Below are 72,089 nucleotides of genomic sequence, written 5' to 3'. Positions count from 1 at the left end.
TCATCTTGGCAGATTCTCCCAATTCTATGCTTGGGATCATTAGAAAAGGTATTGAGAACAAAACGGCTAATATTATAATGCCGTTGTACAAATCGATGGTAAGGCCACACCTGGAGTATTGTGTTCAGTTCTGGTCGCCACATCTCAAAAAGGATATAGTGGAAATGGAAAAGGTGCAAAAGAGAGCAACTAAGATGATAACTGGGCTGGGGCACCTTCCTTATGAGGAAAGGCTATGGCGTTTGGGCCTCTTCAGCCTAGAAAAGAGGCACCTGAGGGGGGACATGATTGAGACATACAAAATTATGCATGGGAAGGATAAAGTGGATAGCGAGATGCTCTTTACACTCTCACATAACACCAGAACCAGGGGACATCCACTAAAATTGAGTGTTGGGAGAGTTAGGACAGACAAAAGAAAATATTTCTTTACTCAGCGTGTGGTTGGTTTGTGGAACTCCTTGGCACAGGATGTGGTGACGGCATCTGGCCTGGATGTCTTTAAAAGGGGATTGGACAAGTTTCTGGAAGAAAAATCCATTACGGGTTACAAGCCATGATGTGTATGTGCAACCTCCTGATTTTAGAAATGGGTTATGTCAGATGCAAGGGAGGGCACCAGGATGCAGGTCTCTTGTTATCAGGTGTGCTCCCTGGGGCATTTGGTGGGGCCGCTGTGAGACAGAGGAAGCTGGACTAGATGGGTCTATGGCCTGATCCAGTGGGGCTGTTCTTATGTTCTTATGTACTTCTGATTAAACATGTAGGAATGCACTGTAAATCCTATTTTGATGTTTTTAACATGATTGTGTGAAAGAGAGTAAATTAATTATAAAAATGGATTTTTTCCCCCCTTTTATGTGAATGTTACAGGCTGGGGGAAAAAATCCATCATCTGTGAAACAAACAAAAAAAAAGAACAACATCATCTATAACTTATGCTATTGCTGTAGTTGAGTACTCCAGTGGGTCAGAAAAGTGGATCATCCTCTTTCATCTCCACTGATGCTAGTATCCATGGAAACACCTTCTAATGGTCTCTACATCAGGCTGGGAAAACAGGTAGGGCCCCCTTCTAAAAAGTGAGCGCATTAAAGGAATCCAATCCTCAGCAAAGAAGGTCAGCTCTCGAAAGCCTTCAAGAGATTCGCTAGCCGAGAAAGCTGGAGGGCTATAAATCCTTAGATTCTTTTGCTAAGGAGCGCAGCTCTTGAGAATCACATCAACGCTCTCTAATATGGGGAGTGGAATGCCAAGCCTTTGTTCCCTCTCTGAGATGTGGCACTCTGGATAACTCTTTCTTGATGGCCATATTACACTAGGGAGAGCGGATTACATGAATCTAGAGATTAATCATGAAGAGGAGTGGCTGGAAAATGGTGGACACAATGTAGGTTTAAAGAAGCAAAAGGAGGGGGAAAACCCAGAACCAAACAAAATAAAACCAGAAAAACAACTTAACTTATGGAAAACGTACCAGATGGTACGTTTCTGCCGAAGAAGAATATGCAGAAGGAAAGATTGCTCACCAGGTAACATTTTAAAATAATTGCACACTTGGCACATTTCCTGTGAGAAATATGAAATGTTGGAACAACCTGTTCTATCTTTCTTTCTCCACTGGGGTATTTGGTAAGCAACTGTACGCAGCACAAAGGTTGGGGGATCTTTAAATCATCCCAGTGCCGAGGCCACCCCTTCCTTCCCGAGCCTCCAATGAAATTAGTGCCTAGAACAACAACAACAACAAAAGAAAGGTCAGAGCGTTATTCCAGGGAGGATATTTGCAAGCAGTTAACGGTGGCGTGTGGAACTTTCTCCCAGTAAGCCGCGCTGATGCATTGCTTGAGAGGGTGGAAAGAGAACTGTAGGATCTGTTGTAATAAAACAGTCTCTCGCTCTGGGTGTGTGTGTGAAACATTCAGACTTGAATGAGCTTCTGATCACTTCCTCAGGATACCTCGGAATACCTTGACAGAATGCCCAGCTCCTGGCACTTCTGCCATCAGTCACAGGTGGCTCCCTGCAGCTGCTCCACTGACTCAGGCTGTGGCGAATGTGCCACACTGCACCAGGGCAGAAGTTAGTGTTGCTGGCAGGCTTGCACCATCCTGCCAGTGCTAGATCCAGATGGAGCATGTGCTGGAGCAGGTAAGTACTACTCCAAGCAGCGCAGGGAAGGAACAGCAAAGGGAAGGACGGGGATGGTGGCAGGATGGGGGATTGGGCTGGGAGAGGGCGGGAGCTGCTGCAGAGGTGAACGTCGTATCTTATCCCCCTTCCTGGGGGATCAGCATGAGGAAGGTTGGATAAGATTGGGCTGTCAGTGAGTCCTTCATAAAATATTGAATCTTTTTGCGTATGGCAGAATATAAAGATTTTAAAATAAATAAAAGAGTAGTTCAGATTCCTGTTACTTCCCTAAACATGCAAGGAGGAAAACTTTTCTTTCTTGACCGAACTCAAGCATCAGTCCCGAACACTTAGTGTTGGCATTTTCTCTGCCTTCACTGCCTCAAAGATTTCACTTCTCCCAAAGAACACTAATTAGGAGTTTCTAATTTTTAAACTGTATGTAAGAAGGATAACACTATGAACACAATAGTCTGTGACCTCAAACCTGATTAGTGTCATTAATATAAGAGAGGTGCAAAGACTGCTTTGGCATATCTTTGGCCAATAATAAATCCCCTGTTGAAACCTGATGTGCTAATTAGCAGCTTAAAACCAAATGTACATGTTCACATTTATTAGTGCACGTTTAGGATGGCGAAGTCATGGATTTTAAAATAAATCAATCCCGCAATATTCTGGAGTGGCTAGTCTTTTCAGCAGAAAGTCCAACGTCTAGCTGTGGGGAGTTGGGGGGGGGGGGAGAGCTGTCATTATGTCAGCCACTATTTTATGTTAGCTATTTAACCTTTGGGGGAGGAGGGAATTGATTCAAATTGAAATCCCACAGTTCTTGTTATGGCTCTTGCTAATAACAACGAAATCTGATTTCATAATGTTCCTGGTACCACATTAACCTTACATCAGATTAACAAGTGTTATCAGCAGGAGGGGAAAAAAGCCCAAAACAATGACTAATGCAGCTGAATGTGATAATGCGGTGGACAGCCATGTAAGCAAACGGCAGTAGAGCAGAAATCTGTTTAAGAGCTAATCTTGTTGCAGGAAAACAGATGCTCCATTAACAGGTTTGTGGTGTAGGTAGATTTTGCTGATGTTGGAAGGAAAAAAAGAAAAGAAAGTAGAACAACTTCAACACTTCATTTATTTCTAAATGGCACAAGTATAAGTTATGTGTGCTGCTGATGCCAATGTATATGGGGAGCACATGACAGAGCATAGGCTAGCCATAACTCTGCACCAATGCGCTCACTGTTCTCATCTCTTAGGCCTCTGGACCTTCAGGGTTTATCTGCAAAGGACAGTGTCAGATGCAGGGAAGGTCTCTTCATGTGATTTGAAATTCTGAATTTCCAGGGTTCCACCTTATGGGGAGTGTCCAGCACGTGGCAGAGAAGTGGTGTCACTGGTGGCCTTTCTATCTAATGGTACACATTCTTGTGTAATATGGTTTTGAATAATCACCACTTGCTCTGGAGAGGTCCAGCCCTCTTGACTTTCTCTTGCAGCTTTCTTTTTACTAGTCCTTCCATTTTTTAGAACAGCCATTCTCAAACTGTGAGTCACAACACAATTTTTGGTGGTTCATGAAACTGACAGGGCACAATAGACTATATACATCAAGGGCTAAACAAGCTGCTCTGGGTGGGGGGAGCTCTGCTATCCAATCACCATTATAGCCGCATCCCTTGGGATTTATAAATCAGGCAGCAAGCTCTAGGACCCCTAAGTTTGAGAACTGCTGTTTTAGACGGCCTCTCCTTTGAAGTCAAGTGTGTTTGGGTTAGACTGCCTTTGAAATCTTGAAAACAATCACACAAAGATTGAACTGGATAGCAAAACAGTTGCTGTTGTCTACCAGTTCAACAACAATTACATCATGCACTAGGTTCTGGGCACTACATAAATTACATCTAGGGTCGTCTCCCCCCCCCCCCCCCACCCATTGGTTCCAATATCAAAATCTGTGGCACAGTAACTACACATTTTCTCTCTTTGTCATGGCTTGAACTTGAACTTCCCCAGCCTATTAGAGGATGAATGAAGTCACCTATTACTACAACACTTTCTCTTTTGGAAGCCTCTTTGATTTCTTTCTCTCAAGACAAGATCACTCCCATTATTTTGGTCAGGAGGACAATAGCAGCTGGAGGTTGCCTTGAGGTAAAGGGATAGTTTTACCCTATGTCGAGCCCCAGCCTGCCCTATGGGGCTTCTTGGATCTGCACCAACTATATAGCTGGCACAAAACCAGGAAGCCAGGTGTAACACTGGGGCTTAGAATACAGTGGAGGAGGCTTCCACTTAATCCACCTTTCCTCCACCCAGAAACACCTCCATCTCCCCGCCACCCTCCCCACCCCTTCAACTGCTCAGTGAAACTTCACTTAAGCTGTCTGGTCTATCATTGGGATCCAGTGCCAGTGGGGTGATGCAGGCCTCCCTGCTGGCACAGCATCCTCTCTGGGTGCCACGAATGTGCTTTATGGCACATTTGTGACAGCTTCTGCCAGTGCAGTGGATGCTACATCAGTCAAGAGTGCAGTTAAGATTACGAGCACACTCTCTGTGATAGCAGCATTGCTGTCAGCCTGGGAGAAAGAAGCCTCTATTGTTCCCCTAAAGATCATGCCCATGGGTCTCTGACTCAGCTTCAGCAGGGCTTGACCTGACCTGGGTCACACCCCTAGATGCCAATTCCCACCCAGCTGCCTCAGAAGTCATTGTGGTGATGTGATGATATCACCACAGTCACTTCTAGAATCCTTGAGGCAAGGCCAGCCGTTTCTTCTGAAACTGTTGGGGTGGCAGGCAGGAGAACCTGCTTGTTGCTTCTGCAGCCAGTTGTCTCAGGACAGTCATGGGGAGCGAATGATTCAGAAGGTGCCTTTGCTCCCAGCAACTGCACCTTGGAGCTTCTTCTGAAGCAGGCAGCATTGCTCCAAGGACGACCACGCTGAGACTGGCTGCAGCAGAGGAGGTGGTCGCAGCCAGGCTCAGGGTAATTGTGTGCCTTGGAGCGATACCACTTGCTTTATCGGAAGCGGATGGCATAGCCCCGCTATGACTGACTGCTGTGGCATCAGTGGGCAGGTCTTACTGCCCACCACTCCTGCAGACAGTGGCCTAAGGCTCTGTGGGCTGAATTACTGGGCAGACAGTGGGCAGGACAACTTGTTGCCCCCCCCCCAGAGGAGACCCAAAGTGCTTTCTGGTACCATAGGGTACCATGTGGCTCAATGGAGCTAGGCCACTGCTCAGCATCTGTAGATCAGCTACCTAACATCAAGGGAACAAATGTCTTGCTTGGGAGTCAGGAGCAACATGCACTGAGGACACACCCATGACTTTGCCCAACAGGTAGGTAGTCATTCTTGCGGGACTCTGCAAAAAAATTGGAAGCACCTGCCTGCACCCCCCCCGGCTTTCTACTTTCATGACTACAGTTGTCCTGTTTATTTGTTTTGGTTTTCTTGGGGGAGTTTAACAGCTTGTTTACTTGGAGAGCTAAGGCTTTGTGATTTATTTCTGTATTTTATTTAGGAAGCTTTTTTGGAAAGAAAAAAAAAGAACGGGCGGGGAAGGATATTAGTTGCTAGGTCAAACCCAAAAGCCAATGCATTCCACTTCCTGCATGAAAAGCCAGTTCAAAGACACTGAGGGCAAGCCCACAGAGATCCATAACAGAAAAGAAACATGGACTAGGATATATAGAGAGAGGATTGTTTGCATATGGCACCTATTTTTAATGATGATTCTAGAAGAAAAAAGCTGACGGGTGTACTGTGTAAAACACATTTGAATGCATAAAGCATTTTTTTTTTTATGGTGCTATTTAGAGCCATCAGTAAAATGATCTACATGTGACATGTTTATTTCTTTATTGGGTACCAGGGACTTCCTGGATTTCCATTTAGAAAAATGGAAAATGTGTATTTTTAACAACAGGTTTTTTTAATTGAAAGGATGGGAATTGATACTTCCAAAGCCTCGTTTAAGCAGCCCATGTTTCATTCCACCGGCAATATTACAACCTTCATAGTGTGTCCTTGGCGGGACTTTTTTGCAATGGTAATCGCTGCTGTCTTTCTGGAACTTGTTCCATCCTGCATCTCTTTCATTCTTTCTATCAAATGCTTCCTGAAGCTTCTTTTCTTATGTCAGCTCCATAATGGGTGGTGCCTTTCCCCTTTCTCATTTAGCAAAAGTAAATGGGGGGGATGACGACAGGCATAGACAGAATATAATTATTTCAAATAATATGAAGAATTCCTGCTGATGGCTTAACTGTGTCTGCAGCAAATCTGCTGCACATCTTCTTTGCAGCCACCATCACCTCCAAGCTACTTGCAAGCACATGTTGAGAGAGAGAGAGTGAGCTGAGAGTGAGAGTGGGACAGACTCAGTTGTGGGTTGAAATGGTGGACAGGTGTGCAGAGTGCATGGGGAACCCCCGCAGGACATCCCCTCCAGCCCATTGCCTGATGCTGCTCCACCACTTGCTTTTATGGCCTGCAAACATTATCTGGAGGTTAGAGAGAAATTTGAGCCAGTTTTTGAAGCCATTTGGTCCAAAACTTTACATCATTTGACACGGAGAGTTAATGAACTAACCAACGTACTGACCTATGGTGCTCGTTTATCCCCATTTCTTCCTAAATGTACAGGTGTTTTAAAATTATATCTGGGTTGCAATTTTCATGCTTTCTCAATGTACCTTGAGAGAGAGAGAGAGAGAGAGAGAGAGAGAGAGAGAGAGAGAGAGAGAGAGTTAAAGTTAAATGAGCAGCATTTTTATCAGTTCTCTTCAAACCACAGATGCTAAGTTTGATTTTATTTCTAACACTGAGATTGAAATTCTATTTTAATATGCAGAACTACAGTCTAGGGAGTCATAAAACACAGAGTGTTTTCATTAGATGATAGTCCTGCTCCTCTTGTTAACAAGAAAGCTGATTCATCAAACAGCAGTGATCAAGACACTAAGGCCTGAAATGAAAACAGATATTTGGGGAAAGGGGTGGTGATAGTGGTGGGAAATAAGAGTTTTGCAGTATGTCCTGCTATATCCACGTTGTTGTGGAAGCTTTGCTCTAGAATTCCATTCCTAATGACGCTGCAATAGTAAGACATGCCTTAGCCTTGATGTTTCAGAAATACTATATTACACAATCATTATAAGTAACATCCCAAACATATGGTGGATTTATATTGATAGATCTTGCAACCCATCAGCATAAACCCTGGGGTGCAAAAGTAGCTTCAATGGCACATGGGCTGGATCTGCCAGCACAAATTGCCAGGGTTCCCGTGCACACGTCAGTGGCTCACCCAGCCCCCACCGGAGCAGGTAGGTTGGCAACAGGGACAGTTCAGGGAAGGATCATGGGCAGAATGAGGCAGGGAGCAGACTGGGCAGGGGATCTTAGCAGCAGGCATGCACGCAAAACCTTATCCCCCCCCCCCTTTTCCAGCCCAACTCATCCCCTGAGGCTCCTCAGACATATGTGTGTTATCAACTTGCTAGGGATATGATTGGGCTGTAAATATTATTTTACACTCAGTTTTGACATTGGGCCCCCAATAGGAAACTTCTTGTGCAGGACGCTTTATAACATATGTACACTGAAATCAAGTGCTTCCTCACATCTAGGTTGAAAAGGAAAAGCAACAGCCTTTGCAGTTGCAAAAGAAATGTGCAACAGCAAAAGAAAACGGAAAAGCAAAAGAAATGTGAAACAAACAACAAATATGCTCAGAGGGGTCACACATCAATCCAGTTTACAGAACAGAGTTTCCACGTAAAAGATGTGTGTTGGCTCTGCCTGTGGGTTTTGTACTGCGCATTCTTGGAAACACAGGCTGTGTGCAGAAGAGTCAATCAATACATGAAGATTCAATGCCACAGGGCGCCAGTAGCCTCAGACCAAGGATTCAGTGAGCAGGAGTCAAGTCCCTTTGCAACTGGGACAGCTTGCAAGTCAGGCAATTGGCTGGTTAGCAATCTGCAGCGCCACCCTAATGATAGTGGTGAGAAGAGAGACTGCAGCTTTTCAACCCAGCATGATTCACTGACCAGAAGGCTAATTGGGGTCCTTCTGGGTTTATATGACTAATTTCTCAGCTTTATCTGCCCGTCTGAGTATTAAGTATCCATTTCCAAGGCAGGTTACTCAGACTTGCCTTGGCTCTTCTTGAATCTGGTCTCCTGCCTGTTTTGGGCCATGCCATCTACTTCTGGCCCTTTGGATGTATGATTGCCTCCTTTGGACTTGCCCCTCACCTGTCTTGGATTGTGCTGATTGCCCTTGATCCTGCTAGGCTTTGACAGGGAAGAACTAGTGGGTGTAATCCCCTTGATTTTGCATACATTTATTGTGTGTAAAGGCCTACAGCTAAATGAACTTTTGTACTGATACTTCTAGAGGAGGGGAGCTAAGAGGTAGACAGAGGTGGTACGAACACTGTAGACCAGCAGTTTTCAAACTCTCTAGGAGAGTTTGAGCCATTCTAATCCTTTTGGGGGTGGGGGGAAGGCAGCGACATGATTCCCAGGATCGCGTCACTCAGGGAACTGAAGGGGCTTGGCTGTGCTTACCAGAGCTCCTGCAGCCTCCCGGGGGTGCGGGGAGCCCTGCGCAACAGATTGCAGGGCTCCCCGAAGCTTCAGAATTGAAAGTGGAGCTATTGTGCTCCACTACCAGTTTTGCGGAGGCAGGGCACGATCACTCCACTTTCACCTTTGAAGCTTTGGCAAGCCTTGCAGACAGTCGCGCACAGGTCCCCACAGCCCTGGGAGGCTGCAGGAGGCTCTGGTAAGTACAGCCAAGCCCCTGCAGCCCCCTGAGTGACACAATCCTGGGGATCACATCGCTGCCTCCTCCCTGCCTCCTTGCTGCCTCTAACTCTTAAGGGGGCAGAGGCCAGGGCCCTCAGGCAGGGGCGTTGCGACACCCCAGTTTGAAAAGCCCTGCTGTAGACTGCAGTCTAGGATATGAGTGGGAGGGGGCTGTGGGGTAATAAACCCCTATCTTCCGGTACTTGAAGTAGTCATTGTCGTTACTGCCCATGCAAGAATATGGACTTGCCATTAGCATTGGTATCACTAAACTCTTAGATTAGATCAGGGGCGGCCAAACTTGACTAACTTAAGAGCCACATATGATAAACTTCAGATGTTTGAGAACCGCAGAAGAGATGTCTGAAATATTACAGAAGCAATTGAAGAAGCATTCAAAATCTTAAATATATTTCCACACCATGTGCATTAAACTGGTGGATTCTCAGTATATACCTGTACACAATTATAAAGCTTGAAAATGTCTTATTTACCTTTTATATTAATTGTGATCCCAAAAAAAGGAGCTCAGCCAACATATTTCCAAGAGCCAAACATTGTGTGTCAAAGAGCCACATGTGGCTGGTGAGCCGTGGCTTGGCCACCCCTGGATTAGATGAATCTCAGGGCTTTATGTACCTTAAAAAGAGAAAAACAAAAAACCAATTGCCATAATAAGCAAGAACTGATGATCCATCTAGCTAAGCGTTCTGTCTACCAGTGACCAACTGGATTCATCAAGGAAGTTTACAAGCCAGGTTTAATGGGAACATCAATCCCTTTTTGTTCATTTCCAGCACATGGAAGTTACATATATTGTTTACAAGAGTCCTTTCTAAATGTGCTTCCAGCAACACGATGGCCATTTATCTCTGAGTAGAGATAAATTCTATGTGGCTGCCAGAATATTTAATATTAGCAGGGGCTAATGGAAGAAGGCCTGGAGGGGAATCTCTACTGCTTCTCCCCCCACTTCTTTCTTCTGTTCCAGCTGCTGCCTTTTCAAATGGCAGAAGTGTGGGGAGGTGGAGAAGAAGTGGTGGATGGCTACTGGAGGGCTCCACTTTCTGATGTCAATCACTGCTCACTCCAAGAAGATGGGGGAGATGGCACTCCACTGCCATTCCAGGGCCCTGATGGTGACATCAGCAGCAGTAGAAGTGTACAGATGCTGGCTTGGACACGTTTTTTCTGAATAGTCTTAGCTTAGAAAAAGTACCTGGTTCAGCAGGAAGCAAAATGAAACACTTGCTTAGGTGCATAGGCACCAGTCTGCCTAGCTCTCCAGTGTAGACAGATGGTGGAGGCATGCAGAATGTTGAATAGATAAGAGAGAGGAGGGAGTGGATGAAGGAGGGGAGAAGGTGAGCTTGAATCAGGCGAACAAGGTGGTAAGGTGGAGACTGATTCACTTCATTGAATGAGGAGCCCCAGAAGTGGTAGAGGTGGATTTACTCCTGAGCAAACATGCATAAAATTACACTCTAGTACAGTATATCTTTTTATATGTATTTAGGTTATTTTTTTTAATCTCATCATTCCAATTTTATACATTTGGTTTCAACTGTTGCAACTCTTGTACCTCCAAGAGTTTGGGATAAAATATACTTCATGTGAAGATGTAGCCGAATGCATTTCAAAATAGGAGTAAATGGCAGGAGACGAAAACATACGATCAAAAATTAAAGTTGATTTTTTTTTTAATTGTAAAATCTTAGTGGAGTGCAGCGATGGCAGGGGGGCATCACGACGAGCTCCTGAACTTCAGAATTTATCACTACACCAGTGATTATGAGAATGAATTTTTTACTTCTTTTTTCGGTGCATGTTGGGAGTTTTCTTTGTTTGATTTATCCTCATCTGCTTTCATTTGTTCCCTGGCACATAGTGATGAGATCAGTCGAACTTTGTATTTTTCATCATTACACACAGCTGGAAAATGAACTAATTGTACCCATCTCTTTGGTTGTTTCATTTACTGATGTGCTGGGTTTGATCAACTTTATTTTTAATAGACGCCCCTGAGAGTTTAACTTGCAAGATTCTCAAAATCAAAACATGAGGGTTTTTTCAATCCTTCTTCAAACCCTTCCAATCAGCTAATCTCAGTGGATATGAATATAAACTCTGTAGCTATGGCTGTTATTTGTGTATTCAATCAATTCTCCCTCATTCTAATGACATTGGTTGTGTTTTCCTAGAATATTATTCCTACTGAAGGCCAGTGCTGATACCCGAAGATCATAGCTGGGCTCACTCCCCCCAACACATGAACCAGCCCCCCATAGCACATATCACCCCCAGCCTTGCACTTACCAGCAATGGGTAGTATGTGCCAGCAGCTGGGCGACTCTTCCCTCTCCCACCCTCAGCTAGTAGGAGCAAGAAGAGCCATCTATATAGGATGGGAGAAGCCACATCCAAGACACTCATAAGCTTCTTCTGCTGTACCCATGAACCAGTATGGAGCTATCACATTTCAGAGACCTGGATAGAGGGTTACCATTTTAAAGGCAATGTTTAAAGGTACACACACAATATATTTCCCGTTTATGTCAGTGGGAGACCTGGAATCAGCATTACTGGCAAGCTGTGTGGCCGCACAGCCATGCAGCAAAAAAAAGCAAAGTCCAAACAGCTCAGAGCCTGGGTGAACTTGAGATCATCAGTGACATATGATATCACTGCCAAATGTCAGAAGACATCATGATGTTTCCATGTGTCAACCAAATGGGTTCCGGAGTGGTGCGGATCCCTTAAGGGGAACATAGCTCAGCAGACCTTCTCCTATGCCTAACTTCTGTGTTTTCCACCCAGTTGACATAATATTTTCAAATTTTCTACCACCCCTCCAAGGGATCAGACCTGCCAAATTTCAGCCACAAAGGAAAAAGGGACTTCACTTTATATGCAATGTAAAAATCACATCTAACTACTTTCACAATTCCTTCTGGGTCCTTTCTGTGGTCTATACAGTGCGCAGGCTGTTCCAAAACTTCCGAGAATTGAAACAAATGAAAAACATAAAGCGGAATTGATTTACTTATGGAGCCTTTTTAATTCCCATTCACTGTCATCGTTAAAACGAATTGGGTTCATTTTTTAAAATGAGTGCACACCTTGAGTGTGATGCCTTCTAGAAATTCGGAAGTATTTGGAGGTGGAACTTCAGTGCTTTCAAAGCTCTTTGCCTGACAAGAACAAATAATGTAAAACTGTCAAATTTGCAGAATAAGAAACGTGATTCAAACTTTCTCTATTTGCTTAGAACACCCCTGAATTCAGCACAACATTTGAAAAGGTGGAGTGAAGAATTAGACAGATAATAGAGAGTAGGCACAGCCAAGACCATGGACAGATAAGGGACCAAAGCACTACAGGTGCTGATCAGGCAATATTAAAATGTCAGATCCAGGCCTGGGGAGAAGACATAGGAGAAAGGAGCTTGAACACATGCTTTAATACTAATTACAAAAAACACAAAGAAAATTTGCAGCAGTCTACACTGTAAACTTACCCTGCACATGCCTGATCTTGGAAGCTAAGCAGGGTCAGGCCTGGTTAGTACTTGGATGGGAGACCGCCTGGGGATACCAGGTGCTGTAGGCTTATACCATAGTCTTTCGAGACTGAAGGTTGCCAACCATTCAACCATGTGGCAACATCGGTGTGCCACGAGTGGTCCACAGGAGTGACACAGGAATTTGGGGGAAAGTCATTTATTAGTAGGGCCAATGGGGGATATGAGCCCCCCACTGATGGCATGGTGTGCCTTATCAATTGACAAAAATCTGATGGTGTGCCTTGACAATGTTAGTGCCTTGTCAGTGTGCCACAAGTTGAAAAAGGTTGAAAATCACTGCTATAAACCTTACAGCCCAATCCTATGTATGATTGGGCTCCTAGCCAAAGCACTTTGTGACAGAGGGACAGAGTTCTGCTGTTGTAAAATGGCCACTGACTGCACATGAAGTGTTTCATTAGCAGCCATTTTGGACCCTGCTGTGGCTACTGAAGCAGGGAGGGGGTGAAACTGGGCAGGTGGGGGGAAGGAAGGGAGTGGGAAGGCTGTGGGAGGGGTCTGGTGGTGATGGCACACACTGGATCTTCTCCCCTCTGTCAGCAAACTCCCTGTCCCCTTTCTCTTTTCGGACCTGCATTAGCTATTGAACTGACACAGGTCTGATGAGACTCATTGAGGAGTGGGAGGCTTACAGATTGATAAGGGGATTTAAATCTCCTTTTTCCTCATCAGGGAAAATTTATATCATTTATATAATAAAGAAATGGCTTCCAAATGTCCAGACATATATGAATTTATATATGCTTCCGCCTTGTATGCCTGAAGATCTGAGGCTGCCAGTTCGAAACAACCGGAAGAACCTGAGAACTGATGACATGCTGATATACTGATGAGCTGACCCTCTGTGGCAGAGAGGAGTTGCCATCAAATGGAGCATGGGAGGCGAAGGGCCAGAGAGAGGCCAGACCGGGAAGGAATCCAGCTAGAAGGAGGAGTTCTATGAAAGACTAGATCTATTCAATTGTAAAAATCCCTACAGGGGTTTAGAACAGCCTGGCTATGTATGAGGGTTACCGCCTCGTAAACCGCCTTGGATTAAAGTCTGAGGAGAAATCTGACGACCAAAGAAAGGCGGTATATAAATACCTGTGTAAATAAATAAATTTGTAAATGTTGTTTATAAGCCATTTTTTTAGTTGATTTTTTTTCTCTTTCTTACGAATAAAGTGTAGGGGGAAAATGAATGCATGCTTTGGATTCAGAAAGGTCCAAGTTCGGTTTCTGGCATCTTCAGTTAAAAGGATTGGGACCCTAATCTCTGCCTGAGAGCCAGGGCTGTTGCCCATCAGAACAGACAGCATGGGACAAGATGGAGAGTCTAGACAAGGAAGTTTTGATGTGAACATGCTTCATAAGTGCACCACTGCTACAATCCATCTAAAATTAGTGAAGACAAAGTTCCATTCATAGCAAGGGACCAATGTAGTGGCGACTGTCCTTTCATTTCAGTGGTGCTTATTCAGAACTGACAGAAGCTGGATCGGGGCCAGCAGCGGTTCTAGATTTGCCTGACTTCAAAACTGCAATTTGAATGCCCCCTTATCTCATGCCCAGATGCAAAATGACTGGATGGAAATGCTGAAATATATTGGCCGTGACAGATTCATACAGATGCTCCTCCTGAACAAATAAGAACGTTAATAAAATGTGTCCAGAAAAACTTCAAATAAACACTCAACTTCTACATGTATGCAATGTTTATATTCCTCAGAGTACAGGTGCAGCCTATTTATCCACGGATATTTTATTTGCAAAATAAAATATATTTTATTTTTTATTTTTTATTTTATTTTATCCACGGATTTGTCTCAATGCAAATGGGGTGGGGGAAACCGAAAGTCACACGCACCTTTGCCTCCTTTGCCCTGCGCTGGCATCTTGCTCCATTTCCAGGCAGCCCAAAACACTGCAAAAAGGCTCTGCCTCGCCCAGGCAGGGAAATAGCCCTGGAGCCCTGGAAGAGGTTCCCCTTGCAAAGGAACACTCCTGGAGCCCCTGAGCCAGCAAAGAGGCTGAAGAGGGGAAGGGGGGGCCAAAAATCTCTGTAGCCAGAACATGTGCAGCAAGGTGGTGCTCTCTCTCTCTCTCTCTCTCTCTCTCTCTCTCTCTCTCTCTCTCTCTCTCACACACACACACACACACACACACACAGGGGCAGGTGTGGTAGCAACAGAGGGGATTGCTTTAAAAAACCCAGGGAGTGTTTGCCAAATTCCCCCCCCCCATTGAGATGGTGCAATCAAGCAAGCCTTCCCATCAAGCAAAGCATGAGACATAGCCTACAATTCCCTCCACACTTTCCTGGGAGTAAGCCCCATTGACTACAATGGGGCTTACTTCTGAGTAGAAACACATAGGGCTGGACTCTTAAAAGATCAGCATCCCATGTGCAAGAAGCCAGGCAGCTGGCAATGGTTTCCTTCCATCCGGAAGTGTCAGGCTGCAGTGTATTTGCGTAACTCTATGGAATTTAGCACAATGCATTTTTTGTTAATTGTGCCGAGTCATGGAACGGAACATGCAGGTGGAAATAGGCTCCACCTGCATACTGAAAAAATTCTAGGACAAAAAAGACACATGTGGTGGATTGAGGCTACAAATGCCCAGGCTTCCAATTTCCCTGCAGCAATTTATCAGTGATTATATTTTAATTGATCCCCACAGTATAAGCCAATTTAGGATATCAGCTCTGCTGGATCATTTGAAAATCCTTTGAAGTGAAGAGAACTTGTTATTGTGCCTTCCCCTTCTCTGTGTATTCATTAATAAATGAAAACAGATACCCAACTCTCCCTCTACCTCCCCAAATGGCGATGAATTCCCTAGATTGCTCCTAATAGTTTCTAAATATAAGCTATTCAGTAATGGTAGTCTTGTAAAAATTATTTTAAAAACAAACAGCATGCCATATCCCAAAATGTATGAGCAGTTTAGGGGGGGGGGGGGAGCTTCCTGCATGAAACCAGAACATGATTTTTAAAAACGGTATTTGAACTCTTTGCTAGACCGTATATAGTTTTCCTGATTTACTTTCTGCAGCACAATGGAGGAAAGAGTGATTATCTTGAAGGAGCAGAAGAAGGATTGTATGGTGCCTCAAAGCAGGTGTTGGTAGTTGTAGAGAAAGGTGAAGGAAATACGTACAGACTGCAACACAAAGACCTGGCAAATTCCAATGGACAAATAAAGCTCCATCCAGCAGGGACTTTAATCTGTTGCAAAGCTGAACAGCTCCAAGGGCCTAGGCCAACTCTAGATTTCGGAAGACTGCAGTCTTGCTTCCCACCCCCAGTTGCCAAGCCAACAGCTGCAAAGTGTGTAGCAATGGAATAGCTATCATCCCCCAGCACCTGAGAACTCAATCAGGTGCAATAGCATACTCAGGTCCAACTGCTTCCCCAATGGGGAAGCAGTTGGAGAGCATGATGTTGCCCATGGCATGTGCCATGTTTCGCAACAGGGGTGGTACATCTCTGGTCAGCTGTCACTCTACTCCCTTGTGGTGCACCTGGCATATTTTGCACACTTCCCCTCAAACCCCCCCCCCAGTTTCCTGATTGCCCCACCCTATCTCTACTACTCCCCCAAACCTCCAATCACCCTGTCCACTTAATCACTTCCATTGTTCTCCAAGGCCCTGATCCCTCCATCCCCTATGATTGCTCTTGCCACCCCTCCAAAGCTCCAAACTCTCTAACTTCAGACTCCAATACTCTTTAAGAAGAGTGTTGCATTGCTTACCCAGTCGCATGCACCAAAAAGTAACAGAACTGCATCTGTCTTAACTTGCACTCTGGGTAATCAGTAAACACCCTTCTATGGTGTCACAGTGTATGCACACTTATAACAGCCCAATCCGAATTAAATTCCCCCATGCTGATGCAGCAACGCCAATGGGGGTGGCACTGCACCCCGCTGGGGAATTTTGGCCGCTGGAGGTCTCCTCAAGTCTAAGGGCCCAATCCTAACCAACTTTTCAGCACCTGTACAGTCACAATGCAACCCCGAAGTAAGGGAACAAAAGTTCCCATACTATAAGGAAGTCACTGTGATTGCCTGCCCACCATAGGATGAAGTGCATGCCCCACTGGCACAGTTGCACCGGCACTGGAAAATTGAATAGGATTGGGCCCTAAGGCAGAGATCACCAATCAGCATGTACCATATTTCTGCTGCAGTCACCACCACCACTTGATTGTGGTCTTTATGTGTTGCAGCATTCTAAAAAACATTTTTTGTCCCTCTCTTCACTTGCTGAGAATGATATTACTAAATGATATTACTAAGGGGCATCAGAGGGAATGGACTGGGATGGGGAGGAAATTTGAATCAGTAAACAATGGGAAGAAGTAATTGCATATTCATAGTTAGACAATGCCATTACAAATTCTGGCTGCTGTAAATCATGGTAACGGAAGAGAAAATTTGGTGCTTCTGCTAGAGACACAGTAATGCATTTTAATGATTGGAAAGAATCTACTGTGAATTACTGAGTTTTTAACAATTAGCTGGCAATAAAACAAAGGCAATAAAAAGTATCAAGGGTAATATATCACTACATGAATTTTGTTCATTCTGTTGACAAATATAATTTGGTTTACATTATTTATGATAATGCAACACACCGTCATGCCTTGGCAAATGTTCTGCAATGCGATCAGTAAGAAAAGATGGGGTGATATTTGGTACCCCTCTTTGAAGAATTGGAGATGGGACAAAAAGGTTTGGATGGTTTGCTTGTTTGCTATAAATTATGACCTATGAGCTAATTCAGTGGTTCCCAAAACTTTTTAGCATAGAGACCTACTTAAAAAAATTTTTGCTTTACCAGCCACTCAGGCCTCTGTGGCTATAATAGTGATTGGGCAGCAGTGCTCCCTCCAAGTAGCAGGTTGTTCAACCCTTGATGCACACAGCCTAATCCACCCTGCCAGTTTCGCAAACCACCAAAAATTGCGTCATGACCCACTGGTGTGCCACAATTTGGTTTTATTAATTGAATTAATACTGAATTAATTAATGCCAGATCAAGTTTTTACATACATGATGTTTGAGTGACATGAGGGCTGTGCTTCACTCATCGCCCCTAGAGAGAAATAGAAAAACTCATCGCCCCTAGAGAGAAATAGAAAAACCACCTACATGTTGAGTGCTCACACATTTTACCATGGGGAGCCCCCCTTTGTGCATTATCCCAAGAGTAAGTGAAGAGAACACATGAGTCACTGATTAAAGAGAAGGGGAACTCCTGATGAGAAGATGCTTAGGTATCCACTATGAAAGCAGCTCTTGTCATTTTCCCTAAGGATGACAAGAGACTCTGCTTTGTGCATAGTAACCCAAGTGTGATGAGACACATGGACTCACTCAAACTTGCTTGTTTTGGTGCTTCCACATAAGATAAAGCTGTCCCTAATCTGTGTGACTACAGAGTCTCGTAGTTATTCTCAGTCAAGAGAATAATGTAGTCCAAGAATTTTGTATAGGCCCTGTAGAACTACAACACAGCATTCTCCACTAAACCTCTTCCACATTTCCTAGGGAAAGCCACATTCTTGATACATCTCAGCTTGAAGACCTTGTGAAGGTCTTTAAGAATCCACCCCATGCATCATGAAAGACCTCAGCCCATGCTCAACTTCTGTCTCACCAGACTACATCACATCAGCCATGTATGGCAGCCCACCAGGAGCTCGATTCATCTCCTGCATTAGCTGCCTGCTTGTGTCTGCAAAATCAGAGGAGCTGTCATGAAGCACTTGGCAGAATATAACATGGCTGGTGGAATGTGTTTGGTTGGGAGACTGCAAATGGTGGAGGTCTGTTATACGCTGTGAGTAGATAACAAGGTCAGACCTAGTGCCAGGGTATCTTTCAGAGCCTCTGCACAAGCAGATGATTCAGTGGTGCAAACCATTGATACCATACCTATTATGGAAATATCAAACCATACATGTCCTCATCTTGTCTCCAGCCTTTCATGAGACACCTAGTTTCACAGAAGCTTGAAGTTATCCCATTGCTCTGGCATTTGGACCTCCCCTTGCTGTTTCCTACTCTTTCCTTTGGCATTGCAATCTTGAGCAGCCATTGCAACAGAGCTACTGCTTGCTGCTGTTGCACTGAGTTCCACAATGGACAAGTGGAAGTGCTTCTTCACACAGTGCAAATTAGCTGGTTGAATTTGTTGTCACAGTTGTCATAGAATTTGTAGTGATGGCCACTATTCATTCATTCATTTTTCACGTTTATTCCATCATTCCTCCAAGGACCTCGGGGTAGTGTACATAGTTCCTCTCCTCCTTTTGTCTTCACAACAATCCTGTGAGGTAGGTTAGGCTGAGAGATAATGACTGGCCCAATGTCACCCAGGAAGCATCATGGCTGAGCAGGGTCTGAACCTGGATCTTCCAGGTCTAAGTTAGACTCCTGAACCACTACAGCATCTTGGCTCTCTTTAAAGGGGCACTGGACAAATTCATGGAAGACTGGTCAATCAAAGACTACTACAGTAGTAACAATGGCTGTGCACTATTCCTAGGTTCAGTGGCTGCGTGCCTCTGAATTATCAGTTGCAGGGGAGCAGTGCTGGGAGAGAAGTTTTTAGAATATAATTTAAAATGTAAGTTTTCCTCCAGTTTGTGGGCTTCCCAAAGGCCAGTGGTGGGCCAATGTGGGAAAGAGAATGCTGGACTAGATGGCATGACCTAGCAGGGCTTTACTTTTATTCTTCAGAAACAGGAACAAAACACCTTCAGGAGAGGTAGATCAGTTGTCTGAATATTGGGGACAGTGCAGGGTCTCCTTCAATTGCTAAATTATTCAAAGCAGTGATTGTGCACTCTGATGCCTTGATAATAGATATCTTCACTCCTGTCATCAGGGAGAAGTCCGGAAAGCAAGGGCAGCCTCATCACAGCGACTGCCCAAGGGGGCAGAAAGAAATAGTAGCTGCCACTGTTCCTTGTCTTCATGCATGTAGGGGAGGAGGTGAGCCCCATGGCAGTTTTGCAGGATCTCAGATCACCATCTCTGGAACTAGGACTGGGAACAATGTACTCTAAGCCTGCAAACCTATACACACTTTCTTGGGAGTAAGCCTCATTAAACACAATAGGACTTATGTCTGAGTAGACATGCATAGGATTGGGCCCCAAGTTGCCTAACTGTACTCCTTTCATTTCCACACTAACTTGCTAGAGGAAGGGCAGATACTGGCCAGCACGATGGTGTTTCAGCACCACTGCTGTAGATGACCTAAAGATAGAAGTACAGACATTAGGTAGCAAATGGGGCCAGTAGCATTTCACCTACCACATGTTCATGAGAATATAAAAAAAGCCCTGCTGGATGAGACCATGGGCCCATCTAGTCCAGTTTCTTGTACCTCACAGTGGCCCATCAGATGCCTCCGGGAGCACATAAGACAGCAAAATCCCTGTAACCTGTGGCTACTCCCTTGAGTCTGGCATTCAGAAATAGGCTACATCTAAAACCCATATGGTGCATATAATGATCATGATTTGTAATTTGTGATGAACTTTTCCCTCCAGAAATCTGTTCAATCCCCTTTTTAAGGAATCTAGGCCAGATGCCATCACAACAGCCTGTGGCAAGGAGTTCCACAGATGAATTATGCACTGTATTTTTTAAAAAAAATCATTTTGTCTATTCTGACCCTCCCACCAGTTAATATGAGTGGATATCACCTGCTTCTGGTGTTGTGCGAGAGGGAACAGAACTTCCTTCTATGAAAATAACTTCCTTCTAAAATTCTAGAAGCATCTGCCTCTAACTTGGTTCCTTACTCCAAGCAACTCAGGTGCAGACTGAACCCCTCTCACTCTGCTTCTACTGGCTGTTTGACCCCCCCCCCCTTCAAGGTTTAACTACCTGCCTGGTTAGTGAGAACCCTCTTGCCTCCAGACCACTAATTCTGCTGTGTTGGGAAAATGGCCCAGTTTGCCATGTGAATGGGAGACAGAAAAAGACATCTACTCTTCGGTGCTTAGGAATTCATTCCACCATCAGAACTTGCATTGCATCTCTCAGAGGAGAGGGGAAAAGGGAGTTGGTGAACAGCACTCAGCACAGCTGAAACTGGCGAGGCACCAAAATGGTAGGGAGTGAAGAGGCTCCTGTGATTTGAAAGACTTATGCTAAAAAGCATCAGAGAACCCCTATTGACTAATTTGGGCTCTTGATCTGCTTTATCAAATTCTTTCAGAGTCACCCTGTGAGGCATGTGGCATTCATTTGCACTGAAGTTACTGGCCATTGGCTTTTGTAGATGCTGGAGAGGAGAAGGGAGAGTCTCATAACTGCCTCGATTACTACTCAGCACGTTGAGAACTTGGAGAGAGCTCAGCAAGCAACTAAATCAAATACTTAGCTGGAGAGAAGACACAGAAAGCAAACAAAAAAAAAAGGAAATCCAATTACTTTATGTTTGTTTTGCTAAATGGTTTTTTCTGCCCAAAAAAAGAGAGGAAGGGAAAAATTCTATTTTTAACTTGTTTTCCTCTTTGCAACACTGCTGGCAGCAGACACTACGATATGACTAACTGTACATTGCTGCTGAACCTTCTGCTATTGCTAATTAACCTCCTGGTACAAATATCAACAACACACAGCCTGGGCTTTGACTGCACATGATGATTTTTCCTTTCTTTTTTTTTTTTCCTTTTTTGCCTCTCAAGAAAAAAAAAAAAGCCTTTAGTCAGCCATTATTACTCTTCCTTCTGCTTGAGTTGAAAAACAGTCTTAACCAAGTCCATCACTTCTTCCTATGATGAGGGTAGTCAGGGGTTTCCAAGCAGCCTTCCAAGGGAGTCCTTCAGGGAGAAGGTCTACGGCAACAGACAGCCTTCTGTGAATGTCAACTTGTCCACCTAGAGATTGTTCTTTTGGAATGCGCAGTCACTGGAGTGTGTTGGGCATGTGTCAGCGGGGGAAATTCATGGGGGACATGAGGCCCAAAAGGCCTACATGAAATGAGTCTGCATCAGTGGCATTCCCGGAGGAGGGAACAGCACTGCATTTTGCAGGGCGACTCAACGCACAGTGTAAGCTGCCCCTTGCCATTGGAGTGTCTCTGACAGGGAGGAGGAGGGGCAGCTTACATGGTGCATTGAGATGCCCTGTAAGACCTAGCACTGTGCCACCGCCCCCTGGGAACGCCACTGGTCGGCATCTAGAACAAATCCAGAATCCTCTTTTAAACATGTTGAGGTTCTGTGGTGAACAAGCAGAAGTTGCTTGACAGATTGATTGAACTGGAAAGGTCTTCATGAAGGTAGACCTCCTATAGTAGGTCAGATACCTATTGTCAGTTTCATTTAGGTATCCCAACACTGTCGGAACTGTGTAGCAAACATTGTTGTGTTTTATGGCCCAATCCTATGGGGTCTTTGCTATAGTGGATCTTGTGAGCTGCCGTCATAAAGGCTGCAGTGGCATCATAAAAGGTGTGGTTTTGCCATGCGTGTTGCAAATGCCTGGCAGCTCTGCACACCTGCTACCAGCAGACCCCACCCACACCAGAGCAGGTAACCTGCAGGTGGGTCAAGGGCAGGGCAGGGGGAGGGCAGGGTCTGGTGGGGTGGATCTTGGTGGCAGCAGCATGCATCAGAATCCTATCCCTGCTTTTCCAGTCCAATATGTCCCCTACTTCTCAGACTTAAGCCAGCAAAATAGCTGGTGTATGTCCAAGTAGACTCACTGGCGATCAGGCAGCCTACTGGGAGGTCAGTAAAAAAAAATACATCAAATCACCAAGGGTCGTTTAATGAAGAATTTGCATGTGCAAAGTATTTCTTAGCTCTGCTGAGCGGTAAGGTCATAGCAGATCCATGGTCATAGCTTCTGGCCATCTGTGAATGCACATGGCCATCATGCACATAGCCATCATAGCTTTTCAAATTGACTTTAAACCAGGAGGGTTTGAAAAGCATATTGCCAAACTCTTCCAGAACACAACAAAGTAGACACATTTCCCTTCATGCATTTGTTGTAGAGTTCTTAAAAAAGACTCTTACGTCTCAAAATGTAACAGTCCACAAATTCTAGTTAATTACCCTGTATACCAGTCCTCTGAACAAAACCTAATTACTTGAGTTTGGGGAGGGAGAAATGAATTTAACCCCAACGGATCAAATGGCTAATTAAACTGTTTAAGTTTTATTAATGTTTCTAATTCATTCCCTTTCAGTGGGGGAAAAAAAAACCCCTGTAAAATATTAGCCCACTGCCAAGTTTTGGGATAGTAATATGTTCAAATAGATACATCTTTTTGCTGCTGCTTGTGGTTCTCTTTTATTTCCAGCTGTGTGGGTTTTTGGAGCATGTGTTCCCATGTGGCTGGGGGCCACCTCTGCATGACAGAACTGTGTGGACAGAGCTAGTCAATCCATGAGAAAGCATCTGCTATCTACCCAACACACATGGCTGCATCATTTACCTATATTCCACAGAAGCAGATCATGGAAATGTAATTCTAGGTACATTTACAGTGGGAGTGAGCAGAAGGTAGGCTACAGCCTACTTCCCTGGCCAGCTTCTGTGGTTCTGCTGGTATTGGGAATCTTGCAAACCAGGTGAATTCTGGTCTGAACCTTCCAGGCATGTCTTGTATCTTTAAACTAGTGCTCAGAAACACTCAACACAGATGAATTCTGCCTGATCTATTAGAACATAAGAAGAGCCCGGCTGGATCAGGCCAAGGGCCCATCTAGTCCAGCTTCCTGTATTTCACAGTGGCCCACCAAATTTCCCAGGGAGCACACAAGACAGCAGACACAACCTGTGTCAATCAATAATATCTTTATTGGCATATAAACAGGTAAACAAAATTACAAAGTGTGGTCTGGAGGTTAAAGCTGTTTCTTGCCCAAAGAAGCTAAGTGGGAGTAATCCTGGCCATAATTTGGATGGGAGACCATCATAGCTGATAAGCTGCTGTGAAAGAATAGAGCCATAAGGAGTTGCTGCTGCTGTTGGTCACTGGGCTGTGAGAGGGCAAGGAGTCACCTGTGAGAAGCTGCTGTGGGGTGGAGGAGTGTGAAGATAGCTACCAAGAAGAAATAAAAGAATGATGACCACACATCTGGAAGTGAAGAGCTCTACATAGAACATTAATTGGGCCCTCCTCTACCAGCAGATTATGAAATCCATGGGTACTGAACAGGGATGTGTGGTACAGAGGCAGCAGGTGAGGCAGAACTGCCCCATCATTGTCTACGGAAAAGCATAGCAGTTGCCCACCCAAGGAGGGCTCTCAAGGAGCAGCCATGACATGGCATCTCAGGGACCTCCCACCCAACTTGGCAAAAGTTGAGATCCAACTTGGCTGATCTAAGTTGAGATCAGCTTAGACTTGCAGAATTATCTGGTATCAACTGGGTTGGGATCCCTGGTATGCAGTGGGGTCAGCAAGTGTTTTGGGATTATCTGCATGAGCACCATTCACCACATGTTCTTTTGCTGCATCTTGGCAAGATTCACCTCTGGCAGAGGAACACAATGTCTTTGAATTTCAATGCCAGCAGGGATTTTGTCCTCAGTCAGGCTTGGTCATACTTTAGTCTGACCTTCTCCAGAGTCAGGTTTGGATGGATGTTAGAGCCCCTGGGAAGAGTGACAGCATTAAACATGTTTAACTGCATGTTGGTGAGAATAGTGACTCAGGGCCCAATCCTGTGCTCGGCAGCATGGCCTCTCCACCAGGCTCCTGGTCGTGCACAGGGTGGTCGCCCAGCCTCCGCGGCTTGGCGGTCTCATGGACCGCCAAGCCACGGCACAGTAAGCGGGCGCGGGGACAGGGAGGAGGCATTCCGGGAAGGGGGGAGAGAGGTGGGGGGAGGTGTGATGCAGGGAGGGGGCAGGCTGGAGGCATGACATGGGGAGGGGGCAGGCTGGAGGTGTGCCGGGGAGGGAGGCGGGTCCACGGAGCTCCGCTCTGCAGGATCCAAGGCACTTGTGGAGGGCTCTGCGCCCTACACGAGCACCTTTACTTTACCGCTGACCTTTTGGTCGGCAGTAAAGTGAGTAGCCCCATTGCGGGGCTGCTTACCTTACCCGGGGGGAGGGGACGAAAGTCCCCTTCTCCAAGGCACCTCCCACGGTAGCCTGGGGTGTGCAGGATCTGGCAGCAGCTGTTCTCGGTGCTGGGCACCCTGGGCAGCTCAAGATTGGGCTGCCCACTGGCTGGGGTTTTCATTTCTCCTCCTGAGATGGTGCACACTCACTCTCTTGTTTTTAGGGGGGATGGTGTTCTTTTGCCAGTTTGGGGTATTGACTTGCCTCTAAGGGGTCTGCAGTGATGGTTGCCCAACTTTATAGCCAGTAAGTAGAGCAGTTAAGTCTCAGAGAGGTCTCCAGTGTGGCTAATATGGTGCAGTTATGGGGTTAATGCAGGGATCAGTGTGCACCCTGAGTGTAGCTAATTGTTTAAAGGGGACCCATGGCCAATCCCAGAGGTTTTCAGAGGTGGAATGCTGAATGTTGCCCTTAGGGGCAAGTATTGTGTAGTGAGCTCCAAAGACCTTTGTAGTTTGGGACTGTATCTGCAATTTATTTATATCTCATTTGCCTCACCCCTGACCTTTGTCGTGGGGCATAGACAGTAAAAAGCTGGGGATTATGATTAGGTGATTTTTGGGTTTGAGTCAGGGTGTGAGTGCCATAAGGTGGGGGATCTATTTAATGCAGGATAGACCGGACAAACCCACTGCCCACCCACACCCACCAGACTCACCCACTGCAGGGGTTGCTGAATCATATCTCCCTGACCTGGACCGGACACACCCACTGCCACTCTTCAGATCCATACCAGCAAAAGAGCTGGCATTGATCCGAGGAGTCCTATAGGGACTGAACAGCCAGCAACGAGGTAAACATTTTCTTTATATACATCCTCTGGCCAGCCAAGTCCTCTGTTTGTGTGCAGGATATGAATGGCCGCTGGACCATAAGTATCTGCTGACTAAACTTATTCCAAATCCTCCTCCTTCATCTGTATACCTTTATTGATCAGGCAACTACCCAATTTGGTTGATTGTAAACTGACATGGACTTGGGGCAGCCATTCCTAGTACACCACCTGTGCTTTGCGGTCAATGTCTTCCATTGTGCTTTCTGAAGCACACTAACAGGACTGGTACATTCTGGCTTGGGAGGTAGTGATGTTTGCATAACAGTTTAGGAAAAGCTCAAATGACTCAACTTCCTACAGAAATGTCAGTGCTATTTTGTGAAAAAAACAAATCTAGTTTTCACAAAATTGTGAAAATGTGATTTCCACAAAATAGTCAGGAAACAATTATCAGGGAAAAATTAGGATGTTATTAGAAAAAGGTATTATGATGGAAAATGAATTTGGTAGTACAGTGAACTCTCGATTTAATAGATTAATAAGAAGGGGTTTCAGCTAATACTGAAACTCCATTAAATCCAAATGCACTGAAATCAATGAAGACGAACATCTGCAAAATACTATATACAACTAACGTGTAGTAGCAGAAAGTGTCAATTACTGAAGCCTGTGAAACCGACTTCTGAAGTCTGTGACACTGAGGTCTGTTAAATTGAGGATTCACTGTATCATAATGATTGGTACTTGAACTCAATTTGGGGCAACATTGGAGACACAAAGGCCCAGAGGCTTCAGACTTTAACCTCAGAGGAAAAAGCAGAGAGCCTCCGTTTTTCTCATTCAGTTGGAAACCTGGACAAAGAAGCCTCCCCACCCCAATCAAAGATCTCAGTGAGGAGCCAAGGGTACTGTTAGGTCCCAAGTGGAATCCTTTTGGCCTGCAGGAGACCTTCCACTCAGGGAAAATAAGAGCAAGCCCCAATCCATAGACTAGGAAATGACAAGGCAATTTTGACAAATTTTATTTTTGGAAATAAGAACACGTAAGGTACATGTACATTTCAAACAAACACTGCATAAATAGCAGGAATTTATCAAACACCATTATTTGAGGCAAACAAGGGACTCAACATTTGTTGCCTGACTGAGCACAAAAACAGTTTCCATACTTCTAAGATGTATCAGGTTTCTCTTCAGAGTGCGGTCTCTGGTGGTACATAAGAACACTCTGACTGAGGCCTTTCCACATTCCTGGCACTTATAGGGTTTCTCCCCTTTGTGGATTATCTGGTAGCACTTAAATTTACTGCTCTAACTAAAGGTCATTCCACTCCGCAAGCACTTATAGGGTTTTTCCCCAGTGTGGGTTCAGTGATGGTTTATAAGCAAGGAGCTGGCACTGAACACTCCTGGCACTTGTAGTATTTCTCCACTGTGTGGCTCCCTGGTGGCTAATAAGACTACCAATCTGACTGAACGTTTTTTTTGCACTCCTGGCACATATAGGGTTTCTCCCCTGTGTGGGTTCTCTGGTGGCTCATTAGATTACATCTTTGACTAAATGACATTCCACACTCCTGGCACATATAGGTTTTCTCCCCTGTGTGGGTTCTCTCATGGACCCTGAGTCCACCACTCTGAGTGAAGCTCTTCCCACACTCCTGGCACATATAGGGTTTCTCCCCTGTGTGGGTTCTCTGGTGCCTCACAAGATTACCTCTCTTACTAAAGGTCATTCCACACTCCTGGCACATATAGGGTTTCTCCCCTGTGTGGGTTGCCTGGTGGCTCATTAGATTACATCTCTGACTAAATGTCATTCCACACTCCTGGCATTTATAGGGTTTCTCTCCTGTGTGGGTTCTCTGGTAGATTATAAGATAACCATTCTGAATGAAGTTCTTTCCACACTCCTGGCACTGATAGGGTTTCTCCCCTGTGTGGGTTCTCTGGTGGATCTTTAGTACACTACCCCGAATGAAGCTCTTTCCACACTCCTGACACTTATAGGGCTTCTCCCCTGTTTGAGTTCTATTATGACGTATAAGCATGCTGCGGACACTGAAGCTCTTTCCACACTCCTGACACTTATAGGGTTTCTCCCCTGCGTGGGCTCTTTGCTGTGAAGACAGGGCTTGTTCCCTCTTTCTACCACTCTGGTTCCAAACTGATTCTGTTTAAATAAGAAAAGAAATGCATTAAGAGACCAAAGGAAGAAACTGCAGCTTGTTGGGGAAGTCATAAAAAAGTTTTCTTTTTGTTTTGACCAGAACTTCTGCCCCGAAAAGCCACAGCAACCTTTAACTGCAATTGACTATCACATCTTGCTTCTTTAGAGGCAGAGGAATCTCAGAGAAATCAAGGCCACAACTAGAGATGAAGAATAGTAAAAGAACAAAGAAAAGAAAGCCTCTAGTTGAGAATTTTAGATTTAGGGTGAGGGGAAACTATCTTCTACCAAGTCAGTATTCTCCAGAAAGGGGACAGTTGATGAGCCATCCAAAAGGTTATCCAGACTATGGATGACATCTGGCTTCCAGGAGCAAACTGGGCCCAAAAACACACCCAGGCTGTGCACTGGTTCACTCAGATGGAGAGCACCCCTATCTAGAAAAGGACAAATTTCTATTCCCAGATGGGCTGCTCTCCAGTGCAATACACCTTGCGCACTGTCTCAATTAATTTTCCGTTCATTAGTTAAAGATCAAGCCCATTACTGTCTCCTTCAGATGCTGCAACAGACTGTTGTTACTGGGTGTACTTTTCAGACACACATAAATATGCGTGTTCAGGGGAAATTCCTTTTGCATCCTGGGGCCCTGTGCCAATGGCCAGTGGCACAGCTCAATGGTTCAGAAGGAAGAGGGATGGCAGGGAGGCAAGGGTGAAGGCGTAAGGGAAAAACATGGCTGACACACAAAAGTAGCTTTTAGCTAGCATGAGAACCAAGCAACATGTAGCTAGCCTATAAGCTTTAGCTGATCCCAGCAGTTCCCACCCCCAAAGAAGGCCATAATTCCAGTTCCAGGTAGGGACTGAAGAATTCAGAAGACCTAGCCAAACTTGGAAGGGTGTAGATAAGAATGAATGGGTGGGATTGTAACTGGGACCACCATGTGTAATGAGCTCAGTCCCCAAGGGGCAGAAGCTGGCTTCCTTATGACTGTAAAAATACTGGTACCCTGCCCTGCAGGGGGCAGAGACTTGCCTGTTCACTTGCCCATTGTGCAGTTTTGTCTGTCTTTCCTCTGCAGATTAAACTTGGAAGTATTCTAGATTTCAAACCTGTTGTGTTTTTGATTTTGCCACACCAGGGACAACCAAGCCTCAGTGACTGCTCTAACAATTTGGCTAACAAAGGTGCAGCAAACAAACTTTCCTGTGACAATGTTAACAAAAGCAGAGCAAGGGAATAAAAATAAAAAAAAAAAACTATCCAATGTTTCTTAGCCATTTGTATGGCTAACCCTAATTAGGGACTTAAAAGCATCTGTGAGGGGAAGAGGGGAAGTGAGTGAGGAAGAGGAAGGAGTGAGTTATGCTACTTATAAAATCTCGCCCAGCTAGTAAGGGAGAAGCTGAGCTTTCCTGCGTTCTTTTGTGTCTCTTGTTAGTTAGACTGTACTGGGGAGAAAGGTTTACTAGAAGAGAATTAGTGTATTCTTATTACAGCCCAAGCCTATGTTTGTCTACTCAGAAGCAAGTCCCATTAGATTCAATGGGGCTTACTCCCAGGAAAGTGTGGATAGGATTGGGCTTTTAAGTGTTTTATGCTGTCAGTGTTTGTATGACATGTTGTTATTCTGTACCTTCTTAATATTATGTGCTTAAAGTCATATGGAAATAAATTATCCTTCTGTTACTGATGTTGGAGAATTTGGGTGCATTTGGTTCCAGATTGGTTAGTATCTGGAAGTTAGAGACCCTTACAACCTCACAGTTGCCTGTTGTAGCAGAGGGGGGCAGGCAGCATGTGTGATATGAGGGTCTCCTCGGGAGCCAGGGGATAGGTCGGACATGTGGTAGAGTCATGCCAGCCAAAATAAGCCAGGCTGGCTAGGAGAATGGAGAACGGGTAGCCCCAGTCTGGCTGATTCTCAGCTGGGCCACAGGGCAGCCCAAGATGTCATGAGATCGTGGACTGATCATGTGGCTGGAAGGGGCGGGGCTGGCGGGCTGGCTGGCTGATAGGTTTATAAGGAGCCCAGTGTTGGCGAAGGTCACTCCTCCATGGGCTCTGGCTCTCACACCCACAAGCAGTCACCATAAGAATAAAAGGATCCAGTTCTAAACAACAAATGTATTGAGACTAATGCACAAACTTAAAGCAATAAGAAAAAATAAAATAATTTTAGTTTATAATAATTTTATTTAACAATTCATCATCATTATTAGCATTTTAGTTTAGTGAAAAACTGGAAGTGCATTTCAGAAGGCTATGGCAGACCTTCTGAGGTGTAGGGAGGCTGTGCACGGCCTTCCCTTGCCTCAGAACACCTCAATACACAGTCTGGCACTTCCGGTTCATTCTGACATGGGACAACTATCAGACTCATTCTGCCTTCAGTCCAGTTTCAAAGTCATGCTACTAGCCTGGGTTTCATCAGCCAACATTGGACCTGAAAATTCAGTCATTGACTCTTGCAGGTATTTCTCAGACTCTTCCACAAACTACAATTCCCACGATCTTATAAGGACAGCCATCACAGCAATACGTTGATATAAGTCTGGAGTGAAGATATTCTTCTCCTTCTCTGCTTTGGAAAGACATTTTTCATCCCTGTATGTTCTATATGAGGAAGTTCCAAATTACCCAGAGACACCTCCCATCTGACCAATCAATGCCACTTCACTATTTATGCAGGAATACTTAAACCAGTGATTCTCAAACTTTTAGCACCCACTTTTTAGAATCAGAATCTGTTAGGACTTAGTGGAAATGATGTCATGAGTGGAAGTGACATCATCAAGCAGGACCATTTATAACAATCCTAGGATGCAATCCTACCCACACTTATCCAGGAGTAAGTCCCATTTACTGTCACTGTTAAAAGCATACGCAGAGTAGCCTGTTAAAAGTACAGATCTGTAACATTTCCCCAATGCAGTCAACGTGCCATGGCAGCATCAAGTCTAATATATTTTAAAAAATTGAAATGAATGAGAATCCACCTGAAATTGGCTTGTGACCCACTTAGTGGGTCCAACCCACAGTTTGAGAAACATAGACTTAAGCTGCTTTTCTCTCAGATGGGTCCTGCACACAGAAGGAGAACCCAAACAGATAGGAAAATGCTCTACAAAACATGTCCACCTACTCCAAAGGGCAGCCAAGAGACCTCCAGCTAATTTAAGGCACCATGTCCCCAGGTTGGGACATGGTGCCTCCTCATCAAGAGACCCCAGACATGGGCAGGACAGAAGGGAAGGACATGGGCCCATCAGACATAGCAGCAGCCATGCCAGGTCATGCAGCTTGTCTACCAACTCCCCTCAGCAATATCCATTGGAGAGGTCATTCCTACCTGGGACACCTGCCAATTAAAGGCCAAAGGATCCTTCTTACCTGCAAAGATCACATTTTCATAATTCTCCATCATAACGGCCTCATACAGGCGCCTTTGACATGGACTCAGCAGACCCCATTCTTCATGGTTGAAATACAGCGCGATCTCCACGAATGAAATAGGGCTCTGAAAGAAAAATATCCTATTTAAAAGTCAGTCTAGGTCAAGACTGCAGTCCAAAGGGAGAACTGAGGAAAATCTGTGTGTTTCCTGCATGTGTAAAAGAGGTGGGCAATGTCACCTTTAAACTACATAGGGGGACTCAAACCACCAATGTGCAAACACATCAGAGCTCTAAAGAAAGCAGCTAGAAGGAGGAGAAAAAGAGAGGGGAGAAGAACTCCTCTGAAGGAGAAGTGCACAGCGGCAGAGGAGGGACATGTAGGAAGAGAAGGGATGCAGGTAGATTAGCTGGGCTTTCCAGAAGAACCCTGGAGAAGGAAGATTTTGGGGTACTGGGAGAGGAGAAAGTCAGGGAGTTTAATAGGAAGGAAACAAGTGTGGCACAGACAGTCTGGAATGAGGCGAAAAGGCTACACCTAGGAATGTTCCCTGGGAATGTTCCCTGCAAATCTCCCTTACCTCGCCTGGTTGAGCAGAAGCCATTTCTGTTCCTCCACAAGGTTTACTTTGATTCTGTTTCTCAACTATGCGTCAGGAAGAGAAAGGAGAGAGCAGCATGAGGTTTTTGACCTGGTAGACCTGCTTCATGTACATGGTTGAATTTCTTACCACTATTTGAGATGAAGGCTGTGGAGGAGGGTGGACAGATTCACAAAGGAACAACGTGGCTCCTAGTCATGATGGCTAAAAGCTGACTGCCTTCAAATGCAGAGGCTGCCTTGGCTGGGAGGAGCTTTTCCTCTCTGCAGACACTGGGGGGCTCCAGCAACCACCCTGATCTCTGCCTCAGGAGAATTGATGGTTTCATAGAGAAGGAAAGGCTGCAGAAGGCAATCACTGGGAAGGGCACAGGAACAGGATCCCCCAAGGGGGCTGCAGGAGGCCCTCAACCAGGCCTGTGGCTGCCAGTCCCACCAGGCTCCCTCCACAGGGAGAAGGAGAGTCCAGCAGCCCTTCCTTCCTGGGCTTCCCAGTACAGCCTCCAGCCCAGCTCTGTCTCCCTCCGCATCCAGAGCCTGCCAAATACGTAAGCTTTTCCCCAGAGTTCAGTAAATACTGGGGGCCAGTCTGTCTTTGTAACTCCAGAATCAGAGACCTCCGTTGCCTTTGTTTCATTCTCTGGTCTCCAAAGTACTACACGGAACTGTGCACCAAGGCTTGGCAGGCTGTCTTTGGGAAGATAGCTACTGTCATGTTGTGACCCTTCTTTTCTCTTGCAACTTTCCTCTGTCAGTCCCTCCTCTCCTTTCAATAGCCATGAAGAAGGACTAAAGAATAGAGCAGAGGCTTGACTATGTTTTTTTTCAGCCAGTATGAGAACCCCCATGATGGATCTCCTCCCATATCAGACCATACAGAATAAATTACAAAATCATATGCACACCTAAATGCAGAGGCATCTCTAGTATTGGTGTAACCCCCATTAACTTTTTTTTTTAATTTAAATTTATAACAGTATAGGTCACTCATCAAATCAGTAACCAACAACAACAACAACAACAACAAAAAAACAGTGGCCAACTTGATGACATTCACTGAATAGGAGTTCTAGAATTAGCTCTGATACATGGAAATGAAAGCTGACTCACAGCCCAATCCTGAGCTGCGCAACGCGCAGAGGAACATCGGTGCCAAAATGGCTGCTATTGCAGCCTAAGGGCACCAGGCAGCTGCCAGAGACTCTGCAGGAAGGGAACATTTGTCCACTTCCCCTGGGTAAGGGCACAAGCTCCACAATAGGGCTACGCAGCGCAGAGTTGAGAGTCCTCTTGTCAGGCTGGAGAGCTCAAAACAGGATTCTGGATTCAGCAGAGCAGAGCTCTGTTGGTCCACCCCCTCCTGCCCCAGTTCCTCCTCCCACCCTGCCTTCCTCCATTCCCCTCCTCCCTGGAACACCTCCCTCCCCCAACAATTCTCTCTGCCACCCACAGCCCGTCCCTTGCTCTGGGTGGTGTGTAGCTGACTTCTAACTGGCACTGGGCTCAGCATAGACTGGTACTTGCAGCACTTCTGCAACACTCTGCACCAGCGGTATGCTGGTGCAACAGAGCTCAGGATTGGGCTCTTATACTAACACCTTGGTTCCCTGCAGTGTCATAATAAAATGGCATCTGGCCTAGATCCCCTTTAAAGGGGGATTGGACAAATTTCTGTAGGAAAAATTGATCATGGGTTACAAGCCATGATGTGTATATGCAACCTCCTAATTTTAGAAATGGGCTATGTCAGAATGCCAGATGCAAGGGAGGGCACCAGGATGCTGGTCTCTTGTTGTCTTGTATGCTCCCTGGGGCATTTGGTGGGCCGCTGTGAGATACAGGAAGGTGGACTAGATGGATCCTTGGCCTGATCCAGCAGGGCTCTTATGTTCTAATAACACCCAGAAATAGAAGAAAGAAAGAAAAAAAGGTTGTCTTCTTCCACGACAGAATGCAGCTTCATTTATAATAAGATCTTTTTCTCCATCACGCAGTAAAAGGGACCGGTCAATATCATAAAGGAGAAGAGCAATACTGTGCGAATTATCAGTGGGTGAACTTTCAGTTGGAAATTCCCAAACCTAAATTCTAAGAGATTTTCTGGGGATTATTTCAAATACCATAACTAAGTGGGATGGAAACAGCTGTTCCCACCATTACCAAAATAGCACAGTCTGTGTTTAAAGAAAACAACAGAGATAATTCCGATGAAATGTTTAGCATCTCTATATGGAAATGACATTTCCAGTGTTTATGTTCGTCATCTAAGTAGGGAGTTATTCACAGACAGCCTTCTTAGCAAAGACTTCAATCAGAGTAGAACCCATCCTGTTCTTCAAAGTAACTTTTGTTGATGTGTTTCGTTTGGTTTTGCTTCTGGGCTGTGTGTGTGTTCCCAGAGTGTTTGGTATATTTACAGAAGGGTCAATAGAACACCTTTCAAGGTACTGTAATAAAGATGGGTTTCAGGTGAAATGTGGTGTCTGCTGACGCATTGAGATTTGAAGCACCAAGAGGAAAAGTCAACATCTTCCCCCTCATGTGCTCCTCCTAAAAGCAATAGTTCCCAAACTGCACTGTGGCATACTCACAGGGACGCCATATAGCCTTCCCAGCTTGGTGGTCCAAGATAGTATGATATCTAATGTGATTTTAGCGCTGCAACAGGATGTAGTGGATGAAGGGTGCTGTGGTGGTAGGTTTGGGAACTGCTGCCTAAAACAAATGCTCCATCAGCACTATCTGAGAAGTTGGATTCATCATGGTGCTGGCACCATTGCTGTCTGTGAAAATATCACTCTTTCCTACGATTGGAGAGGGCCTTCCAAAAGCCAAAGGAAGTGCATCTGGCAGGGGGGTGACTTTGCAGTGGGAGGTGCTTCCCCTGCCCTGAATGTTACATTGTCTGCAACATAACAACAGGCATGTATATGCATGCAGCATATTGCATATGTGTAACACACACAGTAGGTCTCCTCACCCCATGCACATGCATTCTGAATGTGGGAAAAAAAACAAACATCTAAATTGATGTGCAAAGTTGGAAAAAAAACAAACACAAAAGTTGGGAATTTGAAATATTCAGGTGGAAATGTAAGTTGGCATTCAGCTCTTTTCTTCACTTGGAGGTTTTCTTATGAAGCAGAATAACTTCTCCAGACATATTTTAATTCATTCCCTCCTGGTTCTCTCATTCTCCATCTCTCATGTACTCGTACAATCCAGCTTTGGTTGCTAAGCAATTATGAAAGGTGTGCTTCATGGGCTTTCATTGCCAGCATGTTTTGTTGTGATACCATTTTTGAAAACAGCATGAAGGCTTCGGTAGAACACACTAGAATTTTTACAGTAACCTGTGTCTAAATAAGGAGCTCCAAAGCTTGTGTTCATGTGTCTGTCAGACATCCAGTCATTTCCAGTCTTATTTTTGGAAGTAAATAAGGCAAGACTTGCCTGGAAGTGTATACTCAAGGTGCAGTATCCTCTCTGCAAAAACAGATACCAGGCAGTACTGAGCCTGTATGTGATTCTATGAAGAAATACTATGTGAGTAGGGCATGGTGAGAAATTAATGCTTTCGAAGATACAGTGAAATGTGTATTAGAAAAGGAGTTAATTCCTTACTCCGTGAAAAGTACCAGGAAATTGGTTAAGGTTCTTGTTTGTTTGGTCTGCTAAAATCTATTTTCTTCCCACCAAAGGTCTTCAGAAAGGGGTGATGAGTGAACTCCCTTCAGCTCAACTTGGAACTGTGTTGGAAATTATGAGCATTTTTGAGAATGTTAGAAAGAAATCCTCTCCACCGTCCCTCAAGATTTAAACTGACTCATAATCCTTTAGCTCCATTGGATCCAATTACCTGGAACATTCCTCTCCCTTTTGTTCATGCCTTAGACTGGCGGTTCCCAAACTTGCTGCTGCCTCAATGCCCTCAGAACTTGTGACAATAAAGTGAGTGACAATGACTTGAAATGCATCAGGCGGTGACATCATCATCACTCACTTCTGGGTTTGAAGGCCTAATGCAGTGGTAAGGATAGGTTGGGTGGGAGGGTGAAGTGGGGGTGAAACTGAGCAGAGGGAGGAAGGGCTTGAGGGGGGCGGGGATGGCTGCCACTGTATCCTCTCCCTCTTCCAGAACCGTGGTGTCCAACATGGGCCTCCTGGGTTCTGCACCAACTTATCAGGGTCAGCCTTACATGGGGTAAGGGAACCAATGCTCCCAATCTGCTTTGTGATTTAAATTCTTATGACTGTATGATTGTAAATCCCACGTCCTAGTGACTTTATTCACTGCAGTAAAAATATTCAGCCAAGGTGATTGCCAACACACTGATATCTCTCTTTAATAGTTCGAACGCAGCTATTTTTTTAAAGGAGTCGTTGGGAAAAGAAGCAATTTCTGATTGCGTGCCCTCAACTTGTTATGCTTTTCCCCTTTTGGAAAATATTTACTGCCCTGTATTGCAACTTCATTAATATAACAAATGGGTCTCTCCTAAGGGGATAAACTAAATTAAAACAGAATGAAAGCAAATCTAATTGTATTGCATTTTGTATAATCTACCAGCAGGATTTTCTTCTTCTGCCTCAATTCCCTTCCTTTGGTAGCACTTAACATTTTCTCAAATAGGTAATTTTTACATTTCACCAAATAGGCAATTTGTTTTTTGCACTAAAAATGTAAAACAAGGACACTGAAGAGTAAAAGGGGGAAGCTTCATAGCTTCTATCATCACGAGAGACACATTCAGGGACAGATGAGAGCCTTGTCAATTGTTCTATTATCAAGTTCTTCTATTGTCAAATTGGTTCTGTTCCCTGATTGGAACACTAAACTCCAAATTCTGGATGCTCTCACCATTGTTTTCTGTGTTAGCTCTTCCTCACCCTGTTGTCCATTTGACCATGTCCAGAGGTTAGACAACAATGGACTTGTGATGGGGTAGAACAGGAGGGAGGGTTTTAAAAAGAGTGCAGAGCAGCAATTTTCAGAACTTTTTCATCTCACAGTAGACTGTCAAGGTGCTAAAGTTGTCAAGGCACAACATCAGGTTTTTGACAGTTGACAAGGTACACTGCACTGCTAGCCAGGGGCTCACATCCCCCAATGGCCCTACTAATGAATGAATATATCTACCCGGCCTGTGGTGGCCCTGAAAAGGAGTCACATTGGTAATTCTATCTCTGTAAGGCTTAAAATGTAAGCAGACCAAAGGCAGAAGCTTCCCTTAAGCATCATGCTCTGGGAATGTGTCTCTCCACACTGTGTTCGTCTTTTTTCTTACTTCTATGGCCTGAGAGATTTGCACATATATATTGAACATGCATGCATTCTTACTATTGACAGACCTGGTGTTGGGCTCACATGTGGAAGAAGGTTGCCAAGACCTGCTCTAGAGCACCAAGCTTTTTGTAATCCCATAACCCTCTGAAGTGTTCCTCTCCCCCAAACACAGGTAGCATGTTACCGTTTACACTGATCTGAATCTCAGTCTACAGGGGAATTAAGCAAGAACTATGGACCAGGCTGTCCAAATTCCTTCGTGCATGTGTGCCTAGACAAGTACACAACTTGAAGACTTAGCACCTACATTTGTCAAAGAGTGCCTTTCTCCATACAAGTTTCAGCACCAGGAAAGGTACTCAACACTCAGAGTACCATTATAAACGTACTCAGAGTACCATTATGCTGTGACGTGAAGCTGTCATCAAAAAAGGAGCAGGGCCTTTATGCACTTGCCCCAGGCTATGAAATGACCACCTGGAAGTGGCTTACTGGAGCACTGAATATATTGAGAAAAGCATTTTAGCTAAAGGGTTGACACAACAACCTCCAAGAGGAATTTTATCAGGGAGTACAAAGTTTCTTTTGGGCACCTTCCCAAAGTGGGAGGGGGTGTAACAGGGCAGGAGAAAGGGGGTAATGGGGTGGGTGGGAGGGGGCAAAATGGAGCTGGAGGAGGGTGGCAACAGTCGAAGAAGTCTCTGGAGCTCAGGTCTACCCGCCCAGTAGACCAAGCCTCCCAGTCAGCCCGGCCTCCATCTTTTGCTCTCCATGAAACCAGCTAGGAGCTCCCAGGAAATTTCCAGGTATAAACCATTCCTTCTGCAGCAGCTGTAGTCCCATAGTGGTGTCCCTGAGCTCCTATACCCTCCTTCATGGTAAGCAGATCCACAGGCCAAAGAGCTATGTAGCAGGCCAGTTTCCTCTCAGATTTGACAAGTGTTAAGGAGTGTCACATATGCATTCCTCAACCAGGAGATATGGTTTGCATCAGCAATCTCTGCAGTGTAGCCCACAGTAGCATCCCCAGCATGATTTGTGAGAGGCTAGGTCAGAGACAATGTAGTGTCAGCAGTGACACAGGCCACGCAGCAAGAGCTGCAGGGATACGACCTGTGCAGCAAGTCCCAGGAAGATCAGAAAATGTAAGATCCAATGAAATTTCCGGGGCCTCTCCTTTGGCTCCTGGGCACCTTCGTTGACCCTGGGCCTGGGTACAATTTACCCCCTGTACCCCTCTCTCATGGGCCCTGACATGCCAGGGTCCCTCACCAAACTGAGCATCTGGACATCCACCATACATGTAAGGACTGCTCTGGTAATGCATGGATGTCCCCACTATGAGAACCTTCAATTAAGGGCTGCTTTAGACCCTTAACTTGAATAGCATAAGGAGCAGAGTGAGCTGTGGCTCCAAAGAATGATGCCATCTCCAGCTCTTCAAAGGGATTGGTAAGACAGGGTGTATCTGCCTGCCTGCGGTTCTGGTTCTGGCCCCAGGAAGGTTTGGTCATGAAGCAAGTTCAATCTCCCTTTGTGCATTGGAAATTTCAATCATGCAGGCATATTTTTCTTGATGGGTTGCCATTTTGCTACAACTACATAATATGTGGTTTTTGGATACTCCACCATTGCTTACCCAAAGGGTCATTGGAGAAAGAGGGCTATCAAGGAGCAGCCAGGGAATACCAGGAACAGGGCATCTCAGGAACCTCTCCCCAACCTGGCAAAGGGTCCCCAGCAGTGAGATCAGCAGTTGACTTGGGCCTGCAAAATTCACTGATGTCAGCTGAGTTGGGCTCCCTGGTATGCAATGGGGTCCATTGCTTCCAGTGTTTTTGGAATATCTGCATGAGCACCATTCACCACATCTCCTTTTGCTGCATCTTGGCAAGGTTCACCTCAAAATGAGGAACACATTATCTCTGAATGTTAATTTCAGTAGAGATTTTGTCATCAGTCAGGCTTGGGTCCCTGGGTTGGTCATTCTTTAGTCTAACCTTCTGTGGAGACAGGTTTGGAGGGATGTTAGAGCCCCTGGGAAGACTGACAGGGTTACACCTTCCTGTTTGAGCCGAATTGACTTCTGGACACTTCTGCGGTCCATTCTGAGGCCTGTGGAGGTTGATAAAGTGGATTGCAGGTCGAGAGAGGCCTTGGCTCTGATTTGGAGCCACCCTGAGGCAAAGGTGGGCAGAATGGGAGGTGGGCGTGACAGGGTCGACCCAACCTCCCTCTGAGTATTGGGCCACCCTGCCTATTGCCTACAGAGGTAATTAACCGGCCATAAACCCATCCAGCCACTCAGGCTTCCCCTGTTGCTAACTGCCAATGGCTCTTCAACATTAAGAGCTTCCAACCTGATAGCCAGGTCAGTTTACAAACCCCTCTGAGTGCCGTGCTCCAGCCTGAGCTTCCCTTGGCTTGGCCTCAACCCAGGAGCTGGCCTCCTTTACTTGGGTATCCAGTTCACTTACCAACCAACCATGGATTAGCTCCCACAACCAAGTCCCTTTGTTCCATCAGTCCCAACAATCCACTCAGTTGTAATAGATACGATTTATTAAAGAGAGTTAAAGAATAGTTACACAGACAGGCACTGCATCAGTCATAGATTTAAGAATTTAGGGTAGAGCATTGAGATACCATATAATACAATACTCAGCAATATAAAAACAACAACAAAGACTATCTCCTAAGTCTAACTATCACTCACCAAAGTCTTACACTTTCAGAGTTCCAGTCCAACCCATCCTTGCTGCAGTCAAGGCAGGTCAATCTTGGCAGAATGGTCAAAGCTCAGGCTCCCTTGGCCAGAGATGAACTAAGACAGTCTCCTTCCTTCCACCTTTATAGATCTTTTGGTCTCTCCACCAATTAGAACTCTGATCCAGCCGAACATTCTAGGTGCAGATGTGCCACAGGCCCTCTCGCTCATGGTGGACTCCCCCTGCCCACAGCTGCACCTTGTTGTTAATCAAGTGGCCTTGGAGCTAATTTGCTCATATCTGGTACCATATCTGAAGGTGTGCTAACGAGCACCCTTAATTGCAGCTGGTTTCCAACTAGGGCCCAGCAGCATGGCTAAAGGCAGAGGCTTTCCTGGCTCTAATTTTTCCCCTTTGTCCACCCAGCATCCCTCTGCCCACCCCTCTGGGTGCCTGACTGGGCTTTCCTCCTGGCAGTGGGTGCCCCAGCACAGCCCTGCTCCGTAACTGCTGGCAACCAAGTCCTTCAGCCCTAACTTGCTACTTGCCTGCCAGCCTGCTCTCTGGTGCAGAGCCCAGAAGCACATGAAGAATAAAACAAGGATGGTTTTGACCAGCGACCCCAGAGCAGGCTGCTTGCCTCCCACTTGTCTCCAGGTCTCCTTCCCCACAGACCCTGGAAAATCAGAAAATGTAAGATCCCAGGAAAATTTCAGACTCTGGGTCCGGTTACCCCCTGCTCCACCCCCTCACGGCTCATGACTTGGAAAGGGAATAATTTGCTGCACTGTATTTGTTTTTTGTTTTGTCTTGTTTTTTTTTTTAACATGCCAACCAGTACTAATTTTGATACAGTATTTTGATATTATGTTACAGTGTCTTTTTTATGGTTTTTTTTCTTGCCAAAGTAAAGATTGATAGAAACAGGAAAACGCATCCAAATAGCAAAGGGAAAATCCAAAAGAAAGGGAAAATGCACACATCCAAACAAATTTTATAGTAGGAGTGTTTATAAAAATTGTTTTAGCTGCTGCAGGCTACGTAGAGCCTATGGAGAGGAAGGAATATATTTTCTTTTCTTTAAATTCATTTTTTGTTAAAACAGCACTAAAGAAAGATATAGCAAATAAGATAGGTAGATGAGAAAGGAATGTCCCTAAAATCCATACAGAACATAAACAAATAACATAAAAATGCAAGACTGGAGTCTATCCTAAATACTCATTCCTTTCGTACGCTCCATAACATCAAATATCAGACATAAATCCTCGACAGTTCTTATTGGTATATTACTTAAATGACAACTTAAGGGCACAATCCTAACTGAGTGTTATGACAGCGCCATTCCCCCACACCGGCCTCCTGGTGTCACAAAAGTGCTATTGTCCTGGTGTCGCAAAAGGGGATTTGCACCAGCCTCCAGAAGCTGAATGTGGCCCCCTGCAGGACCGGTGAAGGGTGAGTTTGCCCCATAAGAACATAAGAACAGCCCCACTGGATCAGGCCATAGGCCCATCTAGTCCAGCTTCCTGTTTCTCACAGTGGCCCACCAAATGCCCCAGTGAGCACACCAGATAACGAGAGACCTCATCCTGGTGCCCTCCCTTGCATTGACATTCTGACATAGCCCATTTCTAAAATCAGGAGGTTGCACATACACATCATGGCTTGTAAACCGTAATGGATTTATCCTCCAGAAACTTGTCCAATCCCCTTTTAAAGGCATCCAGGTCAGACGCCATCACCACATCCTGTGGCAAGGAGTTCCACAGACCAACCACACGCTGAGTAAAGAAATATTTTCTTTTGTCTGTTTTAACTCTCCCAACACTCAATTTTAGTGAATGTCCCCTGTTTCTGGTGTTATGTGAGAGTGTAAAGAGCATCTCGCTATCCACTCGTTCCTTCCTGTGCATAATTTTGTATGTCTCAATCATGTCCCCCCTCAGGCGACTCTTTTCTAGGCTGAAGAGGCCCAAACGCCGTAGCCTTTCCTCATAAGGAAGGTGCCCCAGCCCAGTAATCATTTTAGTTGCTCTCTTTTGCACCTTTTCCATTTCCACTATGTCTTTTTTGAGATGCGGCGACCAGAACTGGACACAATACTCCAGGTGTGGCCTTACCATCGATTTGTACAATGGCATTATAATATTAGCCGTTTTGTTCTCAGTACATTTTCTAATGATCCCAAGCATAGAATTGGCCTTCTTCACTGCCGCTGCACATTGGCATTCCTCGCCATTTTCATCGACCTGTCTACCACCACCCCAAGATCTCTCTCCTGATCTGTCACAGACAGCTCAGAACCCATTAGCCTATATGTGAAGTTTTGATTTTTTGCCCCAATGTGCATGACCTTACACTTACTGACATTGAAGCGCATCTGCCATTTTGCTGCCCATTCTGCTAGTCTGGAGAGATCCTTCTGGAGCTCCTCACAATCACTTCTGGTCTTCACCACTCGGAAAAGTTTGGTGTCATCTGCAAACTTTGCCACCTCACTGCTCAACCCTGTCTCCAGGTCATTTATGAAGAGGTTGAAGAGAGACGGTCCCAGGACAGATCCTTGGGGCACACCGCTTTTCACTTCTCTCCATTGTGAAAATTGCCCATTGACACCCACTCTCTGTTTCCTGGCCTTCAACCAGGTCTCAATCCAGGAGAGGACCTGTCCTCTAATTCCCTGACTGTGGAGTTTTTTCAGTAGCCTTTGGTGAGGGACCATGTCGAACGCCTTCTGAAAGTCCAGATATATAATGTCCACGGGTTCTCCCGCATCCACATGCCTGTTGACATGTCCCCAGCAGTAGCCACTGGTGCACGGGCTTGGGGAAGGGGAGGACACATTGTGGAGGTGTTACAGGGTGGGGGGAGGGAGGGAGGCCACCAGTGCTGGGTGTCATAAACATGCCATATAGCACATTTATGGCACCCTCTGTATAGGGAGCTCTGGCACTGGCTGGGCCCAGCACCAGATGACACTGCCCAGAGCAAGGAAAGAGATCCGGGTGGTGGTAAAGACTTTAGGAGCAGGGAGAGGTGTTCTGGGGTAAGATGAGGGAGAGGCAGGGGGAGGAACGGGGGGGAGGGAGTGGGATCTGCAGAGCCCTGCTCTGCCGTATTCTGTCCTCCATGTTGGGCTTCAAAGCTTGACACAGAGGTTCTCAAGTCTGCGCTGGCAAAATACCTGGTGCAGACTTCAGAAGCCCCACTGAGGTTAGCCATTTTGGTGCTGCTGAACTGCTGCTGAGTATAGGATTGGGCTGCCCATCAATTCTCCATTCACCACTAGACATGCAAATTGTGAAGCATAAATTGATTTTATCCACTTGACAAAATTATCTCCAAAGTTCATGTCTTCTAAAACCTCAATTAAGACGTTCCAACTTGCGTGGTCAAAGGCATTTTCCGCATCTCAAAATATGTGCCGACTGTTTCTCTGTGTGCTTATCAAAATGTTCCAATGTATCTAATACAATCCTTACATTATCACTCAGATGTCTTTCAGGTCAAAAAAAAAAAAAAAAAAAAAAAACCCAAAAAACCCCACTTTGATCAATTTTTGTAACTTCTTCTTCATTCTTTCTGCTGAAATTGTTGTGAATATTTTATAGTCATCGTTCAAAACTGATACAGGTCTATAGTTTTTTTATATTACCCAAGTTTTGTCCTGCTATAGGTATCAAAGTTATATTTGCATCTCTCCAGGAATCTGGCATTTTACACTTCTGTAAGATGTCATTCCGTTCTTCCTCCAACACTTTGTGTAATCCTCCTGGTAGGCCATTTGGACTTGGAAAGGAACCTGACTTTATTTTCTTTATCACATCTGCTGCTTCTCTAGGAGTTATTTTGTCATTTAGGACTGACCTTTATTCTTCTGTCACTTTCAGTAATTTTTGTTTATTAATATATTCCTCCATTTTAGCTAGAGCGATCGACTCAGCTTTAAACAACTTTGAGTAGAAGTTATTAATTATTTTTTTGTAAGTCTTCCTGTTCTGTATAAGTTTTTTTTCTGCTTCTTTTCTGCCTCCCCAGCTCTCCAGATATGGCTGGAGCTATGCTCCTGTCACGTTCGGAATGGGGGTGGCAGCCCTGAAAGGTGTGCTTTGGAGTGGTACTCCTTCCAGCTACGCCACTGGGGCCATTAGCCATGGCTCCCCATTAGGGCTACAATCCTATACATTGTATAGAACAATGGGTTTTTTGCAAAGTTTCCACGGCTCCCCAGGGAGCCACAGCTCATATTTAGCCACGTCAAATAAAGTGGGATATAAATTTGTAAATAAATAAATATAAATAAACCACTGCCCTACACCCTTCTAGAACCAATCATTAAGGGAACTGTCACAAAAGGTAAGGGGAACAGCCCTGCTCTGTCCTCCCCTTTAATTCAACCAATGAAGTCTGCATGCAGGCTTTAGGTTGGGGAGTGGGTGTGGGTGTATGTACGTGCACTACTTTTAAAGTGGCCCTGAGTTCCTTCCGAAGGCTTTATTTCCCATCACATCTCTCAAGTTGCCTGCAAAGAGGCTGGAAACAGCAGGGGAGTGATGGTTTACCCACCTCAAAATTCTTTGAAATCAGAGAAATTTGGGGGAACAGATATGCATAGCAAATGAACGTACATTATTTTAAGAAATCTAATCAAGCTGTCACAAACTGAGATGTCACAATAAATTTGGTGTGTTTATTAGGTGCTGCACGACTTGTGGAACTTTTGATTGCCTGACGACATCTAACATACTGCAGGATATGTTGCTTGATTGGATCAACGATGCATTTAAAAGTCCTAAGAGCTGCCAATTTGGTTTGTTTCAGATTTCCTTTCATCTTCACAATGAGGAATTAAATGAACAAGATGCATTAAACACATCCCATAAATTAATTAAGATGGTTTACACATACACAGACCAAACAAAGGCAAATTGAATTAAGGCCTTGTTAAAAGGTTATGAACAACATGGAAAATTCTCAAATCAAAGCCTGTTCCTGAACCCTGGTTGTGTAGGCTGCACCTGCATGTTGTGGAAATGCATTCTGCACACAATCATATCATTAAAGATTAATAAAGTGTAGTACCTCTTTCTGTATCTGTGTCTAAGAGCTGTGAAAGAATGCCTGGATGTCAGGGCCAGAAGGGGGCACTGGGTAGCTGGACCTCCATCTAGCCTAGGAGGGGGGATTCTTCAGTGTAGGGTCTCTGAATCAAGTTGCTGAAACTGGAGCTTGAAGGGTGGGAAAAGCCGGGCCTGGGAATGCAGATGATTCTGTTGACCATGCAAAGCATGGCCAGCCCAATAATTCCTGGTGCCTGATGTGCCAGCCTCTGTTCCACTGAAATTTTAGCTCACTACTGTCCTCCACACTTCTATTGTAACCTTTCTTTTCCGAACCAGGGTGTGAGAGGAAGAAGAGCAGGAGCAGCAGAGATGAGTGGGTAGACAGAAATGGGAGCCCTCACCAATCTGCTGCCTTAGGCAACTGCGTCAGTTGGCCTCATGGATGAGCCAATCCTGATGCAAGGTCAGAAAGGCAGCTTTCCTGTATTCATACCAAGCCTGGCCAATTCAAAGCATAAGTTTCATACTGCTGGCCAATTGCAGCAGGCAATGCTGCACTGCTTTTCCTTTTTCTCTTCTGGGCCTGATACAGCCTCCAAGGCCTGGTAGCTCATCTGACAATGGTGTCCCTGGTTGAACCATCAGAGGCCCTGATGCCGTTTGTTTTTGGTGCACTGAAATAGCTGTTTCCAAAGTGCACAGTAAGACTTAACCAGATAGTATATTTCCATGAATGTGTGCATAGCTGTGTATCCGTGTATGGAACATTGTTTTGTGCCGACTTTCCATGAGCCCAGCTCCAAAGTAAATCCTTTCCCAATAGCCAAAAGAGTTCACTTAGTTAGCGCTTTAGAATAAGTAGACCTTAATTCATAAATTAGCGTGGTTTACAAGGCTGTGCCCTGAAAACTGCAGAGTACAGCAAAGACCTTTTAAAATTCCCCTGTTACAGTGCCTGCATTTGCAGATACTGCAGGACGAGGATATATGGTGAAATTCATTGCAGGAGAGGCCCAAATACATCACCAACCGAGTCATTTGCAGGGGGATGCAAAACCCACAGATGCACAAATGTATCCTAATTAATTGGCCATGAGGAATCCTAGGTGGTCCATTTGAGCAGAGAAAACTAAAACAGAGGAAAATGGGATTGAATTTTTATGTAAAAATAAGGCAAAACAATCCAGATACCAGTGTTAATAAACAATTAACAAGCACAAGAACTGGTCTGTGAACCCATCTCACTGCCTGCCTCCTCTGAGGCAGCTGCCCCCCCCCAAAAAAAAAACTGTTTCTACAGTGAAGAGGGCGAATACCCCTGACAGTTTAAAGAAGACTTAAGGCAGCCACTCTCAACAGGAGCCATAGGGCCCTTTGAGGAGCCCCGGCATATTTGAAGAGGGGCTACAGACTGAAAATCAGTTTACTTGTTATCTGTTCCAATTGTATCCTCATTTGAAGGGGGAGCTAGAACCTGAGAACAGCTCCTAAGTGGCTGCAGTCTCTCCCCAAAAGGTTGGGATTGACTGGTTTAGGGCACTGGAGCAATTGGGCTCTGAGGAGGTACATGTGGTGGGGGCAAACTGGAACCAATTCTTCCTCCCTCTCCATTTGTGAGGACATTTTACTCAAGGAATTTAAAGGAACCTGGTGGGAGAACTAGGACGTAGATAATGCAAGGCCAAGGATGCATAGCCCACTTTTAACACGCAAAAGGGCTTCATGCATATGCAGAGAAGCAAATAGTTTTGTTGGGGGGGATATATGAAATCCCCACCCCCATGTTGTTCTCATGTTTTCTCTTTGAGAAGGAAAAAGAGGCATTCCCATTCTCTTGGCTGGAAGGATGCATCCCTCCTCACCCCATCATCCACTTAAGGTCAACCTACACATTACAAACAACAACAACAACAACAACAACAGTATTTATATACCGCTTTTCAACTGAAAGTTCACAAAGCGGTTTACAGAGAAAAATCAAATAACTAAATGGCTCCCTGTCCCAAAAGGGCTCACAATCTAAAAAGATGCAACACCAGCAGACAGCCACTAGAAAAGACTCTGCTGGAGTGAGGTGGGCCAGTTACTCTCCCCCTACTAAATAAAAGAGAACACATGATTTGGTCAGAGGATTTTTTTTCCATTGAAGTTTTGAAATAATGCATGTGGTGGCATGTGAAATAGAAGAAGCTATGATAGGGTAGTGGGGTTTAGACTTTTGCCCCTGGCACAGTTCCAAACACAAACCCCTCCCAAGGGTGGCCAACAAAAATTTATAAAATCCAATAAAAACCCCATAAATACACATTACACAATAGAAATAGCAGTAAACAAAAGGAGCAAAAGACCAAAAGCAGCAACACATAAGAGCGAAAAGCCAGAATGAAACAGTCTTCCCACAGGAAGGCCAACAAGGAGGGTCTTGTTCTTAATTCATGGAAGAGACAGCAACTGTTACCCTGCACATGCCTGATCTTGTCTGATCTTGGAAGCTAAGCAGGGTCAGGCCTGGTTAGTACTTGGATGGGAGACCGCCTGGGAATACTGTGTGCTGTAGGCTTATTCCATAGTCTTTCGAGACTGAAGGTTGCCAACCAACCATTATGGAAGAGAGTTTCATAGCTGCAGCATTTCTACAGAGAAGACTCTTCCCCTTGTGGCCTCCAACAGGTAGGTAATGGTAATGGTGGCACATGTAGGAGGTCCCCCTCCAGATGTTCTCAGGGGATCAGCCATCTCATATGAGAGAAGGCAGCCCTTCTGATATCCAAGCCCCATGCTGTGACGGACATCTCCTAAGTCATATCTCGTTTGAGTCTGAGTATTTACCTTAACTTTTGAGCATTTAAACCATCGAACAACTATTGAAGAAAAGTATTCAGACAGTATTTTGACTCTTCCTGACTCACATTTTTCTCTGGAACCCTTTAGTTTAGAATGTGTACAAACCAAACCACCCTGTGAAATTTTTAGTGTCGCTTGATTTTTGCTTTGTCAGAAAACAGAACATAACCAATATCATTTCCACATTAAAACAGAGTTTGGAAGGTTGATTCTTAGTTACACAGTAAAAATCTAAAAACCTACATGGGGAAATGTAGGCTACTATAATCCATTATAAGTTAAGCATGTTTTCTGTTCCATGAATTTCAACAGAAGAGGTAAGCATGTGCTCAACTATCTTTGGTGAAATCAACGCACTTTTAAAAAGCCAACTTTGAATGGAGTACACCCACAATTCACAATCATACTTCTGCATTTAAACAAAACTAATTCCTAACAAAGCATGCTGACCGCTAGTCCATTCTACAGAGAACCCATTGAAACAGCTATGCTCTTTTGCAGCTGTCATTCATTTGAATAGAGCCTGTGAAGGACTTGTGTTTACATACACATTCTCAGTTAAGTAGGATTTAGAACAGTGTTTCTCAATGTTTGTCCCTCACTGTACCACTTTCCATGGTCCATCGATTGGAAGCAACTGACGATGATGCCATCACCAGTTACTTCCAGACTGGGAGGCCAGGCATAATGCAATAAACATCAGTATTCTGGATGGACAGCTCAGCTCGGCTCCGGATGGACAGGGCGGCTTTTTTGAGCATGAGAAAAGTGCACGCTGGATCTTTGCCCACTAAGCGGAGCTTTCTATTGCTGCATGTCCCGTTGTGTTGCTGGTCTCGTTGCCAAGCAGTAGGGGTCTGGAGGCCCCAAGTGTACCACTAAATACCACCTCAAGTACCACTGGTTGAGAAACACTAATTTAGAATGATTCTGCAAATGTTTCAGAGAATAGAAACTGAAATACAGCTAGACTATATCTTGTATGAATTTCTTGTGTCTCTTGTGTATGTGCACACGTGAACATTCCCCACAAGGGGAAAATCTCCCCCATTATAGCTGAAATGTTGAATGAAATGAAAACATTTTGTAAGTCTGATCTTGAAACACTTGTAAATCGTATGTCCACAGAGAGACATTTATTAATGATCTGTGTTACCACGGCAGTTTGAAAAATGACTAACATGCATCCATTATTGTTTAGCTTGCTTTACAGTCAGGGGAAGTTGCCAGGAAGAAATGCATGAGTGTGTGTAGTGGGAAACAGCCAAAGAGCAAAGGTATGCTAATCCTGGAGAAGAGGATTGCCTGAGAACAGCTGGGTTTAAAAGTTAGCAGAGATTGAACTGGTTTCAGCAGTAGGAAAGCCCTGAAATGTATGACAAGTGGGCTCACATAAATTGTCTGTTGCTGTTACAATTTAAGACAAAGAGTTCACTGCAGCACTGGCCTGCACTGGATCCTATCCCCTTTTTCCTAGACTGCTACTGCCCCTTTTTTCTGCTCAGACTTACATCAGCAAAATGGCTGGTGTAGGTCCAGGGAAACCCACAGGCCATTGGGAAGCCTATTGGGGTGACCTGCTGGGTGTCCAGTCACTCCCCCTCACACCATTGGATGCCGTGAATGCTCCATCAGCATGGCTGAATTGGCACCAATGGTGGGAGATGGGATTGGGCAGTTACACTTTTTAGCCCATAAATTACAATGATGCTGGCAGTTGCAACCCTTTTAATTGCAAATCACATGCAAGGACACAATCACAGTCTGAGGTAAGAATGTGCATTCCACTGCATACACATTCTACCAGTGGTACAGTGGTAAAGCTTTAGGTGTAGGAGCTTGCTATGACAACCCCCCATAGCCAAGCCCCATTAAGACTATAACAAAATAACCAAAAATCAACTTGACACAGGCTGTTTTCATCTCCTGCAATTTATTTGTTTTTTCAGACTTAACGCTGCTTCATTGAAAGATCCCGCTCATTTCATCCCAAACTCCTGGAGACAGTTGCAATAGTTCTAATAAAAGTGTATAAAAATGGGAAAATGAGATTTAAAAAAAATATATATCCCAAATAAATATATGCAGTGGTTGGGGGCAGAGTAGGTGGGCACAATACCGTTCCCCATCTATGACTTGACTGAATGCGTGGGGAGGGAATCTGTGACAAAGACTTAGGGTGCAGTCCTAACCCCTTATGTCAGTGCTTTCCAGTACTGGCATAGCTGTACCAACGGGGCATGTGCTGCATCCTGCAGTTGAGTGTCACTCATGGAGGCCTCCTTAAAGTAAGGGAATGTTTGTTCCCTTACCTCAGAGCTGCATTGCCCTTATGTCGGTGCTGGAAAGCAATGATATAAGGGGTTAGGATTGCGCCCTCTGTTGTTACAAACACACAAGGATTCCTATTTATGTTTGGGAAGTGCTGGAGAAGATGACACCAGTGATTGCATGGTGGTTTTTGATGTGTGTGTAGGGGACAAAAGACGCTAACTGGCTGCCCCCATAGGAAGAGTTCTTTCCATCCACACCGCTGCTGATAGACTTCTTTCTGTTCTCTCTTTCATCTATATTCCCCATCTGCACCAGGAATCGCTGACTATCCTGATTCTAGCAGAACTGCTTTCCTTACCTAACCAAAGCATGACTTAAGGACTTCTCTGGGCCTGACTTTCTCCTCTTGGCTTTGTTGTCATCGCAAAAGTTTCCTGGTGTCGCAATCCTATTCATTTTTATTTGAAATGTGTTGTGCTTACCATTACGCTTGTCTGGCTGCGGAGACCGATGGGTAATGCTTTTCATTTGTCAATGGTGCCTTCTCATTTGCTAACTATCAGCCTCATCCCCCAAAGAGGCTCCAGCCATTTGGAATTCTGCTAGCTGCTCACTGTGTGTTTCCCAATTCCTTGGAGGATTCCTTTTCTTTCAGCTTTTTTAGGTCATCAGCAACTTTTAATTAATTTACTGTCATGCCATTATTTGCCATCGTTTTATAACTGTGAGTCTGATGACCCCGTCTCCATAGAAAAGGAGTTTAAAATAGCTGTTGTTAATGCATGGAGGGGAAGCATACAACAACATAAGCTCTTTTTTTAATACAGTAAAATGGTGATCTAATTTAATTATGACTCTGTCACTGCGCTAATGACTTTTTTTGCCCTTACAAATGAGGATCTACACCAAAATGTGCTGCTGACCCATGTTTTTAATTTCTTCTTCTGTTTCATACTCACTGCAATCGCAAGGGAAAATGGTAAGTCATGTTATTTCCTAAACTGTGGGTAGTCACAAGAGCTATTCATGCTAATTATATTATACAAACGTAAGTACATCCAAGTTTTCAAATGAATTGACTATATCTGAAAAGTCAACGCATGCATTGAACCTCTCAAGTGTACACATCTTGAATGTATCACGTGAATAACTATGAGCATACAAATCAACACTCATGTCTATAGGGAACACTGATTGTACACACATTGAACATAATGTGGGAATAGGGCTATACTCTTCCAGCCTTTAAACATTTGACCTTTGAAATCAAATACTTCTGGAGGGACTTTTTCACACACATTAACAGCATAATCCAATCCATGTCAACTCTGAAGTAAGCCCTATTACATTCAATGGGGTTTACTCTCATGGTAGTATAAAGAGGGCTACAGCCCTAGAGTTTCATGCTGTAACTTGAATATTCAGCAGGGTAGGATTTGCCATCAAACAAATCGGCTAGGTACGCCAGTCTTGAAATTGGTTCACTGTTTTTCATCCAAGTCCCAAAATTGCACAGACACCACTATTGTTTGTTTTGACAGGCCAAGCAATAGATGTCACTACATGCATCATCGGGTAGCAACAGACTTTGGTTTACTCATGTGTAGGTGGTTCATAGGCCTGCAGTTTGAACCAGGACCATAGCAGGATGTTACCCTTCACACTTGTGCACTTCTCCCATTGAAAAATAATCCCTAGAAGGCAGCATTTTAACCCAAAAATATCATTTGCTCCAATGGCATTTTTAAAGTTCAGTAGTTGCTTCTGTTAAGCCAAATCCTAACCCCCACTGCTGGCTTGATTGGCTTGATCCCCACTAACAAGGACTGCTTGGATCTGTGTCAGCAAATTTGCTGGCAGAAATCTGATTAGCCCCATGGGGTGGATTACACCATAGGTGAATTATCTCCATAGGGATGGGGTAAAATATCCCCTTACTCTGAGTTGTGCTTCAGCTGGCACCTACCTTGCGCTGGATACCGTGCTGGCCACTTGGCCTTCCTGTTCCAGCACAAGTTAGAATCAGGCTGTTAACCCCCTAGAAGCCCTTATATAAGTTCAGTAGCTAAAAGCCACAGGAACATATCTCTTTTATTTATTTAGCATACGGCATATAATACATGGACTTATATATCAGTTAGACTAGATCAAATGTCAATGTCCAGTTCATACAGCCATTCAAGGACAGAGTAACCTTCATAGAAAAAGTCAGACCATGGGCCAGTATATGCCCTCAGTTTGCAGCCAGACACAATGTGGTACATGGTTTGGTGGGAGAACCCGCAATCACACTGAGGGGTAGATACTAGCCCCCATTTAAACACAGAGTCCTGACAAACACCATGTAGGGTACGGATCCTATTCAAAGGTTTCCAGTGCTGACGAGGAAAGTTGAAACCTGGCACCTTAAGTGTAGGATCGTCTATATATCTACCCGTTTCAGGGCGTTCAACTGCCCATTTAGCTTTCCATTGGGCGTTGATGTTAAAATTGTTGTGCAGATGTTGTGTGAGTGCCAGAGAAAGCTTCCTGGATTTGAGCCTACCGATTGATAGATGTGGAAGATCGGCATACACTGGTAAAAGTGGGTTGTTGTTGGTTTTTCTGTATTCTTTCACTAAAGCCTCTTGTCTTTGTAGGGCTGGTGGTGCTATGTGGCTCAAAACATACCTCTGCAGTCAGCCTTTGTCTGTTTGAAAAAACACCTTTCTCAAACAGCTATGTCTGGATGTGGATTCAGGGTATATCATCCGGCTATTCTGCTTAGCAACAGGGCTCCCTTGCCAATTGGGTAGCAACCCCTAGATCCAATGGGTGGGACAGAAAAGCCAGGTGGACTCCATTCATCCAAGTAGGTAACTTGATGACATCATTAAAGTTATATAAGCACCAGCTAACAGGGAGTCTTTGTTGTTCTCAGCTTACCCATTCATTGGGAACTCAAAGAGTAGCACCCACTTGCACATCTGTAAATGCAAGGACTGGTGAATCCTTGAAGTGGGTTGGTTGCTAGGCATGAAAATAGGAATGATATGAGAAAGGGGACTGGAAGATTGACTATTGGTGACACAAAAGCATTGATTCCTCCTTAAAGAAATAGATAACCGTTTGGTCTCTTTGTGCATTTCTGGTAGGATAGGGACAAGAGCTGGAGGAAGTCTCAGGGGGGTTCTTATACAACAGGGCAGAAATCAAAGCATTACAGGTTCCCCAAACATAATTATTTCATGCTCCCACTCAGCCTTACTTCTCCAGCCCATACTAGAAAAGCAACAAGGTAACTAGATTCCCAGAAAACATTGTTATAGAATCTCACTTGCTGCACTGTGAATCTTGCTTAGTCTTAATAAAGGTATTATTTGACCAATTCTGCAACTTTATATCGGTGAGATTTGAGCCATAAAGAATCTAGAAGCCAAGAAGAAGGAAAATATACACTCTCTTTCCCTATGAAGTTCATATTGAAGGCAAAAGGAACAAGATAAAGATAGAATCAATGTTGTTTTAAAGCACCAGATAGCTGGGTCTTGCTTTTAGAGCTCTAATTTATGCACACAACTTTATTACCTAAGCAGGCCACCCAGTGCATAGAAGAAATTGAGCACAGGTCTTCATTAAAAGGGTGATGGCCACAGCAGGAGAATGTTTTAGAAGTTCATTGTGGGAAGACAAACAAAACCACAACAAAAAATGGAGTCCTAATCCACAGCCATTCTAAATTCTAACGGCATTGCTCAAACATTTTAGTGCCTGATTAATCTGCTGGCTTTATGCTGTCTTTAAATGCACACAGGGGAAAAAAGATGTGTGATAGATGTGTTAAGATCTGGACTTTTTTTCCCCCCCTTTGCATTTCTGTTAACTATAAAACATGCACTGTTTTAATTAAGTTGCTTCCAACTAATTCAGGTGCTCTATAAAAATATAATGAAGCAATTAAGATGTGTTCCACGTGACTGAGACACCTTTTTTTCCCTCTGCAAAATGCAAAAGCGAAGTGTAAAAATGCTCTTTCCCCTTCCCTCCCCATTAAAAAAAAAGCTGTAATATAGAGAAGGACAGTGAAGGATCGGGGAGAGGCCTGTGGGAGGTAAATAGCATCTTAGTGAGTTCCTAATGTCTTTAGTAAAAGGTGACAAAAAGAAATCGAGCTTTTGTTTTACAAAGAATTTAGAGGAGTTTTCCCCCAAAGTAGTTCCCAGAGTTTGTGCTGGGGCTAGTGTCATTGGGTAGGGCAGTGGTTCTCAAACTCTCTGGGAAAGTTTGAGAGCCACTAAGTTCTTGCGTGGGTGGGAGGGGGAAGGCAGCAGGGGCGGGGGAAGGCAGCGGTGTGATCCTCAGGATCGCGCTGCTCAGGGGGGCTGCAGGGGGTTGGGTACACGTACCCAAGCCCCTGCAGCCTCCCTGCAGCTAACACAGAGGCAAGGGGACAAAAGTCCGCCTACGCCAAACAAATCTCCAATAGCCAAAAATCCCCTGCTGGATACAGCATAGCCCATGCCAGCTCTACTGCATCACCACATGAGGATTTAGGTAGGATTGGGCTGTTAGTGCCCTTTTTGTTCTCCTCGTTTGAACAAGACTTACACTTTCTGAAGGAAGTCTTCTTAAATTTTATAATTTCCTTAATTCCATTTGTGAGCCATGCTGGCTTCCTCTTGGATACAGTGGTACCTTTCTCACTTAGGGTGCAATTCTAACCCCTTATGTCAGTGCTTTCCAGCACTTTCCAGCACTGACATAAGTGCTTTCCAGTGCTTGTCAGTGCTTTCCAGCACTGACAAAAAAGGCAATGCAGCTCTGATGCAAGGGAACAAACACTCCCTTACTTTGAGGAGGCCTCTGTGACTGACACCCAACTGCAGGATGCAGCACACGTCCCATTGGCACCGCTATGCCAGTACTGGAAAGCACTGACATAAGGGGCTAGGATTGCGTCCTTACCCTCTTCTCGACTTTTATTAGTCCCCTCATCTTTGAGAATTCCCCTCTTTTGAAATCAATTTAAATATTTTTTATTGTTCTTTTAATGACAGAGACGACAAGTATAGACGAACGTTAAAAGAATATTTTTTTCTTAGCCACAAAAAATAGAGATGGTGTTTTTGCTTTGAAAACATAAATAAAGAAGCCTTGCCAACTGGCCCCCCAAGTTCTTGACTCCATCCAACACAGCTTCTGTTGTGTCAGCATCCTTGGTGACTGCAGCTACTGTACCGTAGAAAATAATCGTATTATATGGCAGATAAAACAAGGAGATATGCATCAGATTATAAATAATTTAATTTTCCACAGGAATTTTACATCTTAATCTGCTGGACTATCACTTTCACTTATGCTCTGAAACAAAATTATGTTATTGTATTCCCGGGAGTAATTCAATCACTCACCCATAAGGAAATGTCAGGTCATATTTGCAACAATTCAGGGGCCATTAAGCGAGATCGGAAGGTCATTCTGTTTGAGCATTGTAAATGAACCTGTCCAAGAAAGTTTGGGTTAGGGACAGCCAAGGACTCATTGCATAATCAGTTTGCCCAACCAGCGGCAATAGTAACACAATGGCTGTTGCTCTGAAGTACGACAGAGCACTGAGCAGACGTACAATTTTTTTTTCTTTTGATCCAGTTGGAGAAGAAACGGCACTGTAAAATATCCTGTCTTTCTACAAGCCTCATCATATCATACGACTTTTATGAAAAAGACTTTTATGAAAAGATACAAGCACGGGAAGGCGCTGTGACAACTGCATGCAGCACCCATTTGAACATCTCGTTTATGTGCATTTTAGTGTTCTTAATTGCATACAACTTATTAGTGTCAGCTGATGATACTGTACTCAACAAGAAAGATGGCAGGGTTGTGTTTTTTTTGTTTTTTTTTTGGGGGGGGGGGACTTGTTCCCTTCCCCCAAGATGTGTAAACACTCACACCATGAATGCTCACAACTGCCACATCCATTTTCTGAGTCCAAGCCTAGATTTCTTGGGAAAATGGGTCTGCCTATTTGAGTTTTGAATGGTTCTGCCTATGCTGCCATTCTGACAGTGTTACCAGCTACTTGGTTCAGTTAAAGGTGATTTTATTTACGCATTTATGTTGCATAGTGTGTAGTCTTAAGGATGCATAAACATTTAGTTTCAAGAATGTATGGGTTTAGTTTTTTTTCTTTTTCTTTTTCTCTAAACTACACTGTATCATCTTGTGGGTTTTGCAGCCTTAGAACTGTGCAACTCTTTTGAATGAGCTATTCCCTCTCTGGACATAGGTCCCATGAGTAGAAAATTATCATCAGGATCAATCAAGTTCTGTTTCCTCCCCTACACATAGTTGCACGTGCAGGCAATATGACAGGCCAGGGGATAGAGTGGTTGTGTAAACCTCCTTTATCTACCCCCGGCCCTTCCTCTTGTGTGAATACAAGTCACTCATACTTGGATTGCAATTAATTTGGGAAGGCAGCAAAAGACACAGAGAGGGGGAGCTAGATGGGGGTATATATTCTAGGAAGCTGCTCAAAGGAGAGGAGGAGGACAACGATGAGGTTCTTCAACTGTCTCACTGTCCCAAATATCTCTGGCACTCAGAGAAGAGAGTATTTGTGAGTAGGTGCTGCTGGGAACACACCCTCTCCATGAAAGGTATGGGATTTGTTCCTGGGTGCCCCAAAACCTTTCCACACATCCACGATGGGTGGTGTGATGCCACAGGTGTATATTACTTAATTAATTTATATTTATTTAAAAGATTTATAAATTCCTTTTCCAAAGCTCAAAGCAGTACATAGTTGATATAATAAAACATAAAACATATAAAAATAACCATAAAATAACAGGGGACAGTGGTATAAGGAGCAGAGAAAAAACTTTATATTAGTATTTACAGTCCACCTTTCTTCCATCAAGGACCTCAAGACAGTATATATGGGGTTCCTATTCAGGCACTGACCAGAAGTAGACCACCTTAGCTTCAACAATGTGACTGTATCATGTGCACTCAATTTACACTCAGAAGATTGCTCTGAGAACATCAGTATTGGTAGGCAAGCTTTCTAGAGGATTATTCACCATTATAGATGTTCCCCTGTAATGTTCAAGCATGGCATGTTAAATATATTATAGGATGCACTCTCAACGAACATTGGGCGATGGCCTGTCCCCACAGCCAAACCAACACCCCACATGAACTAAGGCCATACCACCTAATACTGCACATCCCCAAATTCTCTGAAACATGCATGAATTTTCCTCTACCAATTCAGGGGTCTTCAACAGACAAGCAGATCTAGAAACAATTTCTTGAACACAGAAAATCTGACTAATGGTCTCTGAACTAGGGAGTCTACAATATTCAATATGCAATAAGAACAGAAGAATAGCCCCGCTGGATCAGGCCATCTAGTCCAGCTTCCTGTATCTCACAGTGGCCCACCAAATGCCCCAGGGAGCACACAAGACAACAAGAGACCTGCATCCTGGTGCCCTCCCTTGCATCTGGCATTCTGATGTGGCCCATTTCTAAAATCAGGAGGTTACACATACACATCATGGCTTGTAACCCATAATGGATTTTTCCTCCAGAAACTTGTCCAATCTCCTCTTAAAGGCATCCAGGCAAAATGCCATCGCCACTTGTTGTGTCAAGAAGTTCCGCAGACCAACTACATGCTGAGTAAAGAAATATTTTCTTTTGTCTGTCCTAACTTTCCAATATATTATAAGGATAAAGTAAGCAAAAATTATTTTCCCTTGAATCCCCTTGACTATCCCCAAGTGCTCTAATTGTCCCTCAGATGTTGTTTTTAATATAATGTGATGAAATTCTTAATTCCTTTTTTATTATTTTGTTTTTGTAATTAGTCTTTTCTTTTGACATTTTAAATGAAAAAATCTGGCCAGACAAATCCCTTGTTAGTATCTATTTGTTTAGATGATCTTTCATGTTTAGAAGTCTCTGGACTGATTTAGTACACTAACATTTCCAATTTGGCCCTAGTCTGGGAACAGTGCTGGTAACATTGTACCCTGTGGTTAAATAGTGGTCTAATCAGTATTTATGAATAGGGTTTTGGAAGTCCCTAAAGAACAGCACTTGGACAACAATGTGTAAAAATAAAGATAAAAAAGTGTCGCCTACTTTTGTAAAATCCCAGTGCCGCTAAGCTTCAAGAATCTGTATGGTACATTAAGGTGGAATAATAGCCATTTTCTTTTTTTTTCCCCAGTTGTGTTTCAAAAATGTATAATGAAAATGCTGACAGTAATTTAAATGGAGTATACGTTCCTTATAGACATTAAAGCTATTTGTTAAACTTTGTAATTACTATGCAAATCAAGTGCCAGACTTAAAAAATGGCAGTGGAGTGAGCAAACAGGGAGGAAAAAAAATCCAGCTTGAAATATAAACCGATGTGAAAGAAAGTTTTTAACTTGTAAGATTTCTCCTCCCTTCAGTGACAAGGTACTACAGAGGGGCACTGTAAATCATTGGTAGAGAAGCTCCTTTGCATACAGAGATTGTATATTCAATCCCTAGCACCTGCAGGTAGGGTTGGGGAAGACTTCAGAGACCTGGAGAGCCAGTACCAATCAGAGCAAACAATGCTGAGCTAGATGGTGAAGTGGTTGACCCAGGATGGCAGCTTTCTATCATCCAATGCATGCAGTAGTCCAATGCACCCTTCCTTGAGAGTCATGCCCACTTTTCCTGTCCATATTCAGCAATTCCAATTCAGCAATTCACATTCAGCAATTCCTCTGGCCTCTGATGCCACACTTTCAGGCAGGGGTAGGTGGGTTGGTTGGAAACCTGTCTTGAGGCTCACTTGATACAAGATTATGGCGATGCCTAACAGGCCTGGCCAGTGCCTCATATGAATATGACAAGGACACAGAAAAGAATTGAAGCCTACCTGACAAACATGGGCCCTGGCAAACTGACAGGGTGACTAGCTAGGCCTGTGATTGTGTGATGTTGCATTGGTTAGCAGTTAACTGCCATATTGGCTTCAGGTACAAGCAGTGGCAAGAGTAGATTGGCTCAAGAGATTAAAGACTGATTGTACAAAGCAGGGATGTCAAACATAAGGTTGAATGCGGCCCCTGGAAGCCATTGATCTGGCCCCCATTACCTGGGCTCTCTCAGCTTGATAATTGGGCTAACTTTTGAAAATATGAATAAGATTTGCACAATTGGCAGCAACAGTTATCCTGCAGATGCCCGATCTTGGAAGCTAAGCAGGGTCAGGCCTGGTTAGTACTTGGATGGGAGACCGCCTGGGAATACCGGATGCTGTAGGCTTATACCATAGTCTTTCGAGACTGAAGATTTCCAACCAATTTTTTTTTTCCTGTTATTTGCAGCTAATTTCTATGTGAGGACAAAGTGCTCCTTTCTGCCCATCATCTGCTAAATGATGTCACTTCTGGCCCTCAGCAGGCACCATGAATGCTAACTTAGGCCCTCTGCATGAAACAAGTTTGACATCCTTGGTATAAAGTTATGTACAACCTGTTTGGGGGAGAGGGTATTCTGCTAAAACAGGAGTTGGCTACTTTTTCCTTTAAAGGGGCCAGATGTTTTCTGGATTGCTGAGCACCTGGAAGTGGCCCATACAGAGCTCAGCTTGGGAGGCAAAGCCTCCTGCCCAGTTTTGCCACACATCGGATGGAGAATGGTGGAGCTGCACACACAGGCTTGTGGAGTCCCTATGCCACTCTACCTCCCAAGCCAAGCTCCAAATGGGCCAGACTTTGGCTGGCAGGCCAGATTATTCCAGCTGGTGGGCCAGATCCAGCCTGCGGGCCATAGGTTGCTGACCCCCGTGTTAAAACTTTACCGTTGTTGGTGTTCTGCTGTACATGGCAGATAAAGCATATAAAATAGATTACTGGTGTTGTCTCAGTGACTCTACAGTTGAACAACAACCCTGAGACTCCCTTGAGGTCTACCTCTAGGGAAGAGGTCTGCCAAATGTAAAAAATGGATTATGCAACCAGAACTGCCGCAACATACTCTGCAACGTGCTGGGGTACAGTAGTTGATATCCAGGGCTTTCTCAGACGGGCTGATATGGAAAGTATAAATTAAAAGATATCTGACAGCCATTGATCTCTAGAGGATAAAATATGTATTTGATAGAAGAACTGCTTCAAAACTATAATTCCTTCCCACTATGTGAATCTGCAGTTTTGAACCTCTAGGTATGCCCAAGGATTTCTCCCTTACATGGAAGGGGGATCAAATCACATAATCACCAGCTAGCTTAAACATGAGGGTGATGTTTAAGTATACTTGCAGCTTTAATTCTCCTCTGGTGGGCTCTTATCCTGGCATTTGCCAATAGAACTGTAGTCTTCAATCCACTAGAAGTGTCAGATGTGTGACGCCACATGAGGCTACAGTAAACTAGAGATATCTTCTTCCTCTGCTCCCAGATGCAGCATGGATAGTTTAGCCCTCAGTTGTTTTGGAAGCTGTAGCTTAGGTAAGGCTTGGGTCTGTATCAGTCTGTTGCTGCTCTGGGCCTGATAGTTCCTACTTCCCTTCTGGTCTGGCCTTTCTGTGTCCCTCTGCTTACATTTGGTCAGGCCAGACACTGAATAGAGCTGTTGGAGACCCTATGACCCTCTGGGTACCAACACCGGAGTAAGATCAGATGCATTCTAAAAGTTAAGATTTGCATAGAAGGGGAGGGTATCACCAAGTACAGCCTGGTGGCTGTACAAGGCTGCTCATGCTTGAAAATTTGGGGGGGGGGGAGTCTGATACTGGTACAGGGTCCAGAGGCTGTGCAGAAGTGGGCTGAGATTACCATCCCCCACATCTGCCTGGGCGGGAACCTGGAGGAACAATGTCATTTTAGGCAAATTGGCAACCTGACACTCATCATTTGGGGGAAACAATACCCCAGCATTATCATTTTTAGAATATGTGAGATGTTACCCTGCACATACCCGATCTCATCTGATCTTGGAAGCTAAGCAGGGTCAGGCCTGGTTAGTACTTGGATGGGAGACTGCCTGGGAATACTGGGTGCTGTAGGCTTATACCATTGTCTTTCGAGACTGAAGGTTTCCAACCATGAGCAGAAGAAAGGTATCAATATTGTGTAAAAATAGAAATGTGAACTGTCCACAGTGCCCTATTGAAATAGCAACCCTGCCTCCAGCGGTGGACCTGGCTCTGGGTAAAGAGGGCAGATGCCCCAAGTGCTGAGCCCACTTGCCTCTAGGATTGCATGGGAAACCTTCTGAGGCTTTCAGTTTTCCAGAAATACAGTTTAAGACCGTGGGGAAGCCTCAGAACGCTTCCCCTGTCGGTCCTGGAGTCATGCGAGGCTCAATTTTGCACCGGTAAGCAGGGGGCAGTATGGTGTGGGGAGGGTGGCATCGCGGACCTTTGCCCCAGGGCACCTCGAGGGCAGGTCCGTTACTGCCTGCCTCAATTCAAGAATCATGAGTGAAGATGGGCGTGATACAAAAACAGGCCTTGTAATCCATTTGTAAGCTGTGCTGTGAGCCTGCTTTTGCACCTGAGCTGGCACACAAGCATATTGGTGAACCAAAACACCATTTCAAGCAGGCAGTTGTGCACTCCAGTTTTTATTCATTCACTCCCTACTACCTGCTCCTGCTCCAGCTGGAGAAAGTTCACAAGGTACCTTGAAACCAGCTTCCTAACACAGAAGTAGCATCGCTTTTCCCTCTCTCAGCTCATCCAGCTTGTGGGCACTCATTAACTTTTCTTCAGGCATGAGACAAGACAACTGGGAGAGTGGAGAGAGGCAAAGCCAATGCTGGGTGGGGAGGGCAGGATATTAATCTCTTAAATAGACCAATTAAATAAGTAAATAAAATGGATGGCTCAAGCTACAGTCTATTTGCTCCTCTGCTCATCTGTCAATCTCAGTGCCAAGCTGGAAGAACCCGCTGTGAATCCTCTTTTATTCTGCGTCTGTCCTCACCCTACGTTCTGTGGAGATATGACAGTTCTATTCATAGCTTAGCTAGGACAATACTTTTGTCATTTATAATTGTTTCCAGAGCAGCCTGGTACATTTCTTAACAACAGCTATAAAAAGCCTGCAACCGTGTCTTTTATTACACTCCATGAACATGCTGCTTTGCAAACAAGTGTGGGCCACGGTGGCCGTTAGAAGCCAGAAGAAGCTCACATGGGCTCATTCTCTACTCCCCAGTTTTGCTTTTCTGCTTCTGTCAAGTTAGTGTTCCCCAATAAGGTTAATTGCGGTGGGAGGGAGGCATTCCAGGGCGGGGGGGGGGGCAGGGGGAGGGCGGTCCCAGGGGCAGGGGGGGCAGGAGGTGGGGCTGGAACCCGGCAATTATGCCAAATCCCCACCCCCATTCTCGAGCAGCGGGAAGACACTCCATCCTCCTTGGCCTTATACCACCTCTTGAGGGTGGTATAAGGCTGTAGGGCCTGCAGTGACTTACCTGGGGGTAAGGGGAAGTGTTTCCCCTTACCTTTGGTTGAGCCCTTTGGCTCTCTTGTGCTGTATCCAGCGCAGGCCTCTTGGCCTACCTGTTCCAGGCAAGATAGGATTGCATTGCACATGTATAAGTTATTGTTTGCTCAGGTCCATACATTCAGGCTCATGCAGGTGAAAGAACTGCCTTGCCTGTGGAACACATGGAGAAGAGTTGCCAACTGCTTCTGGAATTTCCCCCCCCCCCAATATGATGTGACATAATTGAACCCATGTGATCCCGTTAAACCCCCCCCCCCCCCATTGCTTTTAGTAGTCTCTTGGAGACTGATATTGATCCTAGAGACTCCAGGGCAGCAATTTTCAACCAGTGTGCCACAGCATGCAGGTGTGTCATGGGAGTTTGGGGGAGGATCATTTATTAATAGGGCCTTTAGTGGATGTGAGCACCCCACCGACAGTGCAGTGTGTTTTCTCAGTTGTCAAGAAACCAATGGTGTGCCCTGAAAATTTTAGTGCTTTGTCGGTGTGTTATGAGATGAAAACGGTTGAAAATAGAAGCTCCAGGCAATCCTAGAGGACTGGCAATTCTACCGTGAGGACACTACTGGCCCACAAAATGTTAAGGAGACATCAAGTACCAGTGGCTGCAGGGGCAGCAATGAACCTCCAGCTGTGTCATCATCCTTGGTCATGCTCTTTCGTTGCACAGATCTTGTTTGGCAAGTGACCCTGTCCTAAATTCAGGTGAGCTCAGCATTGTTGCAATTTTGCAGACCGATGATGAACTTGTTGCCGGAACCCTTTCCAGCCCAATCATAGGTAAGGTCTACTCAGAAGTAAATCCCATTATAGTCAGTAGGGCTTATATTCAGGTAAGTGTGGACAGGATTGCAGCCTAAAATGTTTATGGAGAGAGAATGTAGAGTCTAGAACTAGCTTTTCAATGAAGCCTTAATTCATTTCTGGGAATAAAGTTATTTGAAAGCATCTTGAGAAATTTCACTCCAGTTATCCTAACTGGTTTTGCTCTGCTCTCAATATGCTTTAAAGGCTTTGTCTGAGGCAGAATGTTCAAATTTGCTATGAATGTTTCTGCTTAGGTTTTATGAATGCCCCCAAGATATTTTGCTAGAGTCTTTTTTTCCCCTAAAGATTCCCCTTGGGGAGAAACTTACAAATTAGTTTCAATTTTGCAGAATTTCCCAAGGCTTATCAGTCCCTCAGGTCAAAAAATAGCCATGGGGTCTTCTTTGGCTACTGCTAGTACTAACATCTACAACGAATGGAACTGATACTGGCTTTGATATACATGGCAGTTTGTGGTATTTGAGAGGTAGGAATGAGTCAGTGAAAACAGTATTGGCTTTTCTGGTTGAAAAAAATTCTCAGTGTCTCTCATTATGACTAGTTGTAGCTGTCCCTGTGAATAAACTTTCTCCTGATTGTCTGAGGGGCAGCCCAACCAAAACTGTGCAACCAGGCCACATGGCCTGTGCTGCATCCACTGCAGCTTAGGAGGTGGCTGGAGGTCTTCTTGGGGTAAAGGGACAGGTTTCCCTGCAAAGACTCGAGTAAAGCCCCAGCCGCCTCTATGGGCCTTCTTGGATCTATCCCAGTTATATAGCTGGGCAAATCCAAGAAGCCTGGTGAGACAGAAGAGGGGCTAGAATATGGCATGTACCACCATCACTGATCCCGTTCCCCTCCTGGCAAACTAGTGCTGGCTTTCGAAATTAGGATCCATGCACCATCACTTTGCATTGGTCTTTCAGCTGGACATGGGACTGGGAAAGGAGGTGAGTCCAATTGCCACCTACTACTGTAGTAAATAACCAGGTGGACATTCTACACAAACAGTAGTCATTCTGCTAGCAAATCTGTCTTCTCCCAGCATTTAGACTGATGGAAATGCAGGGCCTTTTTTGGGCCCTCAGCCTGAAGCAAAAATGGCCAGTTTCCAACTCTTCCTTGCTTCCTGATCTCTGTTTTAGCACGTCAGTGCAGAACAAGGGGATGGGGGATGTTGCCTAGGTACAGATTATTTGGGGACCACAGCTGGATGATATACAAATGCACATATAGTTTATGGTGGTATTGATGGCACATTCTCTCTGCAGTCTTTTGAGTCTCTCTCAGCAAATGGTTGTGGATGCTGCTCCTATAGAACTTTTGCCTGGATTTTACTATAGTAGCAGGTGGCATTTTGAGAGAGCACCATGCCTTGAAGAGAGGCATCAGGCAGACATTCATCAGGTATATCTCCACCAATGGTTGGTTGGCAACCTTCAGTCTCAAAAGACTATGGTATAAGCCTACAGCACCTGGTATTCCCAAGCGGTCTCCCATCCAAGTACTAACCAGGCCTGACCCTGCTTAGCTTCCAAGATCAGATGAGATCAGGCATGTGCAGGGTAACAGTTGCTGCATCTCAAGTGATTTGGGAAGTTTCACCTATTGGATTTTTGCCTGGACCCACCTCCCTCCCCAGCCCAATGTCCCGCTGAAAGACCAAGTCAAAATGAGGGTTCATGGACCCTATCGCTCCACATCAGACCCTTTTGACATCCGAAGCGGAGTGAAGCAGGGCTGTGTTCTTGCACCAACCTTGTTTGGGATTTTCTTCGCTGTCCTGCTGAAGCAGGCCTTTGGAACTGCAACAGAAGGCATCTATCTCCGGACCAGATCAGACGGAAAGCTCTTCAACCTCTCCAGACTGAGAGCAAAATCCAAAGTCCAGCTGAAATGTCTGCGTGACTTCCTCTTTGCCGACGATGCAGCTGTCACTACCCACTCTGCCAAAGATCTCCAGCAGCTCATGGATCGTTTTAGCAAGGCCTGCCAAGATTTTGGACTGACAATCAGCCTGAAGAAAACACAGGTCATGGTTCAGGATGTGGACTCACCTCCCTGCATTACAATCTCTGAGCATGAACTGGAGGTTGTCCATGACTTTGTGTACCTTGGCTCAACGATCTCCGACACTCATTCTCTCGATGCCGAGCTAAACAGGCGCATCGGTAAAGCAGCTACCACGTTTTCCAGACTCACAAAGAGAGTCTGGTCCAACAAGAAGCTGACGGAACATACCAAGATCCAGGTCTACAGAGCTTGCGTCCTGAGTACACTTCTGTACTGCAGCGAGTCATGGACTCTTCGCCCACAACAGGAGAGGAAACTGAGCGCTTTCCACATGCGCTGCCTCCGACGCATCCTCGGCATCACCTGGCAGGACAAAGTTCCAAACAACACAGTCCTGGAACGTGCTGGAATCCCTAGCATGTATTCACTGCTGAAACAGAGACGCCTGCGTTGGCTTGGTCATGTCGTGAGAATGGATGATGGCCGGATCCCAAAGGATCTCCTCTATGGAGAACTCGTGCAAGGAAAGCGCCCTACAGGTAGACCACAGCTGCGATACAAGGACATCTGCAAGAGGGATCTGAAGGCCTTAGGGATGGACCTCAACAAGTGGGAAACCCTGGCCTCTGAGCGGCCCGCTTGGAGGCAGGCTGTGCAGCATGGCCTTTCCCAGTTTGAAGAGACACTTTGCCAACAGTCTGAGGCTAAGAGGCAAAGAAGGAAGGCCCATAGCCAGGGAGACAGACCAGGGACAGACTGCACTTGCTCCCGGTGTGGAAGGGATTGTCACTCCCGGATTGGCCTTTTCAGCCACACTAGACGCTGTGCCAGAACCACCTTTCAGAGCGCGATACCATAGTCTTTCGAGACTGAAGGTTGCCAATACAACTTGCATACCTGATGCTATTTCCATTTTTCCAGCATCTTCTTTATTCATCCTTCTTCATTCTTATCTATAATATTTAATTTCCAAATAATATCCCTCACCTTTGTGACAATAACATACAAGACTGTGCAAAGTTTTTACTCTTTACTTGATGTAGAAGTTAAAGTGACCAACTTCGTTTTCAATTTTCCATACTTTTGGGAGGATAAGGAAAATTGCAAACATCTTACTACTACTGATCTTAAACCAAAAGGTTTGTATTTCCTTTTTTTTGAATTTGGACAGCAACTGTTACCCTGCACGTGTCTGATCTTGTCTGATCTTGGAAGCTAAGCAGGGTCAGGCCTGGTTAATTAACTTGGATGGGAGACCGCCTGGGAATACTGGGGTGCTGTAGGCTTGTACCATAGTCTTTCAAGACTCAAGGTTGCCAATCATTTTTGAATTTGAATTCACCTGTGCCTGTATGATTAAGCCCTTTCTTCCCAACGTTGCATATATGCAACAGGGACCAAATGTATATACCTGTCAGCCAGGAAAAAATGAGTTAATTCAGATTCACAAACTTGGCACAATAGTAGAACCTCATACCAATCTTCCCTCTACCTGTTGACTGATTCATTAGTTTGGTATGAATTTCTGCGGGAGAAAATAGTTTCATTCTAACCTTTATATTACTTTTTCTATTTTGTGTTAATTTTCTTTCATGATCAAGAAGGCAAGGGGAGGGATGAGAAATGTTATGATTTTAATTATCATCACAGAGGCTCTTCACCACAGAGTTCAACAATAATGTTATTCCCTGCAGAGTTCATTTGCTAAAATATGTGGAAGGGAATTCCAGAGTAGAAAAATGTCATTAAAATATGCTTTGCAGTTTATTATTGGGAAGAGTTTAACCAATGGGGGGGGGGAAACAAAGCCAGTGCAATGCTGGAGCCATGGTAAAAGTTATGCCTCACCACTTCACCTATGTTTTTAGATTATTATGGTTAGAAATGAAATTAGAATTAATGACCCCACAGTATTACAACCACAGGGGCAAGCTGGGGTCCTATTTTATGATTATCAACTGGAAAGTCTCAAATGGAAGCCTGTTTGGAAGCCAAAACATATGAGTAAATTCTATGCCAGTGCCAGGTTGCAGAGGCTCTGGAGGTTCCCATGGCACTTTTTGCTCGAGAGGGCACATTGGGTACCACTATTGCCAGTAGCAGCAGAGGGGTGTTCAGGGGTTGGGCCAGATTGGCACTGAAGTGGGCCTCAGTCAGTGCCAATCTGACAGCCTCCTGACACCACCCTTGAACAAATTCCATACATTTCTTGGTGGTCATTGTGCCTTTTGTTTAAAAATGTCCCATATAGCCATTGGGGAGGATTCTCAGTCTTCAGTTAATAATAATACAGGTATTTATATACCGCCTTTCTTGGTCATCAGATTTCTCCTCTGACTTTAATCCAAGGCAGTTAACATAGGCAGACTTTTCTAAACCCCCGTAGGGATTTTTACAATAGACTAGTTCTAATCTTTCGTAGAACTTCTCATTCCAGCTGGATTTCTTCCCGGTCTGGCCTCTCTCTGGCTGCCTCGCCTCCCACGCTCAACTTGGCAGCAACTCCTCTCTGCCATGGAGGGTCAGCTCGCCAGTATAACAGCGTGTTGTCAGTTCTCGGGTACTTCTGGTTGTTTCGAACTGGCAGCCTCATATCTTCAGGCATACAAGGCGGCAGCAATACCACTGAGCCAGACCTTCTGCCCAGTTCAATTCTTTAAGTCAAAATGGCTGCCATACACAATTAATGTAAGAGGCAGTACATTATATAGTGGTAGTGTACCTCCCTCTCTGGCATCAGATCCCAGGTTCAGTCCCTAGAGTGTCCAGTGGGAAGATGTTAAGTAACAGGACTGACTGAGATCCTTGATTCAAATCCTGAAAATACAACTCCAATGGTGGCCAGTGGTGTAGTTAAGGGGGTGCAGGGAGTAGCAGTTGCAGCAGGCAACAAGCTTGGGGGGGGGGCAACAAACTGACACTAGTGGCCAAAATTGTGAAAACTTTGGTATATACAAATAATACCATCATGTTATGTATCACTGGAAAGATAATTTAATGCAGAATGCAATGAAACAAACCGCATTGGAACATCTCTGTGGCCAATTGACCAGGAAATGAAAACACAACTGTCTTATGGAACAGAAAGTGAGTTTCATTAACTCAGAACTGACCTATGAGACTGATTGTTCTGAGAGCCAATGAGATGTTACTATGATACAGCATGGAACCAATAAGGTTTTTATATGAGTCAGCTCTTATTTCCATGTATCATAAAACTAAAACTAAAACCCAAAAGTTACAAGGTCAAGCCCTTGGCCTACTACAATTAGCAGGGTTTACTTGTAAGGAAGCAGATGGTGGGCTGGAGGGTTGAGGGTTCCATCTTGGTGCTAAAACTGCAAATGAAGTAAAGAGCAGAGATGCTAACAAATCTTCCGCATGCTTGTTTACTCAGAAGGAAGTCCCATGGGCTTTGATGGGAGCTATTATTGGGGGGGGGGGTATGAAAATATTACAAACTCTACAAGGGATTTTCATTCTCTTAAGTGTCATTCAAGACGTACCTGCCTGATTTACTTATTTCTTTCCTTTGCTTGCTCGATACCTGCACCAATGCCTAACTATTAGTTCAGCTGTGGAATCTCTCTTTTGCCTAACATTTATTTAACATTCCCATTAGGCTTGTTAATTGGTTGGGTGATGCCTTTGTTGAAGCTGGCCTCTTTAACATGCTAATCAGAAAGGTCATCGGAGAAAGCCCAATGAACTGCCAAAAGATGCAGTGGAGAAATGAATATCATGCTTTGTGGCTTACAAGAGGAGATGGGGTTTGAGTGTAAGTGAACTAAACATCAGCTGACGTTCTATCACGTATCAAACAAAATCATTTACAACCATTTGTGTAGTAATAATGGGTTATCTGTGAATCACATCAATTCTGATTGATCTTCCATGAATTTGTCTAGTGCTCTTTTGAAGTGAGCTCTGCCAATGGTCATCATCACATTTTGTAGCAGTGAATATATGAAATTTTCATTTGTATGACGTCTTCTTTTGTCTGCCCTGTATCTCAGTGATTTTTTTTCAATTGGAGTGCCGTGAAGGGGGGATGTGACCCTCCTGGCAGTGTGGTGTGCCTTGTCAATTGTCAAAAAACTGATAGAGTGCATGCCCTAAAAATTTTAGTGTCCTTTCAATTTACTGTGAGATAAAAAATGTTGCACACATCCATCCATTTCTTTGAATGCTCACGTGCTGGCAACAAGAGAAAAAAGTGTCTCTTTAGTGACTTTCTCCACATTGTACATAATTGAAAAGCATGTGCCCTTGAGGAAAAGAGGAGAGCTCAAGCAGCATACATGGCCTGTCCCAGTGAGCGCAACCTGCAGGTCCTCCGAGCTGCTCGCAGCAAAGTCCAGCAGATTGCCAGGAGATGTGCTAACGACTACTGGCTCCAGCTCTGTTCTGAGATACAGATAGCAGCTGACATGGGCAACATCAAGGGAATGTATGACGGTATCAAGCAGGCCCTAAGTCCAACACAGAAGAAAATTGCCCCTCTGAAGTCTGCCACAGGCGAGGTCATCCAGGATCGGGCGCAGCAGATGGAACGCTGGGTGCAGCACTACTCTGAGCTATATTCCAGAGAAAATGTAGTCACCGAAGAAGCGCTGAACAACATTGAGTGCCTGCCTGTGCTGGAAGAGCTTGACGGTGAAACAACCCTAGAGGAACTTTACGTGGCCCTGGACTCCCTTGCCTTTGGCAAGGCACCTGGAAAAGACAGCATCCCTGCTGAAGTCCTAAAGTGCTGCAAAGAGATCATCGTCACTGAGCTGCATGAAATCCTCTGTCTCTGCTGGAGAGAAGGTGGAGTACCTCAAGACATGAGGGATGCAAACATCATCACGCTGTACAAGAACAAAGGCGACAGGGGTGACTGCAACAACTACCGTGGCATCTCTCTCCTTAGCGTTGTAGGAAAGTTGTTTGCCCGAGTTGCACTAAAGAGGCTCCAGGTACTTGCAGAGAGCGTTTATCCAGAATCACAGTGCGGATTCCGAGCCAACAGGTCCACCGCTGATATGGTATTCTCCCTTAGACAACTGCAGGAGAAATGCAGGGAACAACGACAGCCACTCTTTATAGCATTCATAGATCTCACGAAGGCCTTCGACCTGGTAAGCAGGGATGGCCTCTTCAAGATTCTCCCCAAGATTGGATGTCCACCCAGGCTCCTCAGCATCATCAGATCCTTCCACAAGGACATGAAGGGCACTGTTGTCTTCGATGGCTCCACATCAGACCCCTTTGACATCCGAAGCGGCGTGAAGCAGGGCTGTGTTCTTGCACCAACCTTGTTTGGGATTTTCTTTGCTGTCCTGCTGAAGCATGCCTTTGGAACTGCAACAGAAGGCATCTATCTCCGGACCAGATCAGATGGAAAGCTCTTCAACCTCTCTAGACTGGGAGCAAAGTTCAAAGTCCAGCTGAAATGTCTTTGTGACTTCCTCTTTGCCGACGATGCAGCTATCACTACCCACTCTGCCAAAGATCTCCAGCAGCTCATGGATCGTTTTAGCAAGGCCTGCCAAGATTTTGGACTGACGATCAGCCTGAAGAAAACACAGGTCATGGTTCAGGATGTGGACTCACCTCCCTGCATTACAATCTCTGCACATGAACTGGAGGTTGTCCATGACTTTGTGTACCTTGGCTCAACGATCTCCGACACTCTTTCTCTCGATACCGAACTAAACAAACGCATTGGTAAAGCAGCTACCACGTTTTCCAGACTCACAAAGAGAGTCTGGTCCAACAAGAAGCTGACGGAACATACCAAGATCCAGGTCTACAGAGCTTGCGTCCTGAGTACACTTCTGTACTGCAGCGAATCATGGACTCTTCACTCACAACAGGAGAGGAAACTGAACGCTTTCCACATGCGCTGCCTCCGACACATTCTCGGCATCACCTGGCAGGACAAAGTTCCAAACAACACAGTCCTGGAACATGCTGGAATCCCTAGCATGTACGCACTACTGAAACAGAGACGCCTGCGTTGGCTCGGTCATGTCGTGAGAATGGATGATGGCCGGATCCCAAAGGATCTCCTCTATGGAGAACTTGTGCAAGGAAAGCGCCTTACAGGTAGACCACAGCTGTGATACAAGGACATCTGCAAGAGGGATCTGAAGGCCTTAGGAGTGGACCTCAACAAGTGGGAAACCCTGGCCTCTGAGCGACCCGCTTGGAGGCAGGCTGTGCAGCATGGCCTTTCCCAGTTTGAAGAGACACTTGGCCAACAGTCTGAGGCTAAGAGGCAAAGAAGGAAGGCCCATAGCCAGGGAGACAGACCAGGGACAGACTGCACTTGCTCCCGGTGTGGAAGGGATTGTCACTCCCGAATCGGCCTTTTCAGCCACACTGTTCCAAAACCACCTTTCAGAGCGCGATACCATAGTCTTTCGAGACTGAAGGTTGCCAACTAATCTGTGTCCTTTCATTTTTTTTCCTAAGTCAAAAAGTCACATATGCAACAGACTGTCCTCATTGAAAGGGCATTTGAACCCTTTGGTCATTTTGTTTGTCCCTTCCAGCTCTAAAGTATCTTTTTGAGATGGGCCAGTCAGCCGGGAGGCAGATGCCATGCAGCCACTGGAGGAAGGTAAGACCAGAGGAAAGTATGGCCTTTCAGGATGGGGGAGGCATTCTGGGTTGGAAGAGTGCGGAGTAGGGGAGAGGCCGGGGTGGGACTGGCAGAGGCGCAGACTTGAGAAGCCCCATTGTGGTGCTTTCTGGGACTTTCCTCAGGGGAAGGGGATGAAAAGAGACCTCCGGGGGCTTCCTCATGCCCGCGGGAGACAGCAGTAGCCATTTTGGTGTCGTTGTTTCTCCAGGTGCCGGAAAAAATAGGATTGGGCTGCCCAAGCCCAAACCATTAAGGGGTTTAAAGGAAAGAACCAGCACCTTAAAGTGAACTTGAAAATTAATGAAAAGCCAGTGTAACTCCCACACATGGTTCCCACCAGCAATCTAGCCTCAGAATTTTGCACCATTTGCA

At 44.9% G+C, this 72,089-nt stretch overlaps 3 pseudogenes; 1 reads left to right on the top strand and 2 right to left on the bottom strand.

The window, feature by feature from the left end:
- Positions 1-17,051: 17,051 nt before the first annotated feature.
- On the bottom strand, positions 17,052-31,598 carry LOC136638560 (zinc finger protein ZFP2-like; annotated as a pseudogene).
- A 29,101-nt stretch (positions 31,599-60,699) lies between these two features.
- On the top strand, positions 60,700-60,819 carry LOC136642671 (5S ribosomal RNA; annotated as a pseudogene).
- A 3,714-nt stretch (positions 60,820-64,533) lies between these two features.
- LOC136642240 (5S ribosomal RNA) lies at positions 64,534-64,653 on the bottom strand (annotated as a pseudogene).
- Positions 64,654-72,089: the final 7,436 nt, after the last annotated feature.

This window comes from Tiliqua scincoides, chromosome 2, assembly GCF_035046505.1.
Source record: "Tiliqua scincoides isolate rTilSci1 chromosome 2, rTilSci1.hap2, whole genome shotgun sequence".
Lineage (NCBI taxonomy): Eukaryota > Metazoa > Chordata > Lepidosauria > Squamata > Scincidae > Tiliqua > Tiliqua scincoides.
This window is presented reverse-complemented; position numbering and strand designations above follow the sequence as displayed.